Raw genomic sequence first — 72,089 nt, forward strand, 5'->3', positions numbered from 1 at the left:
CGCGGTCCACAGGCTCGGGAGACGAACGTGAAGACATGATTAGGAGAATTTGGAGATTGGTTACGAGAATTGAAGGACGGTCGATCTTAGGGTTTTTTCTTCTGAGTTTTTCTCTGGAAAGGCTGAAATGAAGTTTGAAAAATTTGAAATGAAGTTATTTGAACTGAACCAACAAAATATGAAACGAAATGCCTTAATCGAGTGCAATACTCGGTAAATGTGCATGCATTGAATTCTGAATGATGCATGTCAGGAGTCTATGTGATCGTGCGCCTACGGCCCGTTTCGATTAACGGGAAGTGAAGGCTTTGGGCAAAAAATTTGGAGTTGAAGAGGTGGCCCAAGGTTCGAGTGAATAGGCGTGCCTCATCCATTCGAAGCTTGAGACGGGGGGAATTTGTTGGGCCCAAAATTTTTTTCCACTTTAGGTAAATTTAACCGGATCGTTTTCACCCTGCAGAAGCTCCAACGTAAAAAGCCATGAGTCAGGGGCGGTCTACGCCTCTGACCTTTGCACATTTAATTGATCCAAATGTATTCTGGAGGGAAATTCAGTTATTCCTCCGATCAATCAGGGGATCAGCTTAACCAACTAGCCACCTCACATTTTTGTTCTATAAATACTGAGCTTTTACTCAGATGAAGCGATCAAAAATCTGACTTAGGCATCGAAGTGTCTTTCTTGCAGATACTCCCTCAACGATCGGCAAAGTTATCTTCACCATTGGAGAAGGACTGGAGAATCAGAATTCGTCGGCAAGTACCTCCAGATATAGAAAGGCAAAATTGTTGCATCAACAGTGTTATATGAGGTTTAACGGAGTACAAGTAGTGCCTTTCGTTTTGTAAATTTGTTATTATTTTTGGGTAATGTTTGTGTATATTTATATATATAATATTGTAATGGATATATAGTGTGTTATATATGCTATATTTATCCTTATTGAAATATTCAATATAAGAAAGTATATATGTTACAGTTGTTATAGATTTATGGAAGGATTGGGTTTCTAAATGTTTATATATTTAGTATGTATGTAATTAAGAAAAATGGTTAAAATGGTTATTCCTTTATTATACATGGTATTTGGTTATATTATTAATTAATGATTTTAATAAGTGAACTTGGTAAAATTGTATGTCTTTAGAAAAATCAAGCATTATAAGTTATATATATATATATGCATGTATATTGACTCGGAATAAAATGGATTTTTATATTATTATTATAGGGAGAATTCAAATTTACAGAATAATTAAAAGTGATATGAGAAATATTTCTGGTGTCCAAGAGAAATTAGGCTAATCCAAACGTAATTGGGTGAGTGAGTGTGTATTTATAGGGAGGGGGACAGAGTTTAAATCTCCTACAAAAAAAAAAATGAAATATTTAGAAGAAAAAAAAACATGAATATGTACATATATAGTAGTACTTTGAAGGTTTTATACTACGGTGGTTATATATTGCTACCTACTCATCCTTGATAAACATTCCACAAAATTCACATCTTTTAAATTTTCATCAAATAATATAAATTAAGCATTAACAATTTTTTTTGTCTTTTTATTTTAAAAGAACCTCCTATCTTCAACCCTGTATTTGATCTCATCAAAAAAATATATTTTATTAATTATATTAACAATCACTACAAAAAAAAACGTCCTATACCGAGAACATAGTACCGAGTACAAGTTCTCGGTATAGATCTTTTACACACCCGCCTCCTTTACGCGGTTTTTTTCATTCTAGTATGTGTACCGATGACCCTATACCGAGAACATATTCTCGGTATAGGGTCTTTACCGAGATCTTTACCGAGAACGTGTACTCGGTATAGTTAATTCAGACTCCCGCCTTTTTTACGCGGTTATTTCATTTTAGTTTGTGTACCGAGGACCCTATACCGAGAACATGTTCTTGGTATAGGGTCTTTATAATCTTCATCTTCCCCAAACAGAGAGCTCATTTCTCTGAAACGGAAAAAAACGAAAACCAGTTTTCTCCGCCCCCCATTTCTGTTTTCCTGGATTTCGGCCCCCACAAACTTTGTTTTTGGTCAAAGTTTCCCTTCCAAAGGTGATTTAAGTGGCTATAAGGCTTATTGAGGTAATTATTTACAAATATTTCAGTTTTTTTTTTTGTATAAATTGTTAAATTTTTTTTCAGTTTTGATTTTTTATAATGAGTTTTTCGTGGTATTTTTTTTCAGGTTTTGTATTGTATACCAGCGGTTTTAGAGGTATTTCACATTTTCTTTGTAATTTTTTGGTTTTATTTATATTTTTTGCATAAATATATTTAGGGTTTTATTTATAATTTGTTTAATATTGTTAATATATTGTTATTTGTTATATTATATATATAATTTCTGATTATGTAATTAAAATAGGTAAAAATAATAATTTGTGATGAAAATTAGTTAAAAATTTAGTGATATCCAATTTAGAGGAAATAATATATTGTGTAGTATTTTTGTAAAATACATATATAGTTTTAAGATTTAGTTAGTTTAATCCTATGATAAATAATTAATTTATTAGTATGAAAATTTATTAATTTAATAATTTATTTTTTAGGTATATAATTTGACTTTTAGTTATAAATATATGTTTATATGAAAATTTAATATTTGATTGTTTGTTTTTTAGATTGAGTTAAATAATTTTAGTTTTAGATTATTAGATTTGGTTAATAAATTTTGATTATTAGAGTGAGTTTTGTTTATTTAATTTGAATTTTGTTGTTGTTGTTAATTTTTTTGTTCTTAGTGTTGATGAATATTGATGCTTTGTTTTTGTTGTTAATTTTTAGTAGAATTATGATATTTTAAATAGAAAATTGAATAATTAATAAAATTTAGAGTAATAATTATAAATTATATAGTCATTTACAATGTATTTGTATTGCTTTGTGTATGTTCTGCGACTGGATATTTTTTTATGTATTATTTGCAGGTTTTTAAATTTTGGGATATATGAAAATATAGCCGTTATGCTGCCCAATTTTTTTTAGAATTAAAAATACTCAATAAAATTTATAATTTAAGAAATAGTGAATTGATAAGTTGTATAATATATTTTTAATCATGATTAAATCAAATTAACAATAACATTATGCAACCAAATTTTAATAAAAATAAACATTAATCCTGAAATTTTATTTAAATAAGTAATAAATCTTAAAGTAATTCTAACGATTTATTCATTTTATATATATATATATATATTTATGAAATTGTATAATGATATTTTGTAATTTTTGTTTGAAGGTTGGGTATTCGGTTTTTGTTGGACTAAGGAGATTGCTAGCAAGATATTGAAGGCATTGGTAAGTTTTTTTTAATTTTTCTGTATTTTTTTAATTTTTTTTTCAATTTTTGAATAATTTATGTTTTTTTATATAAATAATATAATATTAATTTTAATAAAAATATGAAATTATTATATTAGATAGAATGTATTTATTTTTAGGTTTTCAAAATATGTATTAGTAAAAATGATATTAGGAATTGGAAAATTGTTATATGATTGATTAGTATTTTTTTAAAATAAATTCTATGTTGTTTTGGTGAATTTTATGTGTATTAAACATATTAGTAAACATATTTAATATTTTTTTAGAATTGTAAAATTTAGAGATATTGTGAATATTAGTAGAAGTACTCAATAAAATTTCTAATTTAATAAATAGTGAATTGATAAGTAAAATAATATATTTTAAAATTAACATTAAAAAAATTAACATTAACATTATGCAACTAAATTTTAATAAAAATAAACATTAATTAAATAATTTAAGTAATAATTAAATCCTAAAGTAGTTAAATAAATTTTAAACAAATCTTAGAAATTTTGTTTAAATTAATCAAACTATTCAATAAAGCATAAGTAAAATATGTAATTTAATAAATACTAAATTAATATGTAAAAAAATAATATGTGTTAGTTCTGATTAAATAAAATTAACAAATATATTATTAGAAAACCATTATTAAAATTAAAATTAAAAAAATTAAATTTAATATTTGTTAGTTTTAATCATTATTAAAATTAAAATTAAAAAAATATGTTTTTAATATTATTTGTTAGTTGTTTTTAATTTTTCTGTATTTTTTTTAATATTTTTTTTCAATTTTTGAATAATTTATTTATTTTATATAAATAATATATTTTAAAATTAACATTAAAAAAAATTAACATTAACATTATGCAACTAAATTTTAATAAAAATAAAAATTAATCCTAAAGTAGTTAAATAAATTTTAAACAAATTTTAGAAATTTTGTTTAAATTAATCAAACTATTCAATAAAGCATAAGTAAAATATGTAATTTAATAAATACTAAATTAATATGTCAAATTTAAATAAGTTTAATAATATTTACACTGAAATATATTATAGTTAGATATCATAAAACAACATAATTAACTTCAAAAAGCATAAGACATTAAAAAAACATATTTAATTATATTTGCTTTTTTCTTTGGTAATAAGAAATTATTACCAAAGATATAATAGTGTTATTATCACATAGTGATAATATTATATTTTTTTAGTGTTCATCACAAGAAGCCTTAGACCCGTTTAGAGAGGGTGAGTCATTGAAGACTCTTACATTTGCCTCTCTCTGAATTAGGACACACACAAATTGATTGTAAGTTTGATGATTAGTGTTCCGTGCAGTGCTACATTCATACAATGTCGATCGACAAGAGTTGGATTAATTTGACAGATCGATTATCCGATGAGTATGAGGCTGGTGTGATGGATTTTCTCCAGAGAGCCCAGCAGTGCGTTGACTCAAGGGGATTGGTGAAATGTCCGTGTAGGAGGTGTGTCAACGTTGAATTTCAGACGATTGATGTATTAGAAAATCATCTTTTTGTAAATGGTTTTCTACGGAAATATACCAATTGGCATTGGCATGGAGAGGATGAAATAATACCAATGAGAGCTCGGATAGATCAAAATGATGAAGATGAAATGATGGATGTTCTCACTGATCTTATGCAAAATGACAATGACGAACAAGCGGAGAATGAGCGCGGTCAAGAGATACCTACAACTGACTACAGGAGTGGGCAACATTATAACGATTTGTTTGCTGAGATCGAGGCTCCATTATTCCCCGGGTGTCAAAATTACACTCCATTGAATTTCCTAGTGAAGTTAATGCATTTCAAAGTGTTGGGAAAAATTCCCAACAAAATATTTGATGGAATGCTGGAGTTGTTACATGATGCATTTCCAGCCCCAAATAAGCTTCCAAAATCGCACTATGCAGCGAAAAGGTTGTTGCGGAAACTTGGATTGGGCTACGAGTCAATCCATGCCTGCAAGCATGATTGCGCACTGTTTTGGAAAGAACATGCTGGAAAAAGCAAATGTCCTGTTTGTGGAGAGGATCGATGGGTGGACAAGAACACCAAGGGAAAGAAAGTGCCTCATAAAGTGATGCGTTATTTTCCTTTAACCCCTAGGTTAATGCGAAAATATGCATCGAGGCACATTGCTCAACTTATGAGATGGCATCACGAGCAACGTATAAAAGAAGATGGTGTATTGCGTCATCCTGCTGATGGGAAAGCTTGGAAGGACTTTGACCGAAATAATCCAACATTTGCAATGGAACCCAGGAATGTGCGGCTTGGATTGGCTGCAGATGGATTCAATCCCTTTGGTAATATAAGTTTGTCTTATAGTATGTGGCCAGTAGTGTTGACGACATATAACTTGCCACCATGGTTGTGCATGAGAGAAACTAGTTGAAGAACAAGCGGAGGATGTAGAAGTAGATGTTATGCACGACACTAGTTCCTCTAATTTCCAATTATTCGTTGATCTTGGACCGTTGCCACAAATCAGCTTTGAACATACGGGGGCTCCATTACAATTTGTTGAGATAGATAATGTTGCAATTGAGGAGGAGAGGGAGGAGGAAATGGAAGAAGAAGAGGAGGAGGAGGAAGAGGAAGTGGAGAAGGAGGAGGAGGAGGTTGAATATGAAGATGATGAAGAGGAAGATGAACACATAGAAACCGATGATGATAATGAAGATTATTATAGTGATAATTAAGTGGTAATTTTATAATATGTTGAAGTAATTATTTTTAACAATAAATAATTTTATATTGTCATTTTTAACTGATAAATGTAATTTTAATATCGATTAATTTGACAGATATGGCTGATGTTATTGCTCAATCTCACGGGGGTGATGGTGGAGGATGCGATCCTCCACGTGGACCGGCAGATATCCCAGCTGATTGTGAACGAGGTAATATTTTACACATTGATATACTCCTTAAAATTTAACAATTAATCCATATTAATTTTAAAATATTGAATTTGCATACAATAGCGCCTCCAAGTAAACGTGGACGCCATAAGGGATTGAACACGCGGGAAAAGAGGGAACAGTTGGGGCGTCCTCTCCCTCTCGAGTGGGATGTGCGGGGGAGAACATATAAAGAGATCGGAGAGTACAGCTCAAATTTCTCAAGAGAGCTCGGATTACTTGTTCGACAGTACACAGATCCGGACTGTCCTCAATGGTCAAAAGTACCAAATGCCTCGAAAGAAAGAACACTTGCACATTTGGAAGTAAGTAGTTTATGTATTTAAATGTTAATTCTCATTTTATGTTATATATGATATTTACTAATAAATGTTTGTAAATTAGGATGATTTGTTTGATATTGGGCGTACTAGATATGGAGAAGGGCATATGCCTGAGATCTTGAGAGGCATTGATACTTCGTGTGCTAAAAAGTATTCTGACTGGAAGTACGATATTAAAGAGCACTTAACGATTAATGGGCCACAAAATCGTTATGGTGGTTGCACGGATACGCAGTGGCAAAAAGCAATTGATTTTTTCCGTCGCCCAGAAATTACGGTATTAATTTCTTGCTAAACTTAACTATCTTAATTAAATATATTACTAACAATAACTTTTTGCAGAAACGTTCTGTGGTCAACAAGGAAAATAGAAAGAAACTGAAAGAGCTTAGCTATGGAGGTTCTCAGTCAATCCCAGCCTTACGCTATACACTACAACAAAATAGGAGTTTTATGACTTCATTTGGGAGACATTGAAAGTCTACAATGTCTCCAATATGGGGAGACGTTGTAGATGGGGTCATTGTAAGTATATATCTCACGTCTCCCAATGAGAGATGTGAGAGATATCCCACGTTTCCCAGTGGGAGAGGTTGAAAGGTGTCTAAAAACGTTGACTTTCAACCTCTCCCATTGGGAGACGTGGGAAGTCTCTCACCTCTCCCAATGAAAGACATTGAAAGTCCTTGGGAGACTTTCAATGTCTCCCACTGGAAGACGTGGGAAGTCTCCCACCTCTCCCAGTGAGAGACATTGAAAGTCTCTCAGGTTTAAAAATATTAAATTAAATTAATTTATAATTAATAGTATTTTAATTTGATTTAATAATTAATTAAATTGAAATTATTTAAATTTAAATTGATTTAGAGTTTAATTAAATTGGAGTTATTTTAATATTAGATTAAATAAATTTTTTAACGATTTTGGAAAAATAAAACTAAATTAATAAATAAAACTAAATCAACCATTTTGTCAAGAAAAATAAAAATTAAACTAAATTAACAAAACTATTCTTTAATTTCTTTGTATTGTTTATACATATCCACACCACAAAAATCAAATAAACAATACACTTCCGGATGCTTGCAGTAGTTAAAAAATATATATGATAATGCATACAATTAACTATACAAAACTAAAATAACGATTAAATATAAAAATTCATAAATGAATAAAAAATATAAAACAAACATTAAATTTGATACAAACTTTTGAAGGGAATCTCCATAGCACAAGAGGAAAAAAAATGAAACATATAATAGCTGTTTTTTTAATGAGGCAGAGGCGAGGATTGCACCAACGATGAGATGGGGAAGGAAAGAGCTCCGCCCACTAGCGTCAACTTCAACAACTCCGGTCTTCCACAGCCGCAAGGTCACTTGCGTGCCTCCACCACTGCCGCGAGGAAAGCTTGCCTCCACCTGCAAATCAAGAAACAAAGACACAATTAGAGAGAGGGGAATATGAGTTTGAGTGAGTATGTTCATGGGAGAGATGAGTTTAAGGGGATATTGTTCATCTGAGTGAAGAAAATGGGTGAGAGATAGAACAAGCGGCTAGGGTAAAGAGAAAGAGGGAGAGGGAGAGAAAGATAAAGAAAGAGAAAGGTTTCTTATTAATATTAATAATGATAATATATTAAATGTATAGAGAAACGTGGGAGTGGGAGTGGGAGTGGGAGGAGAGAGAAACGTGTGGAGTGATTTAAATCTGACATATATATATTCTGTTTTGTTTGTTTATATATAATATATATATTTGAGAAATAAACGTGGGAAGAGAGAGAAATGTAATAATTATATTTCCTTTTACATAATTATATATATATATTAATTGGGTAGGGGATGTAACGTCTCTCGACAGGAGACGTGGGACCCATTTGATGTTTTCATGCGGAAGACGTTGTATGTGGTTCCAAAACTAATCAGCAATCACATGGGGCCCACTCATTATATTTACAACGTCTCCCATCATATTCAATGTCTTACAATTATGCTCATTAATAAATACTTACAATGACTCCTCTTATAAGACATTAAAAACTTCTTATACTTTTTAATGTCTTACACCTAAGGTGTAAGACATCATAGAGAGTCATCAAAAGTAGAAATTGTTGTAGTGATAAAAAGGTTAGTTAATTAATTATTTTTTAGTTTATTTTTCTTATTTACGTTTAATTATTAATTTTATAAAAATATATGTACGTGACAGCGCAATTTAGAGACTGGGCAACTTGAGTCCATCCCGGATAGCTGGATGGATACTCACCATAAATCAGGCACAGGGTGGGTGACAGAGACAGCAAAAAATACTTGGGTATGTTAAGTTTTTTTAAACATTTTTCAAAATTTTAATTGTTTCAAAATTTTAATTACATTATACATTGTATCACAGGAGGAATTGCGTGCATACCGCGACACACAGCAGACACAGGCAACTGATACTGAGAGTTCCACACCAGTTTCGAGTGCGCCTGAAGATGAAGACATATCTTTGGTACAAAATGTCTTCGGAAAACGACGGGGCCACCAGAAAGGATATGGACGTATCCTTAACATAAGGGACCGAACTCCATTTGATTTTCGTCCTTCACAAACTAGAGATGAAGAGTTGTCTGAGATGAGAGAGCGTCTTCGACAGTTAGAGGAGCATGTCCGGACTCATTGTATCACCCCGGGATCTCAATCTGCCCCACCACCACCACCCGATGATCCTGATGTTGGAGCACCGACTCAGTAGGACTTATGTATGAATTTTATTACAATTGCCTATTACATTATCATGTTTAAGACAAGTCTTTATTTTAATTCAACGAATACACTCTTATGTTTTTATTTATATCTTTAATATAAGTGTTTTAATTTTATTCTATTTTCTTATATTTAATTCAAAATAAATAAATAAATAAATAAAGGAATAACAAATATAAAAAAAAATTGGGGACAAGTCTATACCGAGGACATTGTCCTCGGTATATACCACCAAGATGTCGGTATATACCAGTACGATGAGAAATTGGGGTTTGTTGTACCGAGGACATTTGTCACTTTCTACCGAGGACATTATCCTCGGTAAAACTTATATCGAGAACATTTTGAATGTCGTCGGTAGACGTTTTGTTTTACCGACGCGGCTGTATCGACAACTTTATACCGACGACATTGTCTCGGTAGAAGATATACCGAGGACATTACGGCTTATACCGAGGACATTTGTTCTCGGTATAGGCCCTGATTTTTGTAGTGAATAAACATACACTAGTACTCTTCAATCTATGAAAAGTTCTCTTTAATGTTTTCGGAGATTATATATATATATATAGTATTTATATGGATAATAAAAGTATATGCATATATAGTTAGAATAAATCTAAAAGGGTAAAAATCGATTTTGATACTGAAAGAAACATATTTATTGAAATATACTCTACTAGAAAATTTTACATAAGAAGAGACAAAGAAATATACTTTAGTGGAACAGATGCATCTATTTTATTGAAGGCATAAATATTTATATATTCTCAAAAATTGGTGATGCAAGAATCGATCACATAAGGTGAAGTTATTAAGACCATTTGTAAATAATATCAGCAGTCGTTTGATTTGAACCCTCTTTGAAGCCATAAATTCCATCATTATGAGCCCTCCAAACACACTTTGAGGCGCATCTGAATGAATCTCTGCTTGCTTTAAAAATGTCATACAATCCTGTTCCACCAACCCAAGTAAGACCACAGAAATACAAAGTAGTACCTGTAAAATTGATTCGGAATTTAAACTCGTAATCTTGATTGTTGGCCACAACATGAGCACCTAAATCATCATCAGCAGACTTGCAATGAACTGTAAGTTGGTTTTGATTGTCCAAATTATTGAAAATTTGAACCGTCGTTTTATATACGAATACGCCTCCGATTTTTTCATCACCGCTAGAATTCTCATTGTTGCCATGATTTGTAGACTGAAGATTCACTCTCGCTGCTTCTATCGGTGATGATGAAATCATAATCAGTAGTAAGGAAATCAATGAAAAAGCTTTTTTCTCAAACAACTTCATCTTTCCTGTATTATTATTTGGTAGCAAACAATTTTTTTTGAAATATACACAATAATATTTGATTTGTGAGCTCTCTTCTGTACATATATATACACAATATCTTGGTATTATGACGTGATGAGGTGGTTTGGAAAAATAAGAAGATAATCACGAAATGAATGCCTAAATCCATATGCAATTACCTTTCATAAATGTATTAACAATTAAAATATGGAATTTTGGTGTTTTATTCGGTATATACTGTGAATTTTGATGACACTATTTTCAATTATACTGTGAATTTAATTAAAAGGTTCATGTCGCTTATTGGGACGCTAATCACAAAATGAATGGCTCAATCAATGTGCTGCCTTTATGGATATAATGGAAATATGGGGAAGTTTTTTCTACGAATTTTAATATATATATGCAGTATGTATGTTAAGTATATATATATAGAAACTGTTAAATGGTGATAGGATTATAAAGATATTGTATTGCATTTATATGCCTTTAAATTGTTAGATTTGTATTTGAAAAGATTAATAATTATATACAGAGAATTGAGGATAGAATATGTATTGGTTTGAAATAAAATGATTTTTTTTCGAACATAATTTAATATGCTGATGCTATTGTTCTGGTATGAAGCTGATTTTATGGATTGGGTACTAAGTGACCCAAATGATAGAATTGCTTATAATTATTCACGATAAGGAAGAGTTTTAATGGTTACAAACACTACAACAAAGTATGTTATTATCGAGGATTATTTTCCTCTCTACTGCTATAAAAAATCCTGGCTATTACTGTTAGTGAGAATTTTTTCGACGCTAAATATTCTCGTTAATGCTTTGTCGTTAATGCAAAGCAATAGCAAGGATTTTTTTCAATCCTTGCTAATACGAGACAACAGCGAGGATATTTTTTCTTACTAATTAAAATATTATGTTGCTAATATTTTATCGCATAATTAATCCTAGTTAATACTTTATTTATTTTTATTTCTTTATTATTGATTAATTTATTTTTAAATGTAAAAATATGATAACTTACTTATTTTTATTTATATTTATTTAATGAAATTTTAATTTTATATGAAATTATTTATGTTGAATAATTAAAAATTATATCACACGATTATAAATAAAAATTATGTGACATGATTATAAATAGAAAACCTAAACATTCAAGTTATGTGTTTCCTAAAATATTTAAAGTTAATTGTTTTCTATGTCATTAAAAGTTAATTGTCTTCTAATAATTACTTAAACTAAGGTAACTTCTAAAATATGAAAAAACTATGCATCTCCTAGGTCTTCATCTTTATCTTCTTCTGCTTCTCCTTCATCTCCATCTCCATTTGGATTTGGTGGTTGTGTTGGAAATGAAAATGGGAATAGCAGAGGTTGGAATTGAGGTAAATTTAATAGGAGGCAAATCTTCGGCTTTTAGAAATATAGGCTTTTACATAGGTTTTTATACTGAGCATACAAAAAAACTGTAGAGTCCAAGAACTTTACTTAGCTAATTGTTTAGTAGTGTTATAGTATGTTTAGTGTTATCTTTGTTACTATGGATTTTTGGTTCAAACCGGGAATTATTTGGACACTCAAAGCAGTACTTATAGATTTTCTAAGTTTAATCTATAGTTTAAGAATATTAAGTATAACCTAAGTTTTGATTAATGTGACTGATATTAAGGATTATATTTATTATATTATAAGGTTTAGACATCAACCAATAGGATTTTAAGCACATGTTATGAATGGTGATTAAGGATTAAGTATTTTTGAGGATTAAATTTAATAAGGAGTAAAGTTTGAATGTTATAGGGTCAGTCAGCAGTTTTGAAAACGTTGAGGGCTTAGTCAAGGTTGTTTACTCCATTCAAACTTAGCTAAAAATGTGTAATTTCGTGTTTAATTATTCAGTGTGTGCCGATATATCGCAGCTATAGGGGGCGATATATCGCAGCACGTAAATACGGAAAACACGAAACGATGCACGGTCGCCTCGGGCATACTGGCCCAGGCGATATATCGCCTATAGGGGGCGATATATCGCCTCCTGCAGTATGTTTTCAAATGTTTTTGAATTCATTTCCTTTCATCCATTCAAACTCCTTCAACAATCCAGCATCTTTTGAACGAGTCTTCAGCCTCTGCTGAACGATTATTCAAATGATTTTCACCTAAAAAGCCATTATTTTTATTCAAGTAAAACCAAGATACTTTCATTCCCAAACTCTATAAATAGGACGTAGTACCCAGCCATTATTCACCTTTTGCTCTAAGTTCAGAAGCTGCTAGTGTTAAGTGAGTGTGAGAGTGTAAACACCTGGTTTGGGAAAACTATAAGCTTAAACATCATAAGCTTATCAAACACTTTGGGAAGTGAGTTCTATAGTATTTCGGTGGAGGTGTAGATTGGTCTTTCAAGTCTTTGAGGTAACCAAAACTCTAGTTCCTTTCTGTATTATGTTATTTTCTTTCTCATAGTCTTCTACTCAATCTCTAACCTTAATCTTCATTTTGGTTAAGGAATCTAAGTTCATGAGCACATAAGTTCGGTAAGCGTGTTTCTCAAATGGTTTAGTCTTTCCATCTCTTTCATTTCATCTCCTTTCTTTAGACTCACTCTTTCTTATGGTTTTAGGAGTGTTCCAAAAAGTCCCAACTCAGTCCATTATATCCCGGTAACTTTGGTAAGGAAAATAGGCTAGAATCTATATGTTTATGTTTATGTTATCTTATGTGTTATGTTATGATATGTTATGAATATGTTATAAATGTGTTTGTTTGTAGGCTTGGGCTTATGCCCTATTTGACTAACAAGACCCCAAAAAGATTGTGGGCATATGCCTATTTAGCTGGTAGGACCCCACTAATCTCATGGGCATAAGCTTGTTTAGTCTATGGGACCCCAAGTAATAATGGCCATTATAATAAGTGTATTATGTGTTATGATATGTCTTTACGTTATTATGAAATTATGTATATGACTATGTGTTAGATTTTCCTTGCTGGGCATTAGGCTCATTCCTTTCTGTTTTATGTGCAGGAAAATAAGCTTTAGAGGCGGTAAGATTCGTGACGCTTAGAGGATGTGTATCGATGGTGAATGGAGTCAAGGGGCCGAGCGTTATTCGATTCGAGGATGTAGTCTCATTTTATGTTTTTATGGTTTTATGTGTATTTTCCGCACCAATTATGTAATGTCTTTTATTTAAAATCATCTTTTGTTTTTAAAGACAATGGGATCCCATATCCTTCTTAGAATTTTATTTATTTGTAAGTAACTCTTATTTTACAAGTTACTAAATAAAATTGTGGTATTTTCGTAAAAATGTATGTTTATGTATAGTTTTGTTAATGGTCCAAATAGTCTAGATTAGTGGGTCATTACAGTTGGTATCAGAGCAAACGGTTCCTTCGCATGAAGTTCTCCACGATACACATGCTCAAAGCTCCGAATCTGACCGCCAAGTAAGTGTTTAAGTTACAAGTTACAAGTTACTTTGTCTATGTGTATAGCTAACAACTTTAGTGTTTATGTTTCAGTTAAGAATGAACGGAGCCTTAACCTACCAAGATATCCGAGCCATTAAGGCCTTAAAAAGAATAAGGGAGCCAAGAAACACCGTAGGAGCCTTAGAAAGGATCACTCGAAGGTTGCTTTTGTTTCATCAAGAGATAGGTGGCCTTCAAGAGGCTAAACAAATAATGCTAAGATCAACGGAACAATATGTATTAGTAATTAGGTTGTTTAAGGATTTTCATTCTGTAATAGCAGCCTTAGAAGAAATATGGGAAGAAATGCGTGAGGAGGATGAATTTCCTTTAGCAATGAGATACTATTTCCTCTTAGTTAGGTTTACCGCGAAATTTGAGTTCCAGTTCACAAATGAGCAAAAGAATAGGATTCTCACCAACCTTCCTATAGGATGTTTTGATGCTCATGAAAATGATGATTATGAGCAAATAGATGATGATATGTTAGATGACGGATCGGATGTAGAAGATCCCGATTTTTAGATTAGAAGTTTTTAGTGTTTGTTTTATTTATTTTTTATTGTTTTCCAAATGAATAAACATGCTATTTGAATATCATGTGTGAGTTTGATTTTATTTTCGCAATCATAATAAATACTAAATAAAATGAATAATGACTAAGTTCGGTGAGGGTGGATACAAATCAATGAACCTAGTTTCCTTATTGAGAGTTAGGGGGCCATAGTAGTGGGAACGATTTTACTGATCCCAACCCTCCCTCAATATGGTTGACTTTGGAACAAAGATAAGTTTCGAGCCTGAGAATTAAGTCATATAGGAAGATTAGAAACACACTTAGAAAATAAAGATGACTTGTTTTTCTAAGTATAGAAACCCACTCTAATAATAAATAAAGACTTATATAATTTTCATAAGAAGTCATAATAAATAGGTCTGAGATATGTTTGTTTTAGAATAAGTTTTTGCCTTAGAGCCCATTAGGTCAAGTTCTAACATGTTTCTTTCAACTGTTAGAACTCTGCTACGATGTCACTCCGAAGATCTGCACGCACCAATGGAAACGCCTCCAACGATGTTCCAGCGACCAATGCGGTTCCAACAGTTCGCCGAAGGGGAGTGCGTGCTACTGCTCACCGCATCGCGCCGGCACAGCCAGCTGACAACACTGCAGAGATTTCCAGACTGCGACAACAAGTTGAGGAACTTCTGCAGCAACAACGCCAACAGGCTCAATCTTAGCCTCAGCCTCCGCCACAGCCGCAGCCGCAGCCACAGCAAATGGCCCTAGCACCCCAACAAGTTGGTCCATATGGGGGATGGCCTATGACAAATTACGCTCCATATCCTGTGCAGCACATGGAGCCAGTGTATGAAAGATTCCGCAAGCAGCACGCTCCGAACTTCGAAGGGACTACGGACCCCTTTGAAGCAGAAGAATGGCTAAGGAATGTGGAGCCGATCCTAGCCCACATGAACCTCAGTAATGCTGACCGCATATCCTGCGTCTCGTCTTCACTCAAGAAAGATGCCAGGATATGGTGGGATTTGGTCCAGCAATCCCACGATGCTGCCACCATGACGTGGACCCAATTTGTGGAGCTCTTCCACAAGAAGTACTACAATTCAGCGGTACTTGCTACGAGAGTTGAGGAGTTCACCAATCTGAAGCAAGGGAATTTAACAGTGGCGGAATATGCTCGTCAGTTTGACCGCTTAGCCAAGTTCACGGCAGAGTTAGTTCCAACCGATTATCTGAGGGTGAACAAATTCGTGAGAGGAATCTGACCAAAGATCGAGATGGGGGTGAAACTAGCGAACCCGGGAAACACTTCATATGCCGACGTTCTTGAGACGGCAATTGAAGTAGAAAGGTTGCAGGCCAACATGAGCAAAGAAGAAGCCAGCAAGCCTGAACCCAGACAGCAGAGCCAACCTCAGGCCAGTCGGAACAACAATCAGTCTAGCAATAGCGGCAACAATCAGTCCAACAACAACGGTAACGGACAGAAGAGAAGGCATCCTGACAACAAGCAAGCCGACAACAATAAAAGGGCACGACCAAATAATGGGGGAAATAGGTCGGGCTACGTGGAATATCCGCCATGTGCCAAATGTCAGAAGAAGCATCCTGGAGAATGCCGCGCCAACACCAAGGAGTGTTTCAACTGTGGTCAAGAAGGGCATCGTAAAAGAGACTGTCCTCAGCAAAAACCAGAAGGGAAGAAGGACGAAAAGATGGTTCCTGCTCGGGTTTTTGCTTTAACCCAAGGAGCGGCGGATGCTAGCAACAAGGTGGTCACAGGTCAGGTTTCTATCCTCAATAACTTATGTCATGTATTATTTGATTCGGGTGCCACTCATTCGTATATTTCGTTAGGAATGATAGAAAAACTAGACAAACCTAGTGAAAGATTTAGAACTAGGTTTGTAACCAAGTTGCCTTCGAGCAAAGTAGTTCTATCATCACGAATAGTACGAGGCGTACCGATCAAGACTGAGGACATAGAACTAGAAGGAGACCTGATAGAGCTGGTGATCAAAGACTTCAACGTCATACTAGGATGGATTGGCTAGCACGGCATGGCGCAACGATCGACTGCAGACGCAAGAAGGTGATGTTCGAGACTCCTGACGGCCAGAAATGATGCTTCATGGGACAAGCTTCGGGATTGCGCACCCCATTAGTGTCATCTCTCAAAGCTCAGAGAATGATGGAGAAAGGATGTCAAGCGTTCTTATCCAGCATCGCGAATGTGGAGAAGGAGACATCACTCAAAGTTTGAGATGTTCGGGTTATACAAGAATTTCCAGAAGTTTTCCCCGATGACTTGCCAGGATTGCCGCCAAATCAAGAAATAGACTTCACGATAGAATTAGTACCAGGCACCGAGCCTATCTCTAAGGCACCATACCGGATGGCACCTACGGAACTCAAGGAGTTAAAGACGCAGCTACAAGAACTCCTAGACTTGGGTTTCATTAGGCCAAGCCATTCACCATGGGGAGCTCCGGTACTATTCATGAAGAAGAAGGACGGAAGTATGCGCATGTGCATAGACTACCGTGAGCTGAATAAAGTAACAATTAAGAACAAATACCCGCTACCTCGGATTGATGATTTGTTTGATCAACTCCGAGGCGCGACTGTATTTTCTAAGATCGATTTACGGTCCGGGTATCATCAGCTCAAGGTAAAGGGAAAAGATATCCCTAAGACAGCCTTTAGGACTCGTTATGGACATTACGAGTTCTTGGTTATGTCTTTTGGTCTTACTAACGCGCCAACCGCGTTTATGGACTTAATGAATAGGGTCTTCAAAGACTACTTGGATAAATTCGTCGTTGTGTTCATCGACGACATTTTAATTTACTCCAAGGATGAAGTAGAGCACGAGGAACACTTGAGGACGATTTTGACGCGATTGAAGGAGCACCAATTCTACGCGAAGTTCAAGAAATGCGAGTTTTGGCTCTCACAAGTGGCGTTCCTCGGGCACATCATATCGAAAAACGGAGTTGTAGTGGATCCATCGAAGGTAGAGGCCGTGAAGGATTGGCCTAGACCAAAGAACGCGTCGGAAGTAAGAAGCTTCTTAGGGCTAGCAGGTTACTATAGAAAGTTTGTAGAGGGCTTTTCTAAGATAGCCACTCCACTCACCAACCTGACCCGGAAGCAACAAAAGTTTAACTGGAATGATAAGTGTGAGGAAAGCTTCTAGTTACTTAAGGATAAGCTTTGCTCAACACCAGTACTTAGTGTCCCAACACCCAACGATAAGTTCGTTGTCTACTGCGATGCATCAAAGCTAGGATTGGGATGCGTGTTGATGCAAAACGACAAGGTGATAGCCTACGCCTCACGTCAGTTAAAGGAGTATGAACAACGCTATCCAACTCACGATATGGAGTTGGCAGCGGTGGTCTTTGCGTTAAAAATCTGACGCCATTATCTTTATGGAGAACGGTGCGAGATTTACACGGACCACAAAAGTTTAAAATACTTCTTTACGCAGAAGGAGCTCAACATGAGGCAGTGCAGGTGGTTAGAATTAGTAAAGGATTACGACTGCGAAATCCTATACCACCCGGGGAAGGCAAACGTAGTTGCCGATGCACTTAGCCGAAAAGGTTATGGGAACTTAGCAGCCTTATCCGGAATAGAAAAGTCGCTACAGCAGGAGCTTATCAGTGCCGGAATAGAAGTGGTTGTAGGCAAGCTGGCTAACTTGTCTATCCAATTGAATCTGCTAGAGGACATACAGATTGGTCAGAGACATGATAGCACACTAGCAACACACATGGATGCAGTCAGAGAAGGCAAGACTACAGATTTCTCAATATCCAGTCAAGGTTTATTGAGATATAAGGATCGGGTATGCATGCCAGACGATCAAAGTATTAAGAAGACGATCCTAGAAGAAGCGCACAGCACCCCGTACTCAGTTCATCCAGGGTCTACCAAGATGACTCATGACATCAAGGCAGTCTATTGGTGGCCAGGGATGAAGAAGGACATAGCAGAGTATGTATCTAAGTGCCTTGTATGCCAGCAAGTGAAAGCGGAGCATCAGCGCCCTGCAGGATTATTGCAACCGCTTAGCATACCAGAATGGAAGTGGGACGATATAGCCATGGACTTCGTGACGGGTCTGCCAAAGACGAATAAGCAGCATGATTCTGCTTGGATAGTCATAGATAGACTAACCAAGTCAGCTCATTTTCTGCCTGTTAAGACTTCTTATACGGCAGACCAATATGCAGACATCTACATCCAAGAGATTGTACGATTGCATGGAATCCCCAAGACGATAGTATCAGATAGAGGATCAGTGTTTACATCAAGATTTTGGAGAAGCTTACAGCAAGACATGGGTACTAAGTTAAGTCTTAGTACAGCTTTCCATCCTCAGACAGATGGGCAGTCCGAGCGTACGATTCAGATTTTAGAAGATATGCTACGCGCATGTGTACTTGATTTCGGAGGATCGTGGAACAAGTACTTACCGCTGATCGAGTTCTCGTACAACAACAGCTACCAGTCGACGATTGAGATGGCACCTTATGAGTTTCTATATGGAAGAAGGTGCCGATCACCGTTGCACTGGGACGAGGTAGGAGAAAGGCAGCTTCTAGGGCCCGAAGCTGTTAGGCAAGCTCAAGAAGCAGTAACGCTTATTAGACAGCGTATGCTTGCTGCTCAAAGCTGTCAGAAGAGCTATGCGGATACCAAGCAACGCGATGTGGTGTTCCAAGTTGGAGATCAAGTCTTCCTGAAGATATCTCCTATGAAGGGTGTCAAGCGGTTCGGGAAGAAAGGCAGCTCAGTCCCCGATTCATAGGTCCTTTTGAGATATTGGACAAAGTGGGACCAGTTGCATATAGACTAGCCCTACCGCCAGCATTAGCCGATAGTCACAACGTCTTCCACATTTTGATGCTACGCAAATATGTGTCAGACCCATCTCACGTCCTCAAGTACGATACCATAGCGCTCCAGAAAGACTTAAGTTACGAGGAACGACCGGTTAGCATCCTAGATAGGGGGATGAAGCAGTTATGGTCCAAGAGCTTTCCTATAGTTAAAGTCCTATGGAGCAATAGTTCTGAACGCGAGGCAACGTGGGAGTTGGAAGAGGACATGCAAGGCCGGTATCCAGAGTTATTTGGTAAGTAAATTTCGAGGACGAAATTCTTTTTAGTAGGGGAGAATTGTAGAGTCCAAGAACTTTACTTAGCTAATTATTTAGTAGTGTTATAGTATGTTTAGTGTTATCTTTGTTACTATGGATTTTTGGTTCAAACCGGGAATTATTTGGACACTCATAGCAGTACTTATAGATTTTCTAAGTTTAATCTATAGTTTAAGAATATTAAGTATAACCTAAGGTTTGATTAATGTGACTGATATTAATGATTATATTTATTATATTATAAGATTTAGACATCAACCCATAGGATTTTAAGCACATGTTATGAATGGTGATTAAGGATTAAGTATTTTTGAGGATTAAATTTAATAAGGAGTAAAGTTTGAATGTTATAGGGTCAGTCAGCAGCTTTGAAAACGTTGAGGGCTTAGTCAAGGCTTTTTACTCCATTCAAACTTAGCTAAAAATGTGTAATTTCGTGTTTAATTATTCAGCGTGTGCCGATATATCGCAGCACGTAAATACGGAAAACACGAAACGATGCACGGTCGCCTCGGGCATACTGGCCCAGGCGATATATCGCCTATAGGGGGCGATATATCGCCTCCTCCAGTATGTTTTCAAATGTTTTTGAATTCATTTCCTTTCAGCCATTCAAACTCCTTCAACAGTCTAGCATCTTTTGAACGAGTTTTCAGCCTCTGCTGAACGATTATTCAAATGATTTTCACCTAAAAAGCCATTATTTTTATTCAAGTAAAATCAAGATACTTTCATTCCCAAACTCTATAAATAGGACGTAGTACCCAGCCATTATTCACCTTTTGCTCTAAGTTCAGAAGCTGCTAGTGTTAAGTGAGTGTGAGAGTGTAAACACCTGGTTTGGGAAAACTATAAGCTTAAACATCATAAGCTTATCAAACACTTTGGGAAGTGAGTTCTATAGTATTTCGGTGGAGGTGTAGATTGGTCTTTCAAGTCTTTGAGGTAACCAAAACTCTAGTTCCTTTCTGTATTATGTTATTTTCTTTCTCATAGTCTTCTACTCAATCTCTAACCTTAATCTTCATTTTGGTTAGGGAATCTAAGTTCATGAGCACATAAGTTCGGTAAGCGTGTTTCTCAAATGGTTTAGTCTTTCCATCTCTTTCATTTCATCTCCTTTCTGTGGACTCACTCTTTCTTATGGTTTTAGGAGTGTTCCAAAAAGTCCCAACTCAATCCATTATATCCCGGTAACTTTGGTAAGGAAAATAGGCTAGAATCTATATGTTTATATTTATGTTATCTTATGTGTTATGTTATGATATGTTATGAATATGTTATAAATGTGTTTGTTTGTAGGCTTGGGCTTATGCCCTATTTGACTAACAAGACCCCAAAAAGATTGTGGGCATATGCCTATTTAGCTGGTAGGACCCCACTAATCTCATGGGCATAAGCTTGTTTAGTCTATGGGACCCCAAGTAATAATGGCCATTATAATAAGTGTATTATGTGTTATGATATGTCTTTACGTTATTATGAAATTATGTATATGACTATGTGTTAGATTTTCCTTGCTGGGCATTAGGCTCATTCCTTTCTGTTTTATGTGCAGGAAAATAAGCTTTAGAGGCGGTAAGATTCATGACGCTTAGAGGATGTGTATCGATGGTGAATGGAGTCAAGGGGCCGAGCGTTATTCGATTCGAGGATGTAGTCTCATTTTATGTTTTTATGGTTTTATGTGTATTTTCCGCACCAATTATGTTATGTCTTTTATTTAAAATCATCTTTTGTTTTTAAAGACAATGGGATCCCATATCCTTATTAGAATTTTATTTATTTGTAAGTAACTCTTATTTTACAAGTTACTAAATAAAATTGTGGTATTTTCGTAAAAATGTAAGTTTATGTATAGTTTTGTTAATGGTCCAAATAGTCTAGATTAGTGGGTCATTACAAAAACTGAAGTAAAAAATATTTCAAACTCTTTTACTTTGCTTTTGAAATTGTCGCTTTGAAAAAATGACATACTACTTTGCTTTTTTAAAAAAACGAAGTTAAAAATTCAAAGTGAAGAGGGTCGTGATTGGTTGCACATGCCCGTGACTTATGTTTAGAGATAATAAAGATGTGAAAAAAGGGCCAAGCCAAACGTGGCCCTTGTGTACCTTTTACTTCGGTTTTTACCTAAAAGCTGAAATAAAAGGTGCACACCCCAGATTTCCTCAACCCTTTTTACTTCAGTTTTTACCTAAAAATCGAAGTAAAAGGGTTATATAACCCTCTCCCCCAACCCGAATGGTCATATCCCTCAAATCTCTCTCTCTCTCCTCTGTACAAAAAAATCCCAAAAACCTCAATTAACAACCGTGAGCCTACACCCACTACAAGAAAAACTGCTTTTAATAAGACCAAAAATGTATTATCAAAACATATCATAACATTTTTTGACATGTTAAGACCGACTATGTTATCGTAAGTCAGGGTACTCTACATAACACTTTATCATTGTTATACAAATGTGTTATTATACTGTCAACGATAACACACTTTCTGTGCTATTTTAATAAATAGATAAGTGTTTAATTATATTATTTATAGTCGATTATATAACACATTTCAATACTTATAAATTTGTGTTATACTATACTTTAGTATAACACATTTTTTGTGTTATACTACACTATAGTATAACACATTTTTTGTGTTATATAATGAAGTTTGCATAACAAAATTCTTTACTTATAAAAAGTGTTATTGTAATAGATATTATAACACATTTTTCCTATTATTTTAATATTTAGATAAGATTAAATTCTCATTATATATTTATTTATATAACACTAATTTATTCTATTATATTTTTATTCTTTATTTATATAATTCAAATTAGATTTCTAATATATACTAGCATCATCAAATGAACTTGATTTTCAAATAACAAAAAGTAAAAACATTCAACATTATGGGCCCGTTCGGTAACCATTAAAAAAATGGTTTTTTATTTTTTTAAACAAAAATATGAAAATATAATTAGAAAACACGTTCGGTAATATAATTTTGTTTTTATTTTTTTTTAATTTAAAATCAAAATTAATTAAATTTTGAAAACATTATTTTGAAGCTTTTAAAAACATGAAAACGTATTTTTGTCTCTGAGCTTCTGAGCTTCACCTTCCTCAATCACAAGTATATACTAGATTTGTTCATGAGAGCTCAGTCAATCAACTGCGCTTCACCTTCCTCAATCAACAGAGCCCAGGGCGATTTCTATTATTAAGGTATGGTTTTCTGCCATTTTTCATTTTAGGTCTGTGCCATTGAAATTGTTTTGGTATTTCTCTTATTTCCTCCCACCCAGTGCCGAAACCATCGCCCGCAACTTGTTCCTTACCATCTCATCTTGTTTCTCATGACCTCCATGGATCTCACTCGCCCCCAACTCGAATATTCTTGTCAAAACCTCAAACCCCAAATCATCTTCTTTGATTTCACCATTTGGCAGTGTTGTGACTCTTTGATTTCTCCTTATCCTTACTTTTAAGTACTATGAACTCACTTTTACACCAATTAAAAAAGATTCACACTCCTGTTTTCTCAAGAAAGCAGAATTAAAGAATCACTCAAAGCAACGAATCCCAAAACTTTACTCTAAAAAATTCAATGGTTGTATTATCTGTTTCTCTATTATATAAAGGAGAATATATGCCTTTATTTTTTAAGTTTGAACCCTTCTGTCTTTGTGTTTTTCAGAAAAAGAAATGGAAAAAAAAATCGTTTAATTATGTACTATATCCTGTAGAGCATCAATAGTATTTGTCATTGGTTAAAAGCTTGTTATAAAGAAAGTGTATATACATACATATGAGATAAATAAAGAAAAAAATAAGAAAATTTTCTAAATTTATGTATAGATTTTGTGGTTTCTAATCCATTTATAGTATTAATTTGGTTTCAAATTCGATTGTTTCAGATTGATTGGCTTGGTGGCTTTGAGTGTTTCAGACAGTTGACTTGGTGACTTTGAGGTATATTATTATAAATTATGTTGATTAAATTCCCACTAATTTGAGTTGTGTTTTTTATCAGAGGCTTTGAGTTGTTTTTCCTTGTTCTGATATGTTTGATGTATTGCATTGTCCTTAGTTGTTGAGTTGTGATTCATTACCTTTCACTATCTTTTTTTCACTTTTAAGTTTTGTAATGACCCACTAATCTAGACTCTTGGACCATTATCGAACTATACATACAAATTCTTACTAAAACATACATTTGCGAAAATACCATAATTTATTATAAATTTGTAGAAACAAAGGTTACTTTCATAAAATATATAGGATATGGGTACCCATTGTCTTTAAAACAAAAATAACTTAAAGTGAAAAGAGTTACATAGAAAATGCGGAAAATACATGTAAAACCATAAAAGATAAAATGAGACTATATCCTCGAATCGAATAACGCTCGGCCCCTTGACTCCATTCACCATCGATACACATCCTCTAAGCGTCACGAATCTTACCGCCTCTAAAGCTATTTTCCTGCACATAAAACAAAAAGGAATGAGCCTAATGCCCAGCAAGGAAAATCTAACACATAGTCATACACATAAATTTCATAATAAACGTAAAGACATAACATAACACTTAATACAAACACTTATTATAATGGCCATTATTACTTGGGGTCCCATAGACTAAACAAGCTTATGCCCATGAGATTAGTGGGGTCCTACTAGCTAAGTAGGCATATATCCATAATCTTTTTGGGGTCTTGTTAGTCAAATAGGGCATAAGCCCAAGCCTACAAACATACATATTCATAACACATTTAATAACATAAAACATAAGATAACATAAGCATATAACATATTGATTCTAGCCTATTTTCCTTACCAAAGTTACCGGGATATGTGGACTGAGTTGGGACTTTTTGGAACACTCCTAATAACCATTAAAAAGAGTGAGTCTAAAGAAGAAAAGAGATGAAATGAAAGGGATGGAAAGACTAAACCATTGAAAGTTACACTTACCAAAACTTATGTGCTCAAGAGCTTAGATTTCCTAACCAAAATAAAATGGGGTTAGGAGACTGAGTAGAAGATTAAGAGAAGGGAAAATAACTTAAAACAAATGAACTAGAGTTTTGGTTACCTCAAAGACTTGTAATATCAAATTACACCACAACCAAAATACTATAGAACCTCACTTCCCAATGTGTTTGATAAGCTTATGATGTTTAAGCTTATGATTTTCCCAAACCAGGTGTTTACACTCTCACACTCACTTAACACTAGCAGCTTCTGAACTTAGAGCAAAAGATGAATAATGGCTGGGTACTAGGTCCTATTTATAGAGTTTGGGAATGAAAGTATCTTGATTTTACTTGAATAAAAATAATGGCTTTTTAGGTGAAAATCATTTGAATAATCGTTCAGCATAGGCTGAAGACTCGTTCAAAAGATGCTGGACTTTTGAAGAAGTTTGAATGGCTGAAAGGAAAAGAATTCAAAAATGTTTGAATTTATGCTGGAGGAGGCGATATATCGCCCCCTGTAGGCGATATATCGCCTGGGCCAGTATGCCCGAGGCGACCGTGCATCGTCTCGTGTTTTCCGTATCTACGTGCTGCGATATATCACCCCCTATAGCTGCGATATATCGGCACACGCTGAATATTTAAACACGAAATTACACATTTTTAGCTAAGTTTGAATGGAGTAAACAGCCTTGACTAAGCCTTCAACGTATTCAAAGCTGCTGACTGACCCTATAACATTCAAACTTTACCCTTATTTAATTTAATCCTCAAAAATACTTAATCCTTAATTACCCATTCATAACATGTGCTTAAAATCCTATTGGTTGATGTCTAAACCTTATAGTACAATAAATATAATCCTTAATATCAGTCATATTAATCAACCTTAGGTTAAAATTAATATTCTCAAACTATAGGTTAAACTTAGAAAATCTATAAGTACTACTATGAGTGTCCAAATAATTCCCGGTCCGAACCAAGATCCACAGTAACAAAGATAATACTAAACATACTATAATACTACTAAACAATTAGCTAAGTAAAGTTCTTGGACTCTACAAGTTTATTACATTTCTGTATCCATTTATAGACTCTGTTTTGGCATAGTTAACTTGTAATTGGTAGTTATTATTTTAAATTAGACAGTATAGTGGTGGGGTTAGCCTCATTTTTTTGCATTGAAAATTTGAGCAAAATTTCAGATCTTAATGCTTATAAATAGAAAATAATTCTCTGGTCTGAAGTCTGTCTAACTCTCTCTATATATATATTTATGTGTATGCATATATGTAACAAAAAGGCTCTGGCTTAAGCTCAATATTAACAGTGAAATATTGCACATTTCTAAATCTTGGAAAGAGACGTATAAAACATGCCTATGGGCCTAAACTGCAATGTTAATAATTGAATTTTTTTGAACTCCCTGTCATGAGTAATAATTGATTGTAATCAATAATCACAGAACAAGACAAAGCATAAAACTAAGGTACAAGAGACAAATAATTATGGGGTAAGTCAATTGTATGCAGATAATTCTTTTTTTTTCTCTTCCACTATCAACTCTCCTTCTTGGCCAACAATAAGAAAAGAGTAATTAATCATGGAAACAAGTACTCAATGGTGTAATGATCTGGAATTAATCAATGAAGGACCAAGTACTTGTGACCTTTCTGAAGTTGTTGGTTTTGAATCTTATGAAGCTGAACTTGAAGGTTGGTTATTAGACAATGAATTCAAGCACAAAGTGATTTTCATAGTCTGCATGGGAGGACTTGGAAAAACAGCTCTGACCAAGTTAGCTTATAACAAGACTCACATCAGTGAACACTTTAGCTGCCGAAAAGCAGTATTTCATTAGAAGAATCTGTTGGCAGTGTTCATCTCTTTAATGAATTATAGCATAGCATGTGAGAGAAGGATAGAATAGTTTGTAAATGATTATTTTCCTGTTGATCTCATCTTCCATTCCAGCATTACAAAGTTCTTGTAGTTCCACAAGCCTGGTTAATAATTTATTTATTTTTCTTTTCAACTCAGATTACTAGTACACAAGAGCATAGAATTAACTTAAAATGAGCAATAAAATTAGTGATGCATAATTTGTGTTTGCCACTGAAAAAAAACAAAACAAACAGAGATAATATCAGATACATGTGCTTACTCTCTTATTACATGTGCTTTATGTAGGAGAATTGATGATCTAAGCTTGGAAATTTCAATTTCAGATCAAAGACCTCTTTGGCCCTTATCCATTTGCTTTACTCAAGGTACACTCTCTTTCAATCCAATCATATAAATATATTACATATTTCTTTCATTATGGTTGTTTCTCCATTGTAGATCTGCGATAAAGTTTTGCTGCCACTCTTTGAATCTGATTCCATTTTCATTTGTGGATTTCTGCATTGTGGTTTTACTGGCTGTTTGGCAGTTGGGTTTTTGTTTGTTTTGCTTTTTCTTATATGGGTCGATCTTACTTTTCGAATTTGTTCTCTCATTGGTTGAGTGAGTTGGTGGAGCTTTTATGATATGATTCTCTGCCACTGCCATTGCAAAAAAGTATCTTTTTTTCAAGACTTTCTAGCTTCATTTACTTAAATGCCTTAATGAATTTTTCTTCCACAACTAGAGTAAGTAATGCATACTCTAGACTACAGACTCTTTATCATCATCCCTCCCATAATTATTATCTGACAACAACAATGAATTCACTACAGACTCTTTATCATCATCCCTCCCATAAGCATCCAACAACATTCTTCCAGCTCTGTGGTTTAGTTGCATCTTTCTGCTGGAACCAACTTCCAAGTATGCATCTCCTTCTTCTTCATTTTGGTTACTGACTTTTTGTACTGTGATTAATCTTGATCTGTCCATGATCTGACAATGTCCTTGATCTGTTCCACTCGCCTTTCAATGATTCCTACCTAAATGACCATGTTCAGTAGTAGAGTGCATATACTTTTTATGCATCTGCTTCTCAGTCATTGAATCATCTTCCCTTCTAAGCTTGTTTTCATTTGGTATACTGGGCCCAACAAAGTTCTCATTTCTATCCTGAAACAATTGAAGATGTCATTACTAAGTATTGACTTCTATAAAATTTGGCAATATCACATTGTGTTACATACAAAAAAAAAACATGAGATTAAAGTACTTAATCATTGATAGAATCTTAACAAAACCTTCTCTTTTGAACAGCTTCTAATCTGAAATCATCTTCCTTGTTATCTGAAATCATGAGATTAAAGTACTTAATTATTGAGGTGCATAACAACAAAACAGAGAAAACATCCAAAAATGTTAAACTACCATATCAATCTTGAAGTCTTCACTTTCATTTCCAAGATCCCTTTTCAAAATGTTAAACTACGTGCCAAATGTTATGTATACATAAAAATCACATAAACAGCCAATAAAAAATTGACCCTCATTCGAGTTTTGATAAAAAAAAAAACATAAATCGCATGTACTGGTGGACCCTCATTCTGAAGATGCTAAAATTTGATGACATGACTAGATTAGCAGACAATCTTCTTTCTAAGCTACTTACCAATGATTCAATATCAATAGTATGATCTCCTCCACTATCCATTGTTGATGTTGAAATGTTGGTTTTGGTAGTCTTCAATCATCATCCATTGAGAAAAAACAAAAACAAAAACAAAAACAATACATGATTTACTGTTAGATTCTATATTGCTAAAATATTTTAAAGCAAACATAAGAAATGAATCGTACAAGTAAGAATATGAAAAGGCATACCAAAAATTGGTCTTCTTATGTGGGGGCTTTATGTGTTAGGCTGCAAATGCTAAGAAGATACTTACTGTTTATATAGACTAAGAAGGGAATATATTGATCTTTCAAAAGAAAAAAAATTATAACCATATTAAGACGAAGCTTCAACTTCACTGTACTACTAATTAATTAATGACTATTAATTTGGCACCGTTTTTTCTTTAAAAGAAAACGGCTGTCAATTAATTAAGAGGGAAATTCGCTACTAAAATAAATGAAAGTAAAACTTTAGTTTTTATTTCTCTCCTCGAAGCAGTTTCTTGTCTAATTCTTGTTTTGTTGACTTAGAATAATATATACAATTACAATTGAAAACTTTTATTCACTGTGTGTAAATATTATGCTTATGAATGAAATCTATTTGGAAAGTTTAATATGTTTAAATTATGTTTTAAACATGCCTCTGCAATGTTGTTTATATTATGATTTTTAAGAGTGATTTGTTATTTTTGTTGTGTTTATTTTAAATATTTTATCTTGTTTGTTCCTGATCTTGTTAGTTTCTGGTATTTTTTTTGGATAGCAAATATATGACATAAATCTAATTTCTTATTGTTGTTCTTGAAATGGTTGTTTATTTAGGAATAGTCTTGTATTTGCATTTAGAATTCTTATTGAATCCTTAGGTCTTACCTAGATGGCAGGTATTGATAATGAAGTTCTTATTATTGAGAATAATGATGAAGCATCTGTTTGGACTCAAAAGCATGAAGAAATTTTCATTGAACTTATGGAAGAAGAAGTCTTAAAGGGAAATAAGAACACCACAACCTTTACCAAGCAATCATGGAAATATATAAAGGAAGAGCTTTGTGCACGAGCAAAAAGAAATTATAGTGATATGCAACTAAGGAACAAATACAATCAATTAAAGCAAAAGCATAAGGATTTTAAGTCTTTACTGAAAGAGACTGGTATGGAATACAATGCAGTGACTGGAGAAGTTAGTGCGACAGATGAAGTTTGGGATAAACTTATTCGGGTAAAAATGATTTAAAATTGATTTTATGCTTGTTTTATTTTGATAGGTGTTGGTATATTTTATCAATATAATTTCATTTGATGTAGGTTAACAAGTCTGCTAAAAGATTTAGAAAGAAAGGTTGTAAGTTTTATGAGAAATTATGCACTATCTTTGGTGATACTACTGCAACTGGTTCCAATGCTCATCCTTCAACTCGAAGTCCTTCTAATGATGGAGATAATGATGATGATGCAACGTCGATAAGTCCGTCTACTAGGAATGAAGAAAGTGGTTTTGATGAGGATGGTAGCAGAAGAAGAGGTAAATCAACAGCCACTTCGAACTCTCGATCAGTAAAAAGAGCAAAGTTCTCATTAGCTTTGGCAGATGCACTGGCAACATATAATGAAACTGCAAAGCGAAAGACAGAATTGATAGAGAGATCAATGGCAACATCTGCATCACATTACTTATTGGATGAGAGTGTTGAAGCTCTTAATCAAATTGATGGAATTAGTGGAGAAGTATACGCAAAAGCTATTGAGAAGTTTGAGAACGAGGTGTCCAGAGCATTGTTTCTAAAGATGCCAGAGCATAGAAGAATAGATTGGTTGCTGAATTTGAAGTGAAAAAGTTTATACTTTGTTTAGCTATGAACAAGATGACTTTATTTAGCTATTAACTTTAGTTTTGTTTAGCTTTTGACTGGATGACTTTGTTAAGCTATTGACTGGATGACTTTATTAGCTATTGACTGGATGACTTTGTTTAGCTATTGACTGGATGACTTGTTAGATATTGACTGGATGACTTTGTTTTGCTATTGACTGGATGAATTGTCTTGCCTATTTTGTTTTATGGTTTGACTTTGAATTTGAGTGTTTATATATTGAATGTAAAATTTAAAAGTTGTTTCTACTATCAGGATAAAATGTCTTTAAACGTTGCTCGGTTCAACAAGGATAATTTACTGGACGATTCGGATGATGAGTTTGGAGAGATTTTGCTATATTTTTCTTGCGAGGAATATAATCAATTATATCTTTCTAAGCAACCTTGTAGAAATTCAGCTCTTTCAGGCCATGAATACGTTATGGAAGTATTGCACGGGCATTGGAGTAGGTGTTATGATTTGTTCAGAATGAACAAAGATGTCTTCAAATTATTTTGTGGTGTTCTAAAAGAAATTTTTTTATTGAAGAACTCACGATATCTGTCTGTTGAAGAACAAGTGGCTATGTTCTTATTTGTGATTGGCCATAATGAACGACATCGTGTGGTTGCTGAACGATTTCAGCACTCCATCTCAACCACATCACATTATTTTAGGAAGGTTTTGAAGGCAATATGTCGTCTATCCAAAGAACTAATTACTCCACCTTCATTTGATGTAACTCCTTCACAAATTCGATTCGATCCAAGATACTATCCTTTTTTTAAGGTACAAAAATTTGAATTATTATTTTTTCCTTTCTTTCAATATTCAATAAAAAAAATCTAATAATTTATTTTGTATTTTAGAATTGTGTTGGAGCTATAGATGGGACTCATATTTCTGCGCATGTTCCAATTGATGAACAAATACCATATCGAGGTCGAAAAGTGGATACAACTCAGAACGTTATGTGTGTATGTTCATTTGATATGAAGTTCACATACGTTGTTCCTGGATGGGAATGATCAGCTAATGATGCACAGATTCTTCTAGAATGTGCCACAAACCCAAATTATGGATTTCCAATGCCGCCCTAAGGTAAGTATTTATCAAACTTATTGTGTTGATTGACATTATTTTATATTAAACATCTATAAGTAAAAACTAACATAAATTATCATTGGATCAGGAAAATATTATCTTGTTGATTCTGGCTATACAAACATGCCTGGTTTTCTTTCACCATATCGAGGAGAAAGGTATCATTTGGGCCAGTATACAGATCGCTCTTCAATTATCGACACTTTTCCTTGAGAAATGTCATTGAGCGGTGTTTCAGTGTGTTGAAGGCTCGCTTTCCAATCCTAAAACAAATGCCTTCATATGATCTAAGAATACAAAAGTACATTGCCATTGCTTGTTGCGGGATTCACAATTTTATAAGGACAAATGCAGAAGCAGATGTATATTTTGATGGAGGTGAAGGAAATTCTGAAGTACAGGCCACTACTTTACAAAGCACGGATGGAACTTTGACTGATAGTGTAGAGTTCAGTATTTCTAGAACTCATATACGTGAAATGGCTCATGTTCGTGATGAAATTGCTGATCATATATGGAGAGCTAGTTGATGATAGTGAGATTGAGTATAGACATTAGTTGATTGTTATGACTCGTTTAATACTTTACTTTAAGTTTGGACAATTATCAGTTCATACGTTTTTTATTTTACTATGTAAACTTTCTTGGATAGATATTAAGTTTTGAAATTTGAGATTACTTGAATATTATTAATATAATCTTTTTTTACTATAACTTTCTTATTTTTTATTTTAAAATAATAAATAGTGGTCACAAAAAATATTTTTATGTTTTAGTTTAGAAAATGAAAATAAAAAATAAAATTTAAAAAAAAATATTTACCAAACATGTTTTTTATTTTTTATTTTTTTAAACAAAAAATAAAAATAAAAGTTACCAAACACATATTTATTTTTATTTAAAAAAAACAGAAAACAAAAATGGTTACTAAACGCATTTTTATTTTATAAAAATAAAAAAACATAAAACAAAAATATGTTTTTATTTTTTAGTTTAAAAAATTTAAAAACAAAAATTTTACCAAACGCAACCTATATTAACAACCACAAATTAGTTTAAAACATTCAACACTATCATCAACAACAAAATGTTCTTTAAGTATTCAAGTAGTCTTAAATATTCAACATATTGAAAAGTTACTACTTTCAGCACAAAATATTCTAAAGCTACCCAACAAAAAACCTTCAAAATTAAGTATCCTTTTTCAATTTCGCTTGTCACATCTGCAAAATAAACAAAGAAATATTTTATTGTTATTATCTAGCATCACAAATTACTTCAAGAAAAATGCTATGGAAATTATTTCCAAGAGAGGACACCACATACAAAATAATGAATTCACAACTACACCAAAGAAAACAAAGAAACAAAACACTAAATTATAAGACATTGGTAACAGTAACTCACTACTACTGACCTTTATTCGTCTCTGCTCATATTTTGCTACTGTTTGAGTTTGCAAGTTGGTGTGCTACCGACTCCTTAGGCTTATCGCTCATCAGTCTACTCATAACCAATTTGCAAGATAACAGTCACAACCGTCACATTTAAGGATTAATGGGTGGCTTACGATTCAGGCGTTCACACATCATAGAGTCTGACAGAACCATCAACAAAACCAGCAGCGAATTGACTGCCATGAACATGAGAGGCAAACTACAAAGAGAACACGGAGAAGACAAATAAACAAGTGAAACAATTTCAAGTACATATTAACACAAAATATATAAAAATATAAAACTAAGAACTCCCATTTAGCAAATCCAGTAATCTTGACATACTAGCCAATCGGCGAAAAGTCAAACAACCACAAAAGACAAAAATAAAGGCATACCAAAGAAACCACAAATGTAACTCAAAATATATTGAGCAGCACATTAAAAACAGAAAGCAACCTGTTATAAATTTTAGAGCTCATTTGGACAATTGGAAATCTATCAAATTACTTTTTAGAACTAAACAAGTCAACAAATGAATAGGCAATTTTTGATGATAAACTACATACCAACAACAACCTCTGCTCTGACTAATGGACTTCCATCTGAAGCTATGCTTAATAGGCTTTTAATAATACTAATTTCTGCTCTAATTTTTTCATCATTATCACATTCTTCATCTCCTCCAACACCATCTCTACACAAGTTAGAGCCCACATCAAGAAGGGTACCCAATGCAAAAACAGCAGAAGCCCTAATCTGAAAATAGGACACAAGTATTAAGATCAATTTGTATGTAGAAATAGAAATACTCCCATCTTTATATATATATAAACAAAAGTATAATAATTGATATATGAAAGGTGAACCTCTGGTTGAGGAGCAGAGAGCAAAGGAGCATATATAGCTAGAGCGTCTCTCGTAAACCCATTATTTGAGCCTCAGGAAAATCTTCCCATAGCTTTCCCAGACAGAGACAAAGCCACTGAAGAAATAGGGGTTCATTTTGTGCGTCACTTGGGGTTGAAACTTGAAGGTACCTCAAGCAAACTTGGATCAAACCTGCTTCAATATAGGCTTCTTGACCCCGTCTATGACCATCCTTCACTAGATCGACCTGGCATGACTATCAATCCACAAACAAAATCAATTGTCAGAGCATAATTATAAACCAAAGACAACATGTCTGTAAATAACTACAAACAAAATTACGAGCCCATTTAGACCAAGGTATAGCTCAAATCACATGAATACCTTATCAAGAGCAAGAATCTTCGTCCAGATGACCACAAGAATCTATCGAAGTTCTGGTGTTGTTGTTTGCAATAGCTTCAGAACATATGGAAATACCCCTACAGACAGGGCCTGCAAAAACAAAAAATGATCAGAAAATAAGCTACAACATCACATTTTACCACCAAATAAATTAGACCCGCTATATAGAAACCAAAAAGTACCAGATCTACAGCCCAGGGTCCCATATCAAGGAATCTTCCAAGAAGAACCAGCGCTCAAAATCGGTGACACTGACTAAGTAAAACCTGAAAGAAAATCGTCTTATTAAAAAGTTGATCTACAGAAAAGTGCAAGTTATTGTAAGCATTGTCCCCCAATTAAGGAAGGGCTACAAAGACAACCCTATCTATCAACAAGGGGAAATTAATGAGACACAAGCATAGAGATAAAGTCTAAACCACATAATGCTTTAAGAAATCAACATAACTTTTTCCTCTTACAGCCACAGTGACTAATTAGGAGAGGAAGCGGTAGTAATTGACTTTTTGACAAAATTATAAACAATGAATTCAAGAAAATATTAGATTATACCCATATTCTTCTTCTTCTTTCATCTTCTTCCTTTTCATCTCCATGGCCTCGAGCCAGACCTTCTCCCTCTCCTTTTCAACTGAACATAAATATTACGATTTAATACAATTGAATAAAAATAATCCATCATTGAAAGATTCCATGAATATGTCAATGGTATTTGTATAAGTTGTCTGTATGTAGAAGCATATAAATTTAAAAGGTAACCCATATATTACCTTTCACTCTTGGGTCCTGTCACAATAGATTCTATATTTCTATTCCTCTACTTTTCATAACAACATTATTAGTGTATCATGTTATCAGCTTGTCTATTCATGTCAATATATTAATGTTTCAATGCATAAGAAATGACACTCAAAACAATTCATCACTTTAGAATCTACAGCTAGAGAAGTGCTAAAGAAAAAGAAGGTATTACTAGCAAGAGTTAACATACCAAAAAAAAAATTAAAAATACAGAATTACAAAAAAAAAAGAATAAGTGTGAGAAAAGAGCTCCTAACGCTCTGAATGTATAAAATCATATTATGGATCACAAAGATATTAAAAGAAAAAAAAAACAAACTAGAAATACCAACCTAAATTCGTCCACCACCACCTGCATCACCACCAAATCCATCCACCACCACCACCCCATGACTGCCCAACACAAAAGAACAAAGTAATAATTAGATTAATAAATAATTTTTTTATTAAATACATAAAAAAAACACAAAACAACATGATGTATACAATTCCATTTATTTTCTCTCAAGTCAGACTAGATTTTACAAAAGCATTAAGTCAAAATTTCAGTACATACTTATTATATGCCCACAACCAGAATTAGTCATATGATCTACATCAAAGTATATGTAATATTTATATATGTGTGTATAATAGCATTCCATATTAAATTTAGAATAACAATTATATTATCAAGTCCCCAGATTTAAAATTAGTGGTCATATAATAATAAAAGGCCACAAACAGAATTATAATTGTGCTTCATCTTAATCAATTGACTATTCCCCTTCACACCATGGCAAAGAACTAGCACCTTTCCTCATTTAACTACAACAATATCAAAGTTCAATAATAATTAAATTTTTTATCATCAATAACCTTAACTACCATATCAAATTCAACATGACACAAAGGCTTAAGTCTTTTACATATGTTTCGATCAGAGCACTTTGAACTTTTTTTTGTAGCAAGAGTACTTTCAATTTAATAACACTATAGTATATAGAAATATATATATATGTATATATAACACAACCCAAATATATCATTCAATGTAATATTAAAAAAAAAACTACTGCAATACCAATATAGAAATAACTAAGTTCATATTGACATATAAAATAAGTAAATAAATACTCACTAGTGAGACATTCATCTCTGTTGAGCAAGAGAAGGAAAGGTACAACGACGTCATTTTCCTTTTCGGGATGGGCAGTCGGCTCCTCAAAGTTGTAGAGATTTGTCTCTGTTCGCCTGGATTGTTGCTCTGAGAAAGAGGCGCAGCTCATGGTTGTCACACGAGGCGACGTGTTGTGGACAGTGGTATTTGGTGTAGTGTACTAAAATACTAAAATAAACAATATTTCAGCAACTTAAAAACAAAGGTAAGAGTGGAGATTATCATACTCTTAGGGCCAAAAAAAAATGTTGGAGCTTATTTGTTCAAGTCAGTATTGAGATGGCTAATTAAGATTCAAACCCCATTGGACAGTAAGTGGATTCGAGAAATAAATAATGAGCTTTAATGCAACCACACTTTGTTTGATTTAAAACATGAAAATTTAAGCAATAACATGCTAGAGAGGCTGATGTATAACTTACTAATTACAGATTCTCAAGTGTCTTACGTAGCTTAAACACTTTTATATAGTGATAATAATAAACAAACCTGAAGGGCTCGACGAGCTAACTGAGTTGAACATATCCTGCGAGCAATGCTAGAAACATCAAGAACAGAATCACCTCCTATTGCATGAACAGCAGCTGCCATGGTTGCTGCTTCCCTGCTTCCAGCATTAGGAATAGAGGATATGAGAGAAGCTTCTATCTCCTTCTATTTACGTTCTTCCTTCTCCAAGAGAGCCTTTCGTCTTTCTCTACCTCTACCCTCCTCTTTCCCTCTTATGTAACTGCAAATTGGTACATACAAGAGTATTTAGAAACTTGCACAAGACACTGCACAGTCTCATACATCGTAAAAGAATGATTTTCCTTTTATGAGCATTTAAAGGTAAGTAAAAATATATACATGTATTTACTTGCACATTAGAAAAGTTGAATACTTGAATTCAAGTGTCAAAACTCAACATATGTTCACATATATTCTGATGCATTCAGAATCAAGAAAATGACCAGAAAGAAATAAGAGAAAATTTAAAGATGTTGAAGAAAATGTGGATTGTTTATGCCAAAATTAAATTTAGACTGGCTCTTTGGCTAATTGATGTAAAAGATTCTGTGAAGGATAGGAGCTTTTTAAAAAAAAAATTATTTTTATTTTCTTATAGTCTCATTTCCTTTTCCACAATTGTTTATTTGTATTATTATCACTACTCATTAATACTATTTTCATTTTTATTAAAAACTAATGATTAAATATTAAAATAATTATACATATAGGAACCTACTAAAAAGAAGTGCCCAACTCTTTTAAAAAAAAAGAAGTGTCCAATGAAATTTTATAGACATTTTCTTTGGCTGTGTATTAAATTTGATTTAATCAAACTTATATCATTCACTTCTTATTGATTTATTTAATTGTTCATTTATTTTGGGTCGTTTAGTTACTTTCAACTCAGAACCAACTTTTTTGTTAGCTTATTGGAGTAACTTTGTGTTGTCTGCATGCATAGTTATGTTTGTTGCAAATTAAATGCCCAAAACAGATATTCATTTAGCAAATTCAAGCCTAGAAGAGAAGCATACCTTGCGGGATTTCGAGGTCATAGCCATTTCTTCTACTTGAAGTGAACGTAGAAAAGCCATTATTGAACAAACAAAGAGAGACAGCAGCAGCACTGGTATCCCAAATTCAAACACGAAACCCCTCTCATAGGCGAATAACAGTGCTCTGTAAGGCATCTCTCCTTGCAGCTAATGGGTTTGAAACTGAAAAATGATGAGAAACAACAGCCCCCAATAGCACAGAAGCTACAACTGCGCAGCTAATGCAATGCCCCAAGTACCTAGCAAGAAAGAAAATTGGAAACAGCTTACAAAAACAAAACCAAAACCAAGAGAGCATTTATTTGGAAAAATCTAACAGGTAATTACAAACCAGTAATGGACTCCAAAGCAAATGAGAAAAACTCGTGAAGTGCCAGCAACAAATAGTGCTACAACACGACTTTGAAGAAGCTGGAAACCATACAAGCATGGTCCCATGTTCCAATCTGTAAAATTAAACATATATGTAAGAATTTGTGTATGACTCTAAGAACATCCTCACTTTTTTCTAACTCTTAATATTAGTGTTATGAAAAGTAAAATAACTAGATAAAAAGTGAAAGCAATCCAACATTGGAAAAACAAAATGTATATAAACTTTTAATATTACCATTCATACCTTAGTTATATTTTATTTTTCCCTCTTTGCATTATTATTTAATCATTTAATTCTGATTTGACTCACTTTCATTATATATTATAACATTGTAAATATGTGTATGTGCTGAGACAGACTTCAAAGAAACTTTGTTTGCAAGAGTTTGCAAGAGGTATGCCTCTAACTTTTTAATAATATGCAACTGTTAGAGGAGTTTGAATATCTTAAATATTCATCCATAGTAAAGTAGGTTATGGGATTGTTACTGTGTGCTGCGGTGATAACGGAAGGTTGAGAACTTGTGTGTTTTAGTGAAGTAGGATCTGAGAAATTTGTGTGCTGCGGAGATAAGAAAGAAAACTTGTGTGTTGTTTGAATTGATATTGGCATATGGTTGGTTGCTAGTATGAGGAAAATGTTGTTCGATTTTATGTAGACTTGTCTATTATTATCCTATAATTGAATTGTGTTTGATTGGTTTGATTATAACATATACTTGTATGAATGTACTTATTGCGCGTTGGCATACACATATAACATAACTTTTTGTTGGATATTTCTTTCAAGTATTATTATGGTTAATTATATTTATGATATTTGTTTTTGCCAATAAAGTTAAAATAATGAGTATGTTTATTATGTTGGTGATTATAGGACTTATTGTGCTTTTATATTTTTAAAAGTATACAAAGTGTCATAAATGCCCATAATAAGTCATTATTTTTTCTTCATGAAATCTTTATGATGATTAAATTAGGGATATTCTATTATTAAATTGGGAATTTTGTTATACTGTAATTCACAACATCATTGGTCTCCCAACCGTCTCAAATCTTGTCGGCATTCTTACAATGTCGGTTTTTATTTAATAATTTCTAAGAGAGATTAATCAAATAATTTTAAATATTTATATTGTTGGTTCTCTCATTCATTCGTTAATATATTATGGTAAGATATATTATTTAATTATAATTTGAAGTCTTTAATTCATTGGTCCAGGGAATATCATAAGACCGACTTTTAAGGTGGATGCCTAGATTTATTAGGAAGAATATTGAGAAAAGAAACATGATTGAGTTTGCAGTGATTTGGAGGAGAATTATGTTGTCTTGTTGAGATGTGTTGTATTATATATTTTTAAGTTTATGGATTTATAATATTATAACAAGTTTTTATTGAGAATTATTTAATATCATGGGGATTTGATGTATTATGTACAATTTAATTGTATGAATAAATGTTGTATGTATATGAATTTTTATTATGATAAATATAATTTTTTTTATAAGTTATGGTAATAATAATTAATTATGTGAGTAGTTTTTTTATTTAAATTTATATCAAATTTTAATTGTTAAAAATATAATTAAAAGTTTTAAAAAATATATATCAAAAAATAATTATTTATATATATAATAATGTTACGGCGACACGTATTAACTGTTGGCATTGCTAGCAACGGTGACACGTATTAACTGTCGGCGTTGCCAGCAGTAGCGACACATATTAACTGTCGGCGTTGCCAGCAACAATGACATGTATTAACTGTCGGCATTGCCAGCAACAGCGACACGTGTTAACTGTCGGCGTTGCCAGCAACGACGACACTTATTAACTATCGGCGTAGCTACCCCTACGCCGGCATAGGCAAATACGACAGTTAGTCAACTGTCGTCATTGATCAATAGCGATAGTTAAAAGCTGTCGGGAAAGCCCAGTTTTGTAGTAGTATTTGGACAAACAAATTGAAGCAAGAATTGTAAGTGGTTTCAAGCAAGTATTTTAAAGTAATGTAGGAATGATAAAGTTCTTATAAGTCATTAATATAAGTGATCACTGGTTTGTTTGACAGAATGAGCAGAAAGAAAAAGTTAGTAATGGAGAAATCATTGCAAAGGGTCGAAATGACATATTAACACAAGCTTTAGGGACACCTGAGCACCCAGGCCGTGTTAGAGCACTTGGGTATGATATTATTTTTTATTTGTTGCATTTAACTTCATTCTACAATATTTTAGTTTTTAAATAAATTTGGTTGATTATTGTTGGTCATTTGCGAAGATTTCGTCCGTCTTTGGAAGAAAACCAAAAATAGCAACAGAAATGGCTGATGTTGTTAGTAAGAAAGATGCAGAAATTGCGAGACTTAGAGCAGAACTTAAAGCTTTAGAGGAGGAAAGAGCTAAACAAGCAGGTGGGATAGATGATATGGATGAACATGACAACGATGACGAGCAGCATGACGAAGAATATCACACACCGTACATGCAAGATGACACACCGTACATGCAGAATGACGAAGAATATCACACACCGTACATGCAAGATGACACATTGTACATGCAGAATGACGAAGAATATCACACACCGTACATGCAGGATGTGTTACTTTGTTAAGATAATATTCATAATGTGGTGGCAGAGGGTGTTATCATTGATGGGGTGGGTCCACTATAGAGTCCAAGAACTTTACTTAGCTAATTGTTTAGTAGTATTATAGTATGTTTAGTATTATCTTTGTAACTGTGGATTTTTGGTTCAGACCGGGAATTATTTGGACACTCATAGTAGTACTTGTAGATTTTCTAAGTTTAACCTATAGTTTAAGAATATTAATTTTAACCTAAGGTTTGATTAATATGACTGATATTGATGGTGATATTTATTATATTATAAGGTTTAGATAGATCCAATAAGATAGTAACACTTATCATATGTATGATTATTAAGAAATTATTATTTTGATGATAAAATAAGAGAATTATAAGACTTAGTCTTCACCAAAATCTGATAGGAGCATGACATTTATCACAATTTTATTTATTTGTGGATTAGGTTGATATTTAGATAATTAAATAGATTTTTCGTAACTTTAGGATGCTGTAACTTCCGACCTGTTTTTGACCCAGTTATATTAGGAATTTCGAAAAATAGTATTTCTTAACTGTTGTAGATAATTTAATTCACTTTCTAACGGTATAAAGAGAGTCCAAATCGGAGTTCTAAAACTCTAGATATGTTGATTTTACTGAAGGGGAGTTTAGAGTTACGAGATTTAGGGAGTTAGAAGTTAAGATTCTATTTGTTTTTATTATTTTAAAAATCAAGCTTTGAATCCTTAAATCTCTCTGAAAAATTTGAACAATTCCTAAGCCTTTAGCTGAAGGATATTCAAATATTTTCAATTAAATTTATTATTTTTATTCAAAGCCAAAAAGAAGATTTTTTATTCCTAGAACTCTAAAAATAGGACCTAGCACCAAGCATTTTTCATTCATTCATCAAGCTAAGTTCAGAGGCTGCAAGTTGCTAGGTTATTGTGAGAGTGTAAACACTTGGGTTGGGGATTATAAGCTTGATCACTATAAGCTTAGCAAACACTTTGGGAAGTAAGGTTCTTTAGTATTTCGGTTGTGGTTAGATTGGTCTTGCAAGTCTTTGAGGTAAACCCGAAACTCTTTTTCATTTGTTTCATGTTATTTTCTTTCTCAAAGCCTTCTACTCAGTCCCCTAACCTCATTCTTATTTTGGTTAGGGAATCCAAGTTCTTAAGCACATAAGTTGTGGTAAGCATATTTCTCAATGGTTTAGTCTTCCTATTCATTTTCATTTCCTCTTCTTAAGACTCACTCTTTCTCATATGGTTTAGGAGTGTTCCAAAAGTCCCAACTCAGTCCATCATATATCCCGGTAACTTTGGTAAGGAAAATAGGCTAGAATCTATATGTTTATGTTTATGTTATCTTATGTGTTATATTATGATATGTTATGAATATGTTATAAATGTGGTTGTTTGTAGGCTTGGGCTTATGCCCTATTTGACTAACAAGACCCCAAAAAGATTGTAGGCATATGCCTATTTAGCTGGTAGGACCCCACTAATCTCATGGGCATAAGCTTGTTTAGTCTATGGGACCCCAAGTAATAATGGCCATTATAATAAGTGTATTATGTGTTATGATATGTCTTTACGTTATTATGAAATAGATTTGTATGACTATGTGTTAGATTTTTCCTTGCTGGGCATTAGGCTCATTCCTTTCTGTTTATGTGCAGGAAATAAGCTTTAGAGGCGGAAATATTCGTGACGCTTAGAGGATGTGTATCGATGGTGAATAGAGTCAAGGGACCGAGCGTTATTCGATTCGAGGATGTAGTCTCATTTTAATTTTTATGGTTTTATATGTATTTTTGTAGAGTCCAAGAACTTTACTTAGCTAATTGTTTAGTAGTATTATAGTATGTTTAGTGTTATCTTTGTTACTATGGATTTTTGGTTCAGACCGGGAATTATTTGGACACTCATAGTAGTACTTATAGATTTTCTAAGTTTAACCTATAGTTTAAGAATATTAAGTATAACCTAAGGTTTGATTATGTGACTGATATTAAGGATTATATTTACTATATTATAAGGTTTAGACATCAACCAATAGGATTTTGAGCACATGTTATGAATGGTGATTAAGGATTAAAGATTTTTGAGGATTTAATTTAATAAGGAGTAAAGTTTGAATGTTATAGGGTCAGTCAGCAGCTTTGAGTACGTTGAGGGCTTAGTCAAGGCTGTTTACTCTATTCAAACTTAGCTAAAAATGTGTAATTTCGTGTTTAAATATTCAGCATGTGCCGATATACCGCAGCTATAGGGGGCGATATGTCGCATCACGTAGATACGGAAAACACGAATCGATGCACGGTCGCCTCGGGAACAATGGTCCAGGCGATATATCGCCTATAGGGGGCAATATATCGCCTCCTCCAACATGTTTTCAAATACTTTTGAATTCTTTTCCTTTCAGCCATTCAAACTCCTCCATAAGTCCAGCATCTTCTGAACGAGTCTTCAGCCTCTGCTGAACGATTATTCAAATGATTTTCACCTAAAAATACATTATTTTTATTCAAGTAAAATCAAGATACTTTCATTCCCAAACTCTATAAATAGGACCTAGTACCCATCCATTATTCACCATTTGCTCTAAGTTCAGAAGCTGCTAGTGTTAAGTGAGTGTGAGAGTGTAAACACCTAGTTTGGGGAAAAACTATAAGCTTAAACATCATAAGCTTATCAAACACTTTGGGAAGTGAGTTCTATAGTATTTCGGTGGAAGTTAGATTGATCTTGCAAATCGTTGAGGTAACCAAAACTCTAGTTCCTTTCTGTATTATGTTTCCTTTCTCTTAGTCTTCTACTCAATTTCCTAACCTCATTCTTATTTTGGTTAGGGAATCCAAGTTCTTAAGCACTTAAGTTGTGGTAAGCATATTTTCTTTTAATGGTTTAGTCTTCCTATTCTCTTTCATTTCATCTCCTTTCTTTAAGACTCACTCTTGTTCATTATGGTTTTAGGAGTGTTCCAAAAAGTCCCAACTCAGTCCATTTTATCCCGGTAACTTTGGTAAGGAAAATAGGCTAGAATCTATATGTTTATGTTTATGCTATTTTATGTGTTATGTTTTCATATGTTATGAATATGTTATTCATGTGTATGCTGTAGGCTTGGGCATATGCCCTATTTGACTAACAAGACCCCAAAAAGATTGTGGGCATAAGCCTATTTAGCTGGCAGGACCCCACTAATCTCATGGGCATAAGCTTGTTTAGTCTATGGGACCCCAAGTAATAATGGCCATTATAATAAGTGAATTATGTGTTATGATATGTCTTTACGTTATTATGAAATTATGTTTATGTTTATGACTATGTGTTAGATTTTTCCTTGCTGGGCATTAGGCTCATTCCTTTCTGTTTATGTGCAGGAAATAAGCTTTAGAGGTGGTAAGATTCGTGACGCTTGGAGGATGTGTATCGATGGTGAATGGAGTCAAGGGGCCGAGCGTTGTTCGATTCGAGGATGTAGTCTCATTTTATGTTTTTATGATTTTATGTGTATTTTCCGCACCAAATATGTAATGTCTTTTATTTTTAAATCATCTTTTGTTTTAAAAACAATGGGATCCCATAATCCTTCTTAGTATTCTGTTTATTTGTAAATAACTCTTATTTTGCAAGTTACTCAATAAATTATGGTATTTTCGTAAAAATGTAAGATTTATGTATAGTTTCGTTAATGGTCCAAATAGTCTAGATTAGTGGGTCATTACAATTTTCCGCATTTTCTTATGTAATTCTTTTCATTTAAATCATGTTTGTTTTAAAGACAATGGGATCCCAAAATCCTTCTTAGTATTCTATTTTGTAAGTAACTCTTATTTTCACAAGTTACTCAATAAAATTATGGTATTTCCGCAAAATTGTAAGTTTTATGTATAGTTTCGTTAATGGTCCAAATAGTCTAGATTAGTGGGTCATTACAGTTGGTATCAGAGAAACGGTTCCTTCGCATGAAGTTCTCCTCGATACACACACTCAAAGCTCCGAATCTAACCGCCAATGTAAGTGTTTATGTTTTAGTTGTTTTGATTATGTGTTTAGTTAACGTTTTAGCCCTTATGTTTTCAGTTAATAATAATTGTAAATTAGTTTATTTTTCGTTATTTATTTTATTTATTATCTTTGCATGTATGATTGTTTTAGTGAAAACCTTTTTCCAAATAAATACAATTGTTATTTTTGAATGACATGTATGAGTTTGATTTTTTCCGCAATCATAATAAGTAATAAATAAAACGAATAATGACTAAGTTCGGTGAGGGTGGATACAAATCAATGAACCAAGTTTCCTTATTGAGAGTTAGGGGGCCATAGTAGTGGGAACGATTTTACTGATCCCAGCCCTCCCTCAATATGGTTAACTTTGGAACAAAGATAAGTTTCGAGCCTGAGGATTAAGTCATATAGGATGATTAGAAACACACTTAGAAAATAAATATGACTTGTTTTTCTAAGTATAGAAACCCACTCTAATAATAAATAAAGACCTATATAATATTTTTATAAGAAGTCATAATAAATAGGTCCAAGATATGTGTGTTTTAGAATAAGTTTTGCCTTAGAGCCTATTAGGGTAAGTTCTAACATGTTCTCGACTGTTAGAACTTTTGGTGAAGATGTCACTCCAAAGATCTGCACGCACCAATGGAAACGCCTCCAACGATGTTCCAGCGACCAATGAAGCCCTCCAGTTCGCCGAAGAGGAGTGCATACTTCTGCTCGCCGCAACGCACCGGCACCACCAGCTGACAACACCGTAGAGATCGCCAGACTGTGACAGCAAGTCGAGGAACTTTTGCAGCAACAACGCCAACAGGCTCAAACTCAGCCTCAGCCTCCGCCACAGCCGCAGCCCCAACAAATGGCCCCAGCACCCCAACAAGTTGGTCCTTATGGGGGATGGCCAACGACGAATTATGCGCCGTATCCAGTACCGAACATGGAGCCAGTGTACGAGAGGTTCCGCAAGCAGCACGCTCCAAACTTCGAAGGGACTACAGACCCCTTTGAGGCAGAAGAGTGGCTAAGGAATGTGGAGTTGATTCTAACGCATATGAATCTCAGCAATGCGGACCGCATATCCTGCGTCTCGTCTTTACTCAAGAAGGATGCCAGGATATGGTGGGATTAGGTCCAGCAATCCCACGATGCTGCCACCATGACGTGGACCCGATTTGTGGAGCTCTTCCACAAGAAGTACTACAATTCAGCGGTACTTGCTACGAGAGTCGAGGAGTTCACCAACCTGAAGCAAGGGAATTTAACAGTGGCAGAATATGCTCGTCAGTTCGACCGCTTAGCAAAGTTCGCGGCAGAGATGGTTCCAACCGATTATCTGAGGGTGAACAAGTTTGTCAGAGGACTTCGCCCGAAGATCGAGATGGGGGTTAAACTAGCAAACCCGGGAAACACCACATATGCTGATGTACTTGAGATGGCAATCGAAGTAGAGAGGTTGCAGGCCAACGTAAGCAAGGAAGAAGCCAGTAAGCCGGAACCCAGATAGCAGAGCCAACCTCAGGCCAGTCGGAACAACAATCAGTCTAGCAATAGCGGCAACAATCCATCCAACAATAACGGTAACAGACAGAAGAGAAGGCATCCTGACAACAAGCAATCTGACAACAATAAAAGAGCACGACCAAATAATGGGGGAAATAGGTCGGGCTACGTGGAATACCCGCCATGTGCCAAATGTCAGAAGAAGCACCCCGGAGAATGCCGCGCCAACACCAAGGAGTGTTTCAATTGTGGCCAAGAGGGGCATCGCAAGAAAGAGTGTCCTCAGCAAAAGCCAGAAGCAAAGAAGGATGAAAAGATGGTTCCTGCTCGGGTTTTTGCTTTAACTCAAGGAGAGGCGGATGCTAGCAACAAGGTGGTCACAGGTCAGGTTTCCATCCTCAATAATTTATGTCATGTATTATTTGATTCGGGAGCCACTCATTCGTATATTTCGTTAGGAATGATAGATAAACTAGACAAACCTAGTGAAAGATTTAGAACTAGGTTTGTAACCGAGTTGCCTTCGGGCAAAGTAGTTCTATCATCACGAATTGTACGAGGCGTACCAATCAAGATTGAGGACAAGGAACTAGAAGGAGACCTGATAGAGCTAGTGATCAAAGACTTCGACGTCATACTAGGCATGGATTGGCTAGCACGGCATGGCGCAACGATCGACTGCAAACGCAAGAAGGTGATGTTCGAGACTCCTGACGGCCAGAGACGATGCTTCATGGGACAAGCTTCAGGATTGCGCACCCCATTAGTGTCATCTCTCAAAGCTCAGAGAATGATGGAGAAAGGATGTTAAGCGTTCTTAGCCAGCATCGCGAATGTGGAGAAGGAGACATCACTTAAGGTTGGAGATGTTCGGGTTATACAAGAATTTCCAGAAGTTTTTCCCGATGACTTGCCAGGATTGCCACCAAATCGAGAAATAGACTTCACGATAGAATTAGTACTGGGCACCGAGCCTATCTCTAAGGCACCATACCGGATGGCACCTACGGAACTCAAGGAGTTAAAGACGCAGTCCTAGACTTGGGTTTCATTAGGCCAAGCCATTCACCATGGGGAGCTCCGGTACTATTCGTGAAGAAGAAGGACGAAAGTATGCGCATGTGCATAGACTACCGTGAGCTGAATAAAGTAACAATTAAGAACAAATACCCGCTACCTCGGATTGATGATTTGTTTGATCAACTCCGAGGCGCGACTGTATTCTCTAAGATCGATTTACGGTCCGGGTATTATCAGCTCAAGGTAAAGGGAGAAGATATTCCTAAGACAGCCTTTAGGACTCGTTATGGACACTACGAGTTCTTGGTTATGTCTTTTGGTCTTACTAACGCACCAGCCGCGTTTATGGATTTAATGAATAGGGTCTTCAAAGACTACTTGGATAAATTCGACGTTGTGTTCATCGACGACATTTTAATTTACTTCAAATATGAAGCGGAGCACGAGGAACACTTGAGGATGATTTTGACGCAATTGAAGGAGCACCAACTCTACGCGAAGTTCAAGAAATGCGAGTTTTGGCTCTCACAAGTGGCGTTCCTCGGGCACATCATATCGAAAGACGGAGTTGCAGTAGATCCATCGAAGGTAGAGGCCGTGAAGGATTGGCCTAGGCCAAAGAACGTGTCAGAAGTAAGAAGCTTCTTAGGGCTAGCAGGTTATTATAGAAAGTTTGTAGAGGGCTTTTCTAAGATAGCCACTCCACTCACCAACCTGACCCGGAAGCAACAAAAGTTTAACTGGAATGATAAGTGTGAGGAAAGCTTCCAGTTGCTTAAGGATAAGCTTTGCTCAACACCAGTACTTAGTGTCCCAACACCCAACGACAAGTTCGTTGTCTACTGTGATACATCAAAGCTAGGATTGGGATGCGTACTGATGCAAAACGACAAGGTGATAGCCTATGCCTCACGTCAGTTGAAGGAGTATGAGCAACGCTATCCAACTCACGATATGGAGTTGGCAGCGGTGGTCTTTGCATTAAAGATCTGGCGCCATTATCTTTACGGAGAACGGTGCGAGATTTATACGGACCACAAAAGTTTAAAATACTTCTTTACGCAGAAGGAGCTCAACATGAGGCAGCGCAGGTGGTTAGAGTTAGTAAAGGATTACGACTGCGAAATCCTATACCACCCAGGGAAAGTGAATGTAGTTGCCGATGCACTTAGCCGGAAAAGTTATGGGAACTTAGCAGCCTTATCCGGAATAGAAAAGCCACTACAGCAGGATCTTATCAGTGCTGGAATAGAAATGGTTGTAGGCAAGCTGGCTAACTTGTCTATCCAATCAGATTTGTTAGAAGATATACGAATTGGTCAGGGACATGACGACACACTAGCAGCACACATGGATGCAGTCAGAGAAAGCAAGACTACAAAGTTCTCAATATCCAGTCAAGGTTTATTGAGATATAAGGATCGGGTATGCGTGCCAGACGGTCAAAGTATTAAGAAGGCGATCTTAAAAGAAGCGCACAATACCCCGTACTCAGTTCATCCAGGGTCTACCAAGATGACTCATGACATCAAGGCAGTCTATTGGTGGCCAGGGATGAAGAAGGAGATAGCAGAGTATATATCTAAGTGTCTCGTATGCCAGCAAGTGAAAGCGGAGCATCAGCGGCCTGCAGGATTATTGCAACCGCTTAGCATACCGGAATGGAAGTGGGACGACATAGCCATGGACTTCGTGACGGGTCTGCCAAAGACGAATAAGCAGCATGATTCTGCTTGGATAGTAATAGATAGACTAACCAAGTCGGCTCATTTCCTGCCTGTTAAGACTTCATATACGGCAGACCAATATGCAGACATCTACATCCAAGAGATTGTACGATTGCATGGAATCCCCAAGACGATAGTGTCAGATAGAGGATCAGTATTTACGTCAAGATTTTGGAGAAGCTTACAGCAAGCTATGGGTACTAAGTTAAGCCTTAGTACAGCTTTCCATCCTCAGACAGATGGGCAGTCTGAGCGTACGATCCAGATCTTAGAGGATATGCTACACGCATGTGTACTTGATTTCGGAGGATCATGGAACAAGTACTTACCACTGATCGAGTTCTCGTACAATAGCAGCTACCAGTCGACAATCGGAATGGCACCTTATGAGTTGCTTTATGGAAGAAGGTGTCGATCACCGTTGCACTGGGAGGAGGTAGGAGAAAGGCAGCTTCTAGGGCCCGAAGCTGTTAGACAAGCTCAAGAAGCAGTAACGCTTATTAGACAGCGTATGCTTGCTGCTCAAAGCCATCAGAAAAGCTATGCGGATACCAAGCGACGTGATGTGGAGTTCCAAGTTGGAGATCAAGTCTTCCTAAAGATATCTCCTATGAAGGGTGTCAAGCGGTTCGGGAAGAAAGGCAAGCTCAGTCCCCGATTCATAGGTCCTTTTGAGATATTGGACAAAGTGGGACCAGTAGCTTATAGACTAGCCCTACCGCCAACACTAGCCGATAGTCACAACGTCTTCCACATTTCGATGCTACGCAAGTATGTGTTAGACCCATCTCACGTCCTCAAGTACGATACGATAGCGCTCCAGAAGGACTTGAGTTACGAAGAACGACCGATTAGCATCCTAGATAGAGGGATGAAGCAGTTACGGTCCAAGAGCTTTCCTATAGTCAAAGTCCTATGGAGCAATAGTTCTGAACGCGAGGCAACGTGGGAGTTGGAGGAGGACATGCAGAGCCGGTATCCGGAGTTATTTGGCAAGTAAATTTCAAGGACGGAATTCTTTTTAGTAGGGGAGAATTGTAGAGTCCAAGAACTTTACTTAGCTAATTGTTTAGTAGTATTATAGTATATTTAGTATTATCTTTGTAACTGTGGATTTTTGGTTCAGACCGGGAATTATTTGGACACTCATAGTAGTACTTGTAGATTTTCTATGTTTAACCTATAGTTTAAAAATATTAATTTTAACCTAAGGTTTGATTAATATGACTGATATTGATGGTGATATTTATTATATTATAAGGTTTAGATAGATCCAATAAGATAGTAACATTTATCATATGTATGATTATTAAGAAATTATTATTTTAATGATAAAATAAGAGAATTATAAGACTTAGTCTTCACCAAAATCTGATAGGAGCATGACATTTATCACAATTTTATTTATTTGTGGATTAGGTTGATATTTAGATAATTAAATAGATTTTTCGTAACTTTAGGATGCTGTAACTTCCGACCTATTTTTGACCCAGTTATATTAGGAATTTCGAAAAATAGTATTTCTTAACAGTTGTAGATAATTTAATGTGCTTTCTAACGATATAAAGAGAGTCCAAATCGGAGTTCTAAAACTCCAGATATGTTGATTTTACTGAAGGGAAGTTTAGAGTTACGAGATTTAGGGAGTTAGAAGTTAAGATTCTATTTGTTTTTATTATTTTAAAAATCAAGCGTTGAATCCTTAAATCTCTCTGAAAAATTTGAACAATTCCTAAGCCTTTAGCTGAAGGATATTCAAATATTTTCAATTAAATTTATTATTTTTATTCAAAGCCAAAAAGAAGATTTTTTATTCCTAGAACTCTATAAATAGGACCTAGCACCAAGCATTTTTCATTCATTCATCAATCTAAGTTCAGAGGCTGCAAGTTGCTAGGTTATTGTGAGAGTGTAAACATTTGGGTTGGGGATTATAAGCTTGATCACTATAAGCTTAGCAAACACTTTGGGAAGTAAGGTTCTTTAGTATTTCGGTTGTGGTTAGATTGGTCTTGCAAGTCTTTGAGGTAAACCCGAAACTCTTTTTCATTTGTTTCATGTTATTTTCTTTCTCAAAGCCTTCTACTCAGTCCCCTAACCTCATTCTTATTTTGGTTAGGGAATCCAAGTTCTTAAGCACATAAGTTGTGGTAAGCATATTTCTCAATGGTTTAGTCTTCCTATTCATTTTCATTTCCTCTTCTTAAGACTCACTCTTTCTCATATGGTTTAGGAGTGTTCCAAAAGTCCCAACTCAGTCCATCATATCCCGGTAACTTTGGTAAGGAAAATAGGCTAGAATCTATATGTTTATGTTTATGTTATCTTATGTGTTATGTTATGATATGTTATGAATATGTTATAAATGTGTTTGTTTGTAGGCTTGGGCTTATGCCCTATTTGACTAACAAGACCCCAAAAAGATTGTGGGCATATGCTTATTTAGCTGGTAGGACCTCACTAATCTCATGGGCATAAGCTTGTTTAGTCTATGGGACCCCAGGTAATAATGGCCATTATAATAAGTGTATTATGTGTTATGATATGTCTTTATGTTATTATGAAATTGATTTGTATGACTATGTGTTAGATTTTTCCTTGCTGGGCATTAGGCTCATTCCTTTATGTTTATGTGCAGGAAATAAGCTTTAGAGGCGGAAAGATTCGTGACGCTTAGAGGATGTGTATCGATGGTGAATGGAGTCAAGGGGCCGAGCGTTATTCGATTCGAGGATGTAGTCTCATTTTAATTTTTATGGTTTTATATGTATTTTCCGCATTTTCTTATGTAATTCTTTTCATTTAAATCATGTTTTGTTTTAAAGACAATGGGATCCCAAAATCCTTCTTAGTATTCTATTTTGTAAGTAACTCTTATTTTCACAAGTTACTCAATAAAATTATGGTATTTCCGCAAAATTGTAAGTTTTATGTATAGTTTCGTTAATGGTCCAAATAGTCTAGATTAGTGGGTCATTACATCCACTGACTATTCATGGTGATCAACTGACAGACGAATACGCGAGGGTGCGAGTCACCAAAATGTTACAAGAGGATGCTGAAATCCCATGTTCTGTTGGGGAGATAAGCTATGTTCGAGATACTTATGACGTATTCATTCCTTGGTAAAAGAATTAGTTATGACTGATCAGGTACTTATGACGTATTCATTATTTTAATATTATTTTTACTTGATGTTGTGTAGGGTCCTCTAAAAAAGAAACCTCCTATATCAAAAAGCTTATCCAAGGATAAGACGAACTGTAATTCTCTGACTAGACCACATCTGTCATCAGTTGGGTCTCACGTCAATCCAGAAAACACTCTGACCGAAGGCCAACCCTTTGCCGATCACATCATGAATCACATCCATGTTAGCCTTCAGTTTATGGTGAGAGAATTTTGCAGAGTTAAGGGAATAAACACAGTCGTCTCAATTCCATTGGACCCATCATTCATGAATCACGAGTCAATCTTCATAACTTCAGAGTGTGTGGAACAAGTTGCTACTTTGCATATGATTGGAGGCTCATCAATGATATTCAGATTAAGGTATCCCTTCAACTAATTCTTTGGAATGATATGAGTAATGCTATGTGATATGTTGCAAATTTTCTTAGTAAATTGAATGTTTACAGGTTTGGGTAGTTCTATTTATAGGGGAAGCTTTGTCGAAATTTTTTAAAAATATTTAACACTTAAGAAAATTTTGCAGATGCATTTGGGAGTCCTATTTCCAAATCAGCGTGTGTTTTACAAGTTTTTTGACATTAAGCATCTTAGCATTAATAATATTAACAATGTAGAATGATCAACCATTGACTTGGCAAATTGGTTGATGACCATGGATAGAGTTGGTCAACTATACTTTATACCTTGGAACATACGGTAAGAAATACTATAAACTTTTCTTATTTGATTATTCATATATTGAAATTTTAATTATTTTATTTAACACGCTTATTATTTTAGAGAACATTGGATGTTGGTGATTGCTATGCCAAAAGGAAAAATCGTGTTCTTGGATCCACTGAAAGCACACAAACGTCTTGAAGAAATTGATTCAATGACAATGAGGTAAGTTTTAAATTTTTAAAAATATTTCTTAATATGCAACAACTATTACATGATACTGCATTTTAATAACTTTTGTAAATAGTGCATATTATAAGGCTTCTTCCAATGAATTACTCGGCAATCCTACAAAGATATTCAATGTTTCATGTCCAAGACAACCACAAAGTCATGAATGTGGTTTTTATGTATTGAAGTAAATTAGAGATCTTGTATGGGCATCAAATGCAATAGAAACCTTAAAAGAAAAAGTAAGTTCATTTTTTATAACTTATTTTGGTATCGATAATCTATAAAATTAATATTAATTTTACAGTTTGATGGGAAGAAGCAATATTGTGAGATTGCAGACCTCTTGCCAATCCAACATGAATGGTTAGGTCGATTGATGACATACATTTATCAGTAAGCCTATTTTGTTTATAAATTTGTTTAGTTGTAAGTTTAGTTTTATGTAAATGTATTAATGTTAAGGCTGGCTGTCTTACTTAAGTACTTATGTTTTATATGCTTATGTATGACATTTTTAATTAATGTAAGTTATCATATTTTCATTCAAAAAAAATTCTCAACCAATTCCAATTGTAAGAATATATATAACTGTAAATTCATATAATTAGACCGTTGAAAAAGAATTAGGCCAATATATATATATATAATTAAACACTTTAAATAAAATTAGGCCAAAATATATATATAAATAGAATTCGGTCATTTAAAAATAATAAGAAAGAATTATTAAAATAAAAATGGACACTTTCCACTTCCGTTTTTACCTAAAAACCGAAGTGGAAAGTGCCCCCTTTTACTTCGGTTTTACCTAAAATCCGAAGTGGAAAGTGCCTAGGATGGATGCGTGCCCCACTTTCTACTTCGGTTATTATGTAAAAACCGAAGGAGAAAGTGTGAATTCTACTTCAGTTTTTAACTATTTTTTACTTCGCTTCGAACTACTGCGGTTGCGAATTTTAGCGAACACCGAAGTAAATCAAGGTTAAAAATCGAAGTAAAAACCATTTTTTCTAGTAGTAAATGGTCCAAATCTTTGGTGGTGCGTTAGCGAATGTCACCGGCAAAAGACACTAATACCGACACATTTTTGCCGGCACCCTTCAAAATTGCACCGGCAAAGGCCCCTTTTCTTTTAGTGGATGCAAATTAAATATTAGATCTCACATATTTTAATTTAAATTGAAATATGTGTGACATGCTACTAAATCTCACCAATAGCGATGTCATGTCTAGGCACCCTAAGGGACCAGTCAAATAAGGAACAACAAAAATGCATTGTTGGGAATATAGAAAATTGAGAGAGAGGGAGAGAAAGCAACAAAAATAATGGATAATAATTGGGAATATTATTTCTCAACATTAATTATGATTAATAATAATTAAAGTGATCATGATTATCATCAAGAATAACCAAATAATATTGTTAATTAATATTCCAATAATCAATACACTTGATTCCTTACTGCAAAAAAAAAAAAAAAAACACTTGATCCCTTAATACGTTAGAGGAATACATATATATATATAATATTATAGTGTTTTCTCATATATATTCATTTCCATCCAAAACAAATATTAAACTTTTTGGTGACATCACTTTGCATACAAGGATGCTGGAACATTATTTTCCAATAGTAATGCTGGCATTTGAAGAAGCATTCGGCTTCATCCCTTTCAGTTTCATATATGTTGAAAAAATGGTTGCGATTACTGCTGGGCCATCTAAAGTTACAGAAGAAGAGAGTGTTGCCAAAGAAACTTGGTTTGAATACTATCACGTAGGACCTATTGAAAGGGATCACATGGGTGCCAAGATCGTCGTCCTTCGACTTGCAATGGACGGTCAGATGGCTTCGATCAGGCAGATTGTTGGTGATCGATACGTACGTCTTTTCACGAATAGCCCAATTGCCTCTTACTTGTGTGGCTATGAACGATAAGAACAAAAGGCATACTACCAGCACTTGTTGGAGTCCTTGTGGTGCTTTGTGTTGTATGAGGTTTAATGGAGTACAAGTAGGGACTGCTTTCATTTTGTAAATTTGTTATTATTTTTGGCTAATGTTTGTGTATATTAATATATAATATTGTAATGGATATATAATGTGTTATATATGCTATATTTATCCCTATTGAAATATTCAATATAAGTAAGTATATATGTTACTGTTGTTATAGATTTGTGGAGGGGTTGGGTTTCTAAATGTTTATATATTTAGTATGTATGTAAATAAGAAAAATGGTTAAAATGGTTATTCCTTTATTATACATGGTATTTGGTTATATTATTAATTAATGATTTAATAAGTGAACTTGATAAAATTGGCTGTCTTTAGAAAAATCAAGCCTTATAAGTTATATATATACATGTATATTGACTAGGAATAAAATGGATTTTATTATTATTATTATAGGGCGAATTCAAATTTACAGAATAATTGGGTGGGTAAGTGTGTGTATATATAGGGAGGGAGACACAGAGTTTAAATCTCCTACAAAAAATGAAATATTTAGAAGAAAAAAAAACATGAATATGTACATATATAGTAGAACTTTGAAGGTTTTACTATGGTGGTTATATATTGCTACCTACTCATCATTGATAAACATTCCACAAAATTCACATCTTTTAAATTTTCATCAAATAATATAAAATTAACCATTAACAATTTTTTCTGTCTTTTTTATTTTTTTATTTTAAAAGAACCTTCTATCTTCAACCACCCTGTATTTTATCTCATCAAAAAAAAAAAAATTCAATATTATATTAATAATAAACATACACTAGTACTCTTCAATTTATTTTGTACAATTTAGATTTTTTTTAAAAAAAAATTTGATAATCTACCTTTATATAAAGAGGTCGATATCTAATTTAATAGGTATTATACTAAATATATTATACTATATATAGTCATATACTATAATATATGGAAACAAACCAATTTTTTTATGCTGATTTCTGGAACTTGTTTGTTGAAAGAGGGAATGAAGCAATGTTGAAAGAGGGAATGAAGCAATGATGAAATTTTCATAAAATGAAAAATATTATATTAATTATCGATAAAAATTTATTGCATGTGAGACTATATATATATATATATATGCATTACAATCTATGACAAGTTCTCTTTAATGTTTTCGGAGATTAATATATATATATAGTAGTATTTGTATGGATATTAATAGTTTTATATATACATATATATATATATATATGTAGTTAGAATAAATCTAAAAGGGTGAAAATCGATTTTCATACTCAAAGAAACATATTTATTGAAATATACGTACTCTACTAGAAAATTTTACATAACAAGAGACAATGAAATATACTTTAGTGGAACAAATGCATCTATTTTATTGAAAGCATAAATATTTATATATTCTCTAGAATTGGAGATGCAAGAATCCATCACATAAGATGAAGTTGTTAAGACCATTTGTAAATAATATCAGCAGTTGTTTGATTTGAACCCTCTTTGAAGCCATAAATTCCATCATTATGAGCCCTCCAAACACACTTTGAGGCACATCTGAATGAATCCCTGCTTGCTTTAAAAATATCATAGGATCCTGTTCCACCAACCCAGGTAAGACCACAGAAAAACAAAGTAGTACCCGTAAAATTGATTCGGAATTTAAACTCGTAATCTTGATTGTTGGCCACAACATGAGCACCTAAATCATCATCAGCGGACTTGCAATGAACTGTAAGTTGGTTTTGATTGTCCAAATTGTTGAAAATTTGAACCGTCGTTTTATATACGAATACGCCTCCGATTTTTTCATCACCGCTAGAATTCTCATTGTTGCCATTATTTGTAGACTGAAGATTCACTCTCGCTGCTTCTATGAGTGATGATGAAATCATAATCAGTAGTAAGTAAATCAATGACAAAGCTTTTTTCTCAAACAACTTCATCTTTCCTGTATTATTATTTGGTAGCAAACAATTTTTTTGAAATATACACAATAACATTTGATTTGTGAGCTCTCTTCTGTACATATATATATACACAATATCTTGGTATTATGACGTGATGAGGTGGTTTAGAAAAATAAGAAGATAATCACGAAATGAATGCCTAAATCCATATGCAATTATACCTTTCATAAATGTATTAACAATTAAAATATGGAATTTTGGTGTTTTTTTCGGTATATACTGTGAATTTTGATGACACTATTTTCAATTATACTGTGAATTTAATTAAAAGGTTCATGTCGTTTATTGGGACGCTAATCACAAAATGAATGGCTCAATCAATGCGCTGCCTTCATGGATATAATGGAAATATGGGGAAGTTTTTCTACGAATATTAATATATATATATATATATATGCAGTATGCATGTTAAATGGTGATAGGATTATAAAGATATTGTACTGCATTTATATGGCTTTAAATTGTTAGATTTGTTTTTGAAAAAATTAATAATTATACACAGAGAATCGAGGACCGAATATATTGGTTTGGAATAAAATGATTTTTTTTCGAACATAATTTAAAATGCTGATGCTATTGTTCTGGTATGAACTTGATTTTATGGATTGGGTACTAAGTGACCCAAATGATAGAATTGCTTATAATTATTCACGATAAGGAAGTGTTTTAATGGCTACATACACTACAATAAAGTACGTCGCTAAATATTCTCATTAATGCTTTGCCGCTAATGCAAAACAGTAGCAAGGATCTTTAATCCTCGCTAATACGAGACAACAACGATGATATTTGTTCTTACTAATTAAAATATTATGTGACTAATATTTTATTGCATAATTAATCCTCCTTAATACTTTATTTATTTTTATTTCTTTATTATTAATTAATTTATTTCTATATGTAATAATATGATAACTTACTTATTTTGATTTAATTTATATTTATTTATTTAATAAAATTTCAATTTTCTATGAAATTATATATGATGAATAATTAAAAATTATATGACATGATTATAAATAAAAAAACAAAAAATTAAGTGACATGATTATTAATAGAAAATCTAAACATTCAAGTTATGTGTCTCCTAAAATATTTAAAGTTAATTGTTTTCTAATGTTATTAAAAGTTATTTGTCTTCTAATAATTACTTAAACTAAGGTAACTTCTAAAATATGAAAAAATTATGCATCTCCTAGGTCTTCATCTTCATCTTCTTCTGCTTCTCCTTCATCTCCATCTCCGTTTGGATTTGGTGGTTGTGTTGGAAATGAAAATGGGAATGGCAGAGGTTGAAATTGAGGTAAATTATTTATAGGAGGCAAATCTTGTCTGCTGGCCAATTGTGCAGTTGAAGTGAAAGAACTACTGGCATCTTTTCATTTGCCTTTAACTACTCGTCCAACTCCTTTTCGATGATCATGACGAACACCTAAGACAACATTTGCAATCTCTCACTCATCCATCTAGGTACGCCCATTAGAGGAGCCAACATAATTAAAATTAATTCAATTGAAAAAATTCTTATTATTTCAAATACACAATAAATTACATTAACATAAAAGATGAATCCTTAGAAACTTTTATTCTCTAATGAACCTTTCTATTCTAAAAATTTCTACAAAGCCTTCTATTTTATAAATACCAACTTAGAAACTTATAAACAACTAAAATTAAACAACTCAAAACAATGACAACCCAAAAAACAAAAACAAAAGTAACGCAAACCTAAAATATAATTGAAGTTTTTAAACTTTTTTTTTTTTTTGGTGAATCAGGAAGAATTCATTACTTCAACATCAAATACAAACTAAAACACCTTAATCAAGGCCTAAAAACTAAAAAACCTGTACAACAAATCCCATTACAATCCCTCAAACCAATCTAAATCCTTTTGGCTCACTTTCTTAGCTCATCTATAAGAGATTCTATTCTTTACATTAACTTGAACGGACTGTACAATTAGATTAGAAGGCGAATATTATGCAGCCACAAAACCTCATTACGATCCCGCCAAATCTGATAAATCAAAGCTGCAATTGTAGTAGAATACATGAGCTTCTTGAAATTGCTGATTTTAGCTCTCTTAATCCATCGTAACATAGCCAAAAGAGAAGTGGCATCTGCATGCCAGCCAAGCCAATTTTGCACATGCCTAAGACAATTCAAACTGTTGCAACATTCAAAAAATAAATGGACAACTGATTCTTTATGACCATCACAGAGTAGAAAATCTGAATTGCTAATGATATTGAATCTCTGAAGTCTCTCTTTAGTCTTCAAACGATTCTGAATAGCTAGCCAAAGTATAAAACTATGCTTGTGGACATTTAGTCTCCTCCAAACCTCCTTGCACCAATGCACACGGTCTGCTATAGGGCAAAACAAATGATAGCCCTTCCTGATCTAATAGCCATTCATTGAGAACCTGCTGCAATGAAACCAAACTTTTAAACTGATCTTTGACCTTAACAATTTTTTTCCAATACCAACTACTCTGCATAGGAGCTGCATAATCCCACCAATCCTTGTCTCTGATATATACATTATGCACCCATTTAACCCATAACTTGTCTTTCTTTTAAGAGAATGTCCAAATATACTTGCCAATAGTAGCTATATTCTAGGCAGAACAGTCCTTGAAACCAAGACCTCCAGCTCTTTTTGGTTTGCAAATTTGCTCCCAAGCAATACTACCCAGTCCCATGAAGTTAGCTTGACCCCTCCAAAGAAAGGCTCGACAAATTGTTGTTATCTTTTCCAAAACCTTCTTAGTGATAATCATAAGTTGATTCCAGTAGGAATGGATCGAAAGCAGCACCAAATTTATTAAGGTGACTCGCCCAGCAAACGAGATATTTATGGAGCTCCAGCACCTAATTCGAGCTGTCATTTTATCTATTAAAACTTCACAATCCTTCGCTAAAATTCTCTTGGAACAGATGGGAATTCCCAAGTATCTAAACGACAAAGAACTCCTACAAAACCCCGAAGCATCCAATACTCTTTGCACCTCATGAACGTTCATGCCACAACAGAAGATGGCAGACTTTAATTCATTCGGATGAAGATCAGAAGATTCAAAAAATAGTTTTAGACCTTGCAACATATTATAGATGGATTTGAACTCACCATGACGAAAAAGTAAAACATCATCCACAAAAATAAGGTGATTAAGTTGAAGCCCCTCACATCTTTCATGAAACTTGAAATCAGCTTTTCGACCTATCCTTTCCATGATCCTAGTTAAATATTCCATACTCAAAACAAAGAGAAGTGGAGCATAGGATCCCCCTACCTTAACCCTCTCTTAGATTCAAAAAATCCATGCAAGGATCTATTAAACATAAGAGAAAATCTAGGAGTTCTCACACACTGCATAACCAAATTAATGAACTTACTAGGAAAATTAAAAGCTTCAAGCATTTCTTAAATAAAATCTCATTCAACAGTGTCATGAGCTTTTTTCAAATCCAATTTAATCAGGCAATTAGCTTTACCAGATTTCCTCCCATAATGCCTAACAAGATCTTGGCAAATCATGATGTTGTGAGCAATGGATCTCCCCTTTACAAACCCACCTTGATTTTGAGCTATTAACTCTGACAAAACAGACCTCAACTGAGAGCAAATCAGTTTGGTGGCAGCCTTGTATAGCACATTGCAACAAGCTATTGGACGGTAATCACTAACATTAACAGGACACTTGCACTTCGGTATAAGAGTCAAAACAGTGGCATTTATCTCTTTTAAAATCTCCCCCAATTGCAAAAAGGATAGAATTGCATCACTCACCTCATTCCTAACAATATTCCAATTATATTGGAAAAAATAGCTGCTATAACCATCAGGACCAGGGGCCTGGCTTCTAGGAATGTAAAAAAGAGCTCTTTTAACATCATCCCTAGTGAAGGGCACCATCAGCATCTCAGCTTGCTCTCTAGAAAGGACAGAACCTTGAGTAGCTAAACTTGTAATCACCTTATTTCTATCAGCCATACAACTACCCAGCAGCTGCTTATAATAATGAACAAAAACCTCAGTTACCATACCTGGCTGATCAACCCACTCACCTGAATCAGTTGTGGTGGAGTAAATTCTATTTTGACTTCTTCTGTTTCTAATGCTCGCATGGAAGAAAGATGAATTATCATCCCCCTCTTTAATCTAGTGAATTTTAGCTTTTTGATGCAGAAAAGAGCAGTAGGACTTGTGTACTTCAGCATAATTTTTCCGAGCATCCAATTCAAACTTTATCAAAGTAGCATTAAAAGGATCCCTCATCAAATTCTCCTTACATTTAGATAAGACCCAAGAAGCATTCAAATAAGCAGCTTGAATATTAGTGAATCCATACTTATTGATCTTTTTCAGAAGACCCTTAAGTCTTCTAAGTTTCTGAACCACTTTATACATCCTTGTCCAACTAATAGGCCTCCTCCAATCATGAAGAATCTACTCCTGAAAACTTGGGTAAATATTCCACATTCGAAAAAAATTGTATGGTTTTTTTCCACTAGTAAACTCCAGATACACCGTGAGTAATGCAGAGGAATGATAAAAAAAACCCTCATTAAGAAAGCTCACTTCAGCGGTTGTGTAATGATTTAGCCAAGATTGATTAGCCATGACTCTATCAATTTTTTAGTAAATCCTATTGTCACCTTGTTGCTTATTACTCCAGGTGTAATAATTCCCACTAAATTTGACATCCTCCAAGTGACAGGTCGCAACACAATGCTGAAAATTATGAGATTGACTGTATTTGACCCAACATCCTATTTAGTCTTCCTTTGCCAAGATATCATTGAAGTCCCCCAGGACTAACAAAGGTTGAACCACCACTAAATCTTGCAAGTCCCTCCATAAACTAGCTCTACCATCTTCATCATTAAATCCATAGACAAATGCAGTAAAAAAACTTATCCTTATTGTTATTTGAACAGACAAATAAATGAATAAATTGACTTGTGCACTTAAGAATAGTCACATGGAACATCAAAGGATTCCAACATATCACAATGCGACCTCCATCATGCCACGCATTATTTGATGTAAAACACCAACCTGAAAACATATTAACATATAAGGCTCCCAACTTCCGAGCCTTTACCCTCGTCTCAAGGAGACAAATCAGGCCAACCTTCTTAGTTGAGATCAATTTCTTAACCTCATTCTATTTGTTTTGGTTATTGATCCCCCTGACATTCCATCTCAATATTCTATCCATTTGGGTAAGGAGGCTCTCCCTCTCTTCCTGTATTTCCCTGCTCAGCTGGATCCTTCAAATTCTCCCCTATTTAAGAACATAGAGGTTGAAAAGTATTATTAGTGACAGTGCTCACTTGTATTCCCTTTCCTTTTGACTTCCACCCTTTTGTAACTGTCTGAAAACCTTCTCCATCTACACTTTGCTTCTGCTTAGTAACCAAGTCTTGGTGATGATCAACCAATTTAACCACCCATTCTTGCCTTTGGTGTACTTGCTTCTTACACTCTTTCATAGGGTGTCCCATGCCCTTGAAATTTCCACAAATCACTGGTTTCCACTCATAAGAGACAGCAACTGAAACCTCTTGATCTAGTTCATTCACAAAAGAAATAACATCACGAAATTCTTGTGTCAAAGAAACTTCAACCAGAACACGAGGAAAATTCAATTTATGGCATGATCAACCATTAATGGCTTCCCCACCTGACCAATGATCTTGAATAGAGACCTTTCCCCCCAGTATTTCAATTCCAAATAATCTAAATGAATCCAAGTAGGAACCATCCGAACATCCTCCTTCTTAACTTCAGTGGTCGCATCCCACGGTTTCATGATAATGGGTTTCTTATCAAAGAAAACATAGCCATAATCGTACTCAAGCACTTAGTGCCCCAACATTGCAGCCCAAGACCTGGCAATCTAACCCAAACAGGAACTGACTTCACTGCCTTCAAAGTATCCAAATCAGTAGACCAAGGCTTCACTATCACTGGTTTCCTGTCAAAATGTAGCACCCCAGCTTCCAAAACCAGATTTCTAGTGATTTCATCACGAAAATTAACAAGTGTGAACCCATTATTCAACCTAGCAATTCTCTCAATGCCAAGCTTACCCCAAATTCTTTTGATAAAACCTTCGAAAACAACAAACGGCGGGTTAGCCCCAAGAACCTGACATACCACCGCTGAACTCCAGAATAAAATTTCAGTTTGGACCTCATCCAAATCAACTTGAGCAATTCGTTGGACCTCTTGAACAATTGGTTCCTCGAATCTATGTCTTGCCCCTCCTTGATTAGGAAGCAATGCTCTGAACTGAGACCATTTATCCCTTGCTTGGCTTTGAAAATTACCTGCATTTTCAGTCATTTCCTCATCTACATCGCCTACTTTCCAACTGCCTACAGGCGTTCCTTCAACGTCAAAAGGACCTTGAAATCCAGATTCAGGGAACTCTAACATCGAATCAGTGAAAACTACTTCCATCTCCTCCGGAATAGCTTCCTCGGCATCAGACTGCTGACCTCCAACCGCCTAAACCACTGAAGTTACAGCCACCGTCGATTTAGCAGCTGGCTTTGGGTTGCTTTTCTTGCGTCTCGCCATGGAGAAACCAGAGAGCACTTAGTCGCCACTTTTTAGTGACTTTGTCTTTGGGTTTCGATCTTGGTAGATAAAGTAACGAAAGACAGATCTATGATGCAATTTGCTAGAGTTTTGGTGGAGACTGAACTTTCGGAGGACCTCCCTAAATCGGTTCAATTTCTCAATGAGAAAGGGCAGTTAATAGAGCAATTTCTGGAGTTTGAGTGGCTTCCTACCCAATGTAGGGGATGTAAAGTTTATGGACACACTGAAAGAATGTGTAACAAGAAACCAGTGGAGGTTTGGAGGGAAAAAACCAGAGTTAGGGAGGAGGAGGACAGGCAAGACCCTATGAATCAGCCGATTGTTGTAGAGACCAATGAGGCAGTGATCCCTGAGACTGGTCCTGTTGTTGCAGTGAATGAGAATGAGGTAACTGAGACCCCTACTGGGAGTAATAAGGAGTTGGACAAGCCCAAGGAGAATTCAAAATCTGTTCCTGAACCGCCTGTTGTAAACCAGGCTCGGACACCAATTGAAGGAGGTATTTCGGACTGGGTTACCCCTAAACGAGTTGGTGGGAATAAGAAGGCTGTCCATAGGGCTAAGAACACTTTGAAGAATTCCTATAGTGCTTTGCAAGATAAGGTTGTGGAGGTGGCAAATTTGGGATTAACATCAACAAGTTTGTTACATGGAGAATCACAACATTCTTAGTTGGAATGTTAAAGGTATTAATAAGGGGGAGAAACAGAAATTTCTGAGCTCCTTTTGTTTTGTTAATAAAATTGGTTTAGGTGCCTTGTTGGAGACCAAACTTCGGGGTGAAAAGATTAAGAAGATTATGCATTCTTTTTTCAGTGGCTGGGAGTTTTTTTCTGGTTCAGTTTCTGAAGGTAGAATATTGCTTGTTTGGCAGCAAAACTTGGTATCTGTAGATGTTCTGAAGGAAACAGACCAATTACTTCATGTTTATGTCAGGAGTATAAAGACTAATAAATTGTTTTGTGTGACGTTTGTTTATGGTAGAAATTCTATTGAGGAAAGAGTGGCCCTTTGGAGAGATTTGACTAATCTGAGTTTTCCAACTGCTACGTGGCTGCTAACTGGAGATTTTAATGCTGCTTTTGAGAGTGCGGACAGAGTGGGTGGTCGTGCGATATCATCCCTTGAATTAGCTGATGCTCAAAATTGGAGGGCCTTGGGGTTAGTTGACGAATTGCGTGCTAGAGGGTCTCATTTTACTTGGACGAATAAACAGATGAATGAAGACAGAATATTCTCAAGATTGGATAGAGTTTTCAAGAATGAAGATTGGTTGGACATTTTCCCTCATTCTGAGGCTGTTTTCAACTAGGAACTACACTCAGACCATTGCTACTGTATTATTAAACCAGAAATTTCTGTCAACTGTGTTGTTAAGCTTTTCAGGTTATTCAATATGTGGACTAAACATGATCATTTTAAATCTACTGTTATGCAGATCTGGTGTAGGCCAATGCGAGGGACTGGGCTGGTTCGCATATGTAAAACACTGAGCAGACTTCAATTGGTGCTTCAGAGGTTTAATAGACATATTATGGGGGATGTTGCCCAGAACTATTTAGTGGCTAAGGAGAAGTTTCAAGCTGCCCAGCTATCCTTGCAGGGTGACCCTCATTCGATTAGTCTTCAAAGACTCGAAGCTCCAGCTGGTGATTCGCTTGAATACCATGCCAAAATTTATGAGAGTTTCTTGAGACAGAAAAGTAAAGTGGACTGGCTGCGGTTTGGCGATGACAACACGGCTTATTTTCACGCTTGTTTAAAGCAAAGGAGAGCCTCTAATTGCATCATGTCTGTTGTTAATGAATCTGGTCAGAGTATTGAGAATTTTGATGCTGTAGTTGATCATTTTGTGAATCATTTCCAGAAAATCATGGGAAGCAAGAGCATGGCCTCTAGATCTATTCAGAAATCATGTTTTGAACTCGGTCATAAATTGACCCTGGATCAGAAAATTAGCTTAGTAAAGCCATTTTCTACTAAGGAAGTGAAAGAAGCATTTTTCAGCATTAACTCGATTAAAAGTTCGGGGCCAGGTGGGTTTGGCTCGGGCTTTTTTAAAGCTCTTTGGAGTGATTTAATGACTGAAATCTCAGCAGCTATTCTGGATCTCTTTGAGTGTGGTGTGCTGCAAGAGGAAATTAATAAAGCTACTATTTCCTTAATCCCTAAAATTGAGACTCCTTCTCGGACAGCGGATTATCGGCGTATTGCTTGTTGTAATTCTATTTACAAATGCATTTCTAAGATGCTTTGTAGTAGATTGGCTTCGGTGCTTCCTAGTCTTGTCAATCAAAATCAAGGAGCCTTTGTTAAAAACATATTATTGGCGCATAATATTCTTATTCTTCAGGATATTATAAAAGGCTATAAGAGGAAAAACATTTCTCCTAGGTGTGTTTTGAAGATTGATTTGAGCAAAGCCTATGATATGTTAGATTGGAATTTTTTGGAGGATATTCTCACTGAGTTTTGTTTTCCGGCTAAATTCATCAAGTGGGTCATGGCTTGCTTGAAGGATCCAACCTATCTAATCCTTATGAATGGAAAGGTTCAAGGGGAATTTAGAGGTCGGAAGGGGCTAAGGCAAGGGGACCCTATCTCTCCTTTATTATTTGTTTTAGCCATGGAATACTGTACCCATTTATTTAAGCAAGCTTCCATGGACAAGGGGTACCGGTTTCATCCTAAATGTAAGCACCTTAAAATTGTCAATCTCTGTTTCGTAGATGACTTGATCATTTTTTGCAAGGGAGTTCACAATTTGGTTCAGATTATAAGGGAAAGTTTTAATGATTTCTGTTGTGCTTCTGGTTTGACTGCCAACAAGGATAAATCTCAGGTTTACTTTGGTGGTGTGGCTGAAAAAGAGACTCAAAAATTGCTTGAGGGGCTCCAATTCACTGAAGGTCATTTCCCCCTAAAATACTTGGGAGTTCCTCTTCGAACAACAAGATGGAAGGCTGGTGACTGCTCTCTTATTATCAAAAAGATCCAGTCCAAATTACATACTTTGGCGAGTCGGCATCTTTCTTTTGCGGGGAGGGCACAACTAATCAACTCGGTGCTGTTGAGTATTCGAACTTTTTGGATAAGTATCTTCATCCTCCCTAAGAGCGTCACCAAGGAGGTAGATCAGCTGTGCAGGAATTTCCTTTGGGGAGTTAGGGACGATAACGTTCAGCGAAGTAAAATGCACTTTACTGCCTGGGATCAGGTTTGTCTGCCTAAATGCATGGGTGGTCTTGGCTTCAAGGATAGTTGTACTTGGAATTTAGTGCTTCTGGCCAAATATGTTTGGGCAGTTTCTTCTAAGCGTGATACTCTGTGGGTTAAGTGGGTGGATTCTATATACTTAAAGGGGCAGGATTTTTGGCTTTATAGAGTTCCTCAAGATGTGAGCTGGTATTGGAAAAGATTATCTAAGCTTAGAGATATCTTCCCTGTTCATAGACTTGATGAGGAAGTCCATCATAGCAAGCTCTGTCTGAATATTCTGTATCACAGGCTCATTAACAAAGACAGAGTCTTCTATGCGAATGTGGTGTGGAACTCCTTAACAGTGCCATATTCATTTTATGGCAGGCTACATTGGGCCATCTATTGACTCGCGATAATCTCAGTCGTTGTCACTTGGAGCTTCCTTCTGTGCTATGTCCGGTGTGTGAAGTGGAGCAAGAGTCTCACTCCCATCTGTTTTTTGAGTGCCATTTTTCTCGGCAGGTCAGGTCCCAGGTGGAGAGTTGGCTGGGTAAGGGTATTTGGCCGCTTCATTTTGCTGGGTGGTGTTCTTGGATGGCTGGTAAGCCGAAGGGTCTGAAGCAATCTATGTTGGCTGCTACCTTAGCAGCTTCAATTGTATTTTTAAGTTTAGTTCCTTTTCTGTGGGCTTTGTTCCTAAGTTGATCAAATACTTTGTGAGGAGTAGGCTTCTTTATCATTCTAAGAAGCATATTGTAATGACCCACTACTCTAGACTTTTGGACCATTAATGAAACTATACATACAAATCCTTAATAAAACTTACATTTGTGAAAATACCATATCTTTATCGGGAACTTGTAAAAACCAATGTTAAAACTTACATAAATTTAAGTTAGGATATGGGATCCCATTGTTTTAAAAAGAAAACATATCTTAATTGAAATGAAAAGAAATTACATAAATAGTGCGGAAAGATACATGTAAACCATAACTAAAAGACTGCATCCTCGAAATCGAACTCTCGACTCCTTGAATCCATTCATCACTGATACACATTCCCCAAGCATCCATGAACCTTACCGCCACTATAGCTATTTTCCTGCACATATAAACAAAAAGGAATGCGCCTAATGCCCAGCAAGGAAAATCTAACACATAGTTCATATACATAATTTCATAAGAAGCATAAGAACATAACACTACATAACGTAACATAACATAACATAACATAACACTTATATCATACACTTGCTATAATGGCCATTATTACTTGGGGTCCCATAGACTAAACAAGTCATATGCCCATGAGATTAATGGGGTCCTACTAGCTAAGTAGGTCATATGCCCATAATCTATTTGGGGTCTTGTTAGTCATATGGGTCATATGCCCAAGCCTACAACATACATATCATAACACATATCATCATAACATAAGAAACATAAGATAACGTATAAGACATATAACATATGCATTTCTATCCTATTTTCCTTACCAAAGTTACCGGGATATGTGGACAGCGTTGGAACTTTGGAACACTCCTAATAACCATTATGAAAAAGAGTGAGTTTAATGAAGAAAAAGAGATGAAAAGGAATGGGAAGACTAAACCATTGAGACACATACTTACCAAAACTTATGTGCTCAAGAACTTAGATTTCCTAACCAAAATAAAGATTAACGTTAGAGGCTGAGTAGAAGATTATGAGACCTTAAAAGAACAAATATCAGAATTGAACTAGAGTTTTAGGTTACCTTGAAGACTTGTAAGACCAATCTACACCTCAAACTGAAATACTCTAAAACCTTACTTCCCAAAGTGTTTGATAAGCTTATGATGATCAAGCTTATGATTCCCAAACCCAGGTATTTATACTCTCACACCCACTTAGCACTTGTAGCCTCTGAACTTAGAGCAAAAGATGAATAATGGCTGGGTACTAGGTCCTATTTATAGAGTTTAGGAATGAAAGGATCTTTATTTTACTTGAATAAAAATAATAGCTTTTTAGGTGAAAATAATTTGAATAATCGTTCAGCAGAGACTGAAGACTCGTTCAAAAAGATGCTGGACTTATCAAGAAGTTGAATGGCTGAATGGAAAATGAATTCAAAACATTTCAAAATACACTGAAGGAGGCGATATATCGCCTGGGCCAGTATGCCCGAGGCAGTCGTGCATCGTCTCGTGTTTTCCGTATCTACGTGCTGCGATATATCGCCCCCTATAGCTGTGATATATCGGCACACGCTGATTAATTAAACATGAAATTACACATTTTTAGCTAAGTTTGAATGGAGTAAACAACCATGACCAAGCCCCTCAACGTATTCAAAGCTGCTGACTGACCTTATAGCATTCAAACTTTACTCCTTATTAAATTTAATCCTCAAAATACTTAATTCTTAATCACTCATTCATAACATGTGCTTAAAATCCTATTGGTCCTTGTCTAAACCTTATAGTATAATAAATATTATCCTTAATATCAGTCATATAATCAAACCTTAGGTTAACATTAATATTCTTAAACTATAGGTTAAACTTAGAAAATCTATAAGTACTACTATGATTGTCCAAATAATTCCCGGTCTGAACCAAAAATCCACAGTTACAAAGATAATACTATACATACTATAATACTACTAAATAATTAGCTAAGTAAAGTTCTTGGACTCTACACATATTAGGACAAAGGATCTAGCTTTTTTTGATAGAGTGGTTCAGATGTAAGGCTTTGTGTTTGTAAGTTGTTTGTAGTGTTTGTACTTGGTTGGTTTGTTCTCAATATATTTTCCTTTTCATCAAAAAAAAAAAAAAGAAAGAAAACATAGCCCCCATTGAACACAGCATCATGATCTTCCAAATATTGGAATCTTATAATGAAAACTCCATGAGACAGAGCTCCAATTTTGTCAATCCCCTTTGATTTCCAAATACGCCGAGCAAAACAATCCATCACTGAAACTGGAGGATTCGCACCTAACACATAGCAAACAATAGAGGAATCCCAAAATAAAACCTCCTCCTCAATATCCTCCATACTTATTTTAACTCCCTTCCTATGTTGCCCACCCTCGGATCTAGTGCCAGCAAATTTGGCACTCAAATTTTGCACAATATTACCAGAACATAGGATAGGGGGCGAAGGATTCATACCTCGAGTTATCTCCTGAGCACATCTATGTGTAGCCATAAGAAAATTCGAAAAGTCATTTCTGATTTCTTATTGTTGCTTCAAAATCCTCAAAGTAGATTTTGGGGAAAACACTTCAGAACAACGCTGCATAACATCTTCATTTTCATTTGCAATTCTCATTAGTGTTTCTTGAGCTAAGCAAGATTCAGAATTAGCCCTAGATTCATCAGTAACATCTAAGGGCTCAATTCCAAGAACGACAACCATCGATTTCGTCCTTTGAACATTCGCCGTAGATGTAGGACTTCTTTTCTTACGCTTCTTAGTAGTCGATCTAGGCTTCCCCTGAACCTGAACCTTCGTCTTCTCCATGGCACCAGCTCACAAGCTGAGAGAGAATTTTCGCTTTTTAAACCTTACTAAGGAAACAAATTAAGATTCAAACAAACTAAAAAAAAAAAGAAACACATTCCTATAGTTAATATCATACTAAAATAAAACTAGAAAAATTAAGTGAAAATTTAACCAAACTAAATTTATGTCTCAACTAAAACAAATAACACATTATATCTCAACTCAACAACATAAATTGTATTCATCACTATGCCCAAAACAACCTAATGCACATATAATTTATATATAAAAAAATATAATATCAATATACATACAAAATGTGAAGAAAAAAATTGATATTTTTACTCCACTTCTAACAAAACCACCACCAACAACCTTATCTCCACCACCACCGTCATTGCAGCCAGCCGGAGAACCCCCCCTCTCTCAAACACGAAATACTTCTTAATGACACCTTAAACCATAGAGGAAAATAGGGACCGAAAATATTTACAAATCAAAGATAATAATCAATAACAACCATAAAAATGAAGATATAAATCAATTTTAATCACAAAACATCATTAGAACTAACTTGGGGCATTGTTATCCTCTACTTGAAACGAAGAAAATGGAAAATGGATTGAATGGGGATTGATTTTGCACTGGTTCGAATATTGGTATATATACCCACGGTAGTGAGGATTATAACTTATCCTCGCTAATGCCAAAAACAAACCATGTAATGTTACGTCAAAATTTCGCTACAAGTTTCGAGATCCTGCCAACATTTTGCGCCTCCTTTTTAGCGAGGATATAAAAATCCTCGCTAATAAGCCCAGCAATAGTGAGGATTTATGTCTCCTCGCTAATGGAGTCCTCGGTAAAAACACAATTTGTTGTAGTGATTTTATTGTGGTTAAATTTTTAATGACCTATATAGAGTTTTAACAAATTATCAATATATAAATTTCTAATTTTAGATTTTGATTTTGAAAAGTAAAATTATATTTCTAAATATAAAAAAAATATTTATTGATAGAATAATTATGTGATTACCTGTATAATTGTGAAACGTAACAAAAAATATGGAACAATAATTCAATACCTTAGTTTATTCTGTTATTTGAAGAAACTATGAACATTAAACATGGAAATAATCTACCATGAGAAAATGATACCGAAAGAGAAAATAAAAGAAATTTCATCAATTCGTATCTTTTAATATAATATAATATATAGATGGCTTCTATGATTTTGTTTTTTTTTTTTTTGTCAAAAGCAATAAAGAAGGAAATTATTCTCTTTATTTAATTGGAATTATTTTATATTGTAATCAGTTTTTCTTTGAATGATGATCCTTACATATACGTGGCAATTTAGAATTGACAATATAAGATTAGAAACTTAAATAAAAAAAACGTTATACAAAAAACTTAAATAGTAAAATGAAAAGATAATACATAAAATTTAATTGTAAAAAACTCTATTCATACACTTTGATAGAAAATTTTATTTTTAGTTACTAATTAACATTTATTATAAAATAATAATTGGTGGTAAAAATATTTAAGTTATTGAGTTTGTAGTGTAACAAGGCGGGGTCTGGAATTTTGTAATGAATATTATTTTGATAAATAATATATATTTTGGAATCATACATTTCATGTTGTTAGAGTTAGTCAATGCGTGAAAAATAGGGGTGTTCATAAAACCATCCACACCGCACCGCAATTTGCGGTTTAGAACCCTTCGCGGTGCGGTTGCAGTTTGTATTTTTGCCAAACCGCGCAATGTAGTGCGGTTTGCGGTTTTAAATTTTATAAATGCAGTTCAAACCACACCACACCGCATCATTATATATATTAACTATTTTATATATATATATATATATATATTTTTCAATTTTACTACATTTAAAGTTAA

At 34.5% G+C, this 72,089-nt stretch overlaps 4 protein-coding genes and 1 long non-coding RNA gene across 5 annotated transcripts; 2 read left to right on the forward strand and 3 right to left on the reverse strand.

Moving 5' to 3' along the window:
• Positions 1–10,186: 10,186 nt before the first annotated feature.
• Positions 10,187–10,678, reverse strand: LOC133815656 (S-protein homolog 6-like). Its single transcript, XM_062248469.1, has one exon. The coding sequence runs from the start codon at positions 10,676–10,678 to the stop codon at positions 10,187–10,189; it is 492 nt and encodes a 163-aa protein (XP_062104453.1).
• Positions 10,679–12,050: 1,372 nt separating this feature from the next.
• On the forward strand, positions 12,051–30,436 carry LOC133815657 (uncharacterized). The gene is made up of 5 exons (XM_062248470.1): positions 12,051–12,132; positions 23,806–23,836; positions 27,036–27,115; positions 29,582–29,631; positions 29,718–30,436. The coding sequence occupies exons 1-5, from the start codon at positions 12,051–12,053 to the stop codon at positions 30,240–30,242; spliced, it is 768 nt and encodes a 255-aa protein (XP_062104454.1). The 3' UTR covers positions 30,243–30,436.
• Positions 27,127–28,758, reverse strand: LOC133819741 (uncharacterized). Its single transcript, XR_009886440.1, has 4 exons — positions 28,614–28,758; positions 28,402–28,473; positions 28,034–28,079; positions 27,127–27,905 (listed from the first exon to the last, which is right to left on the reverse strand). It is a non-coding gene; the product is annotated as an uncharacterized LOC133819741 (long non-coding RNA).
• A 25,915-nt stretch (positions 30,437–56,351) lies between the features above and the next one.
• On the reverse strand, positions 56,352–56,843 carry LOC133815658 (S-protein homolog 6-like). Its single transcript, XM_062248471.1, has one exon. It carries the CDS (start codon positions 56,841–56,843, stop codon positions 56,352–56,354), a length of 492 nt encoding a protein of 163 aa, XP_062104455.1.
• A 6,711-nt stretch (positions 56,844–63,554) lies between these two features.
• Positions 63,555–64,800, forward strand: LOC133815660 (uncharacterized). Its single transcript, XM_062248472.1, has 2 exons — positions 63,555–64,128; positions 64,241–64,800. Exons 1-2 carry the CDS (start codon positions 63,555–63,557, stop codon positions 64,798–64,800), a joined length of 1,134 nt encoding a protein of 377 aa, XP_062104456.1.
• The last annotated feature ends 7,289 nt before the right edge of the window (positions 64,801–72,089 follow it).

The sequence above is a fragment of the Humulus lupulus genome, chromosome 2, assembly GCF_963169125.1.
Source record: "Humulus lupulus chromosome 2, drHumLupu1.1, whole genome shotgun sequence".
Classification (NCBI taxonomy): Eukaryota; Viridiplantae; Streptophyta; class Magnoliopsida; order Rosales; family Cannabaceae; genus Humulus; species Humulus lupulus.

Coding starts and splice junctions, on each gene's coding strand:
- LOC133815658 (XM_062248471.1), bottom strand. CDS start 56,843: ATGAAGTTGTTTGAGAAAAAAGCTTTGTCATTGATTTACTTACTACTG.
- LOC133815660 (XM_062248472.1), top strand. CDS start 63,555: ATGATGCAATTTGCTAGAGTTTTGGTGGAGACTGAACTTTCGGAGGAC. Junction 64,129..64,240: donor TTTGGGATTAACATCAACAA/GTTTGTTACATG, acceptor AAATTGGTTTAG/GTGCCTTGTTGGAGACCAAA.
- LOC133815656 (XM_062248469.1), bottom strand. CDS start 10,678: ATGAAGTTGTTTGAGAAAAAAGCTTTTTCATTGATTTCCTTACTACTG.
- LOC133815657 (XM_062248470.1), top strand. CDS start 12,051: ATGGGAATAGCAGAGGTTGGAATTGAGGTAAATTTAATAGGAGGCAAA. Junction 23,837..27,035: donor GTTGACTTGGTGACTTTGAG/GTATATTATTAT, acceptor TGCTTTATGTAG/GAGAATTGATGATCTAAGCT. Junction 29,632..29,717: donor TTTGGGATAAACTTATTCGG/GTAAAAATGATT, acceptor CATTTGATGTAG/GTTAACAAGTCTGCTAAAAG.